General features: G+C 46.2%; 1 protein-coding gene and 1 long non-coding RNA gene across 11 annotated transcripts in view; one reads left to right on the top strand and one right to left on the bottom strand.

Annotated features, from left to right (window-relative positions):
* The window catches only part of LOC103653382 (uncharacterized), a 5,697-nt gene extending 433 nt beyond the window's left edge, over positions 1-5,264 (top strand). The window contains exons 1-3 of one of the 2 annotated variants that reach the window (XR_002750534.2): positions 1-4,617; positions 4,702-4,906; positions 5,024-5,264. The exon at positions 1-4,617 is cut by the window's left edge and continues 433 nt beyond it. This is a non-coding gene — a long non-coding RNA (uncharacterized lncRNA). Of the gene's footprint in view, positions 4,907-5,023 lie in introns of both variants that reach the window. The other variant, XR_002268734.3, reaches the window with a different exon arrangement.
* A 26,089-nt stretch (positions 5,265-31,353) lies between these two features.
* On the bottom strand, positions 31,354-46,103 carry LOC103653381 (ankyrin-1). Of its 9 annotated transcripts, none has more exons than XM_008680303.4 (11): positions 45,707-46,102; positions 45,384-45,581; positions 38,607-38,741; positions 38,340-38,482; positions 37,652-37,738; positions 37,420-37,545; positions 36,627-36,761; positions 36,368-36,460; positions 36,107-36,277; positions 35,936-36,027; positions 31,354-31,750 (listed from the first exon to the last, which is right to left on the bottom strand). In XM_008680303.4, the coding sequence occupies exons 1-11, from the start codon at positions 45,948-45,950 to the stop codon at positions 31,747-31,749; spliced, it is 1,428 nt and encodes a 475-aa protein (XP_008678525.1). In that variant the 5' UTR covers positions 45,951-46,102; the 3' UTR covers positions 31,354-31,746. The 9 variants fall into 9 exon arrangements, 6 of the variants coding, with proteins under 6 accessions (XP_008678525.1, XP_020408145.1, XP_008678524.1 ...); XR_565443.4 differs by having other exon boundaries at positions 31,388-31,750; positions 35,936-36,016; positions 45,707-46,103; XR_565442.3 differs by lacking the exon at positions 31,354-31,750 and adding an exon at positions 35,113-35,826 and having other exon boundaries at positions 35,936-36,016; positions 45,707-46,103.
* Positions 46,104-72,089: the final 25,986 nt, after the last annotated feature.

Below are 72,089 nucleotides of genomic sequence, written 5' to 3'. Positions count from 1 at the left end.
TAGGCTTCCAATAGTTAAAGGAAGCCCAGGCCGACTACTCCTATAAACTGGTTCAACCCAAGCACCCAACTAGCCTGTCGGGTGCGCCACCTACCCCACGTCTGTTAGCGCAAAAAAAGGAATGCATGCACGAGTCAAACACGATCTAATGCATGCGCGTAAATTTAGGAAAAAAATATGTGGCGGTTTTTATTTTTAAATGCTTTATTTCCTCCATAAATTTAGGATCGCTGCAACAGCCATGCAGCTAGACACGTAAGGACCATTTTATGATATATACTGAGACTAAATATGCTACACTGTGTAGATAATTATGCAATTCGGTATACTGCGTAAAAATCTGTTACCAGCTGCATGCGCACGAATTTATGATGAAAATAATGTGCAATGAAAGGAAATGAATTGCATGCATAGAAAAAAAATCGTATTTAATGGTTAATTTGCTTCATAAATATAGTATCCCTCCAACAACCATGTAGCTAAACACATTAGAACTAGTTTATGATTTATACTTATACTAATTATACTACACGATATAGGTATTTATGCAATTCGGTACACTGCGTAAAAAAATCTAGCATGTTGTTCACTGGTGGACGCATCTCCAGGTTGGAGCGTAAAAACCTTAAGTTTTACGCATAAAATCTCTCAAGCGTAAATATCTGGCCAATGTGAGAGGTTGATAGCTCTGGTAGGTTGTTATTACGATGCTATTTTTATGGCAGATTCGAAAAATATGGCAGCCGCATGAATGCAATATATATTTTTATACAGATCCTAAAATTATGGCAAAATGCATGCATGAGTCAAACACGTTCCCTTGCATGCGCGTAAATTTAGGAAAGATATGTGTGGCGGTTTCTATTTTAAATGCTTTATTTCCTCCATAAATTTAGGATCGCTGTAACAGACATGCAACTAAAACTCGTAATGACCATTTTATGCTATATACTGATACTAAATATGCTACACTGTGTAGATAATTATGCAATTCGGTATACTGCGTAAAAATCTGCTATCAGCTGCATGCACACAAATTTATGATGGAAAGAATATGCAGTGAAAGGAAATGAATTGCATGCATAGAAACAAAAAATCGCATTTAATGTTTTATTTCCTTCATAAATATAGGATCCCTCCAACAGCCATGCAGCTAAACGCATTAGAATTAGTTTATGATGTATACTGAAACAAATTATACTACACGGTGTAGGTATTTATGCAATTCCTTACACTGCGTAAAAAATCTGGCATGTTGTTCACCGGTGGACGCATCTCCGGGTGGAGCGTAAAAACCTTAAGTTTTGAGCATAAAATCCCTCATTTATAAGCGTAAATATCGAGTCAATAGAGGTTGATAGCTTTAGTAGGTTGTTATTACGATCCTATTTTTATGACAGATCCGAAAAACATGGCAGCCGCATGCATGCGGTTTCTATTTTTATACAGATCCAAAAATTATGGCAAAATCGTGGGAGTTTCCATTGCATGCACGCAAATTACGAACAGCATAAATCAAGGAATTACCTTTCCAATGTGCATACAGTAAACTGATATACGAACTCTGTGTTAAAGCATAAAATCGTACAGTTTTTAGCGTAAATAATACATGTGGTAGGCATAAAACACAATAAACGAAAAGAAAAATGCGCCGGATCGGAGGATGTCACGCGCGATCATCGCTGCGCGCATCTCGCCCCTTCCGTGACGTCGCTCGCTCGAACATCGCGCCTCATGTGTCACCGTCGCTACTCGCACGTCGACGGGCGTCGCTTGCTCGTCGGCCTTGGAAGTGCCGCCTCCTCGGGGCTTCGGGGACGCCGCCGCTTGCCCGCACAAGGGCCTCGCTGCGGATCGAGGAACCTCCGCCACCGCGCGTCGAGGTAATGGAGTTGTGGCCACCGGCCTGGGATCCGCCGCCGCTCGCCCTCTGGATCGAGGGCCGCCACCGCCGGCCTGGGAACCGCCGCCACCGCATGTCGAGGTCGGGGAGCCACGGCCACCGCAGCCACTGGCCGGGGTCCACCGCCGTGCGCGCTATCGGGCAACCGCCGTCGCTAATGAATCGAGATGGGGCGTGAAAAACTGAACCCTAGCACTCCGGGTCCTGTTTTATAGACGTCCGGATGTGGTCCGGATTGCACTGTCTGCCCCGGGCTTCCTTTAGTTATTGGAAGCCCAGGGCTCCTAATATACAATCTATATATATATTATCGAGTTTTCAAAATTTTATAGTTTTCGTAAATACTAAATTTTAGGAATTTAATTAATATTAGAAAAACTGAAATTCATATTTAATACTCGAAGAAACATTTCGAAGGTTCCCGAAAGTTTCCGAAAACATAAACAAGATAATTCGATATAGTTTGAAAACATTTGCACTTATAAACACTATACAACGACATAAATAAAACCTTCAAAGCTTCTCCAGGATTTTATTTTACTACGCTAAAAAACTTATATATATATATATAACTCTTCATTATTTAGAAAAAAAGAAGAAAAGCGGTAAAGGAGAGGATAACATCTGAATTTGGTGAATATTAGAAAAGAAATTTTATACTTTCATATTCAGCGTGTTACATTACAGCTAGGTTGTCAGATGTTTCTTCAACGGATCACATCGAGCCTCGACGAGAAAACATGGATTATGTTAGGAATTGTAACCGAGCCCAGCCTCATGGTTTGATGTGTCGCGGTGCCGGGTTATAAAGTATCATGTGATGCGGGCCCCTTGATCCTCATATGGTGGCCGAACTGGGGCGAGTTGTGCGGCGTCGTTGAGAGAAGGGCGGAAGCCGCCACGGAGACAACTCCGGTGCACTGGCGCCGGTGCTTCGGATGGTGGTCAGGGAGCTCCTTCGGGCCATGTTCGTTTAAGCCAAACCCGGTCGAGATCGAGCCCAATCCCCCGTGGATCAGCGTGGGCTAGAAAAGATCACAGCCCACAACGAAACAGCGTTCGTTTCACCCCGTCCGGGTTTCAACTCCGGCCCACCCTGACTATTCCGAGCTCAACCCGGTCGGGAAACATCCCTCGTCACCCCGTCGTGGAAAGAACCCGCGAGCGAGAGTGCTCAGCGCGAGGTGGCGGCGGTGGCTAGCGGCGGTGGCTACATCGACGCATACGCACGACACGGCGACCGGCGTGGAGAACAACAAATTTTCGCCGGTACTCACGCCGTCCTCCTCTAACTCCTCGCTAGTACGCACTTGCCATCCCGATTCCATTTCCAGATCTCGCTAGGTCTCGCTAGTTCCCAAGATCTCACTTGTTGTTTATTGGATCCTGCATTCCACCTCTTTTAATTCTTGGGGCTCTATCCTTGGTCTCTACCGTCGACGAGCCCGAGCAGCAGGCCACTGGAGCGGACACTGTTGCCGTGACGGCCGTGGCCCTGGTGGTCGTGATGGCTGTCTCGTAGCTCATGTCCTGCTGAGAGACCCAAATGACCGATGGCCATTGCGAACAGAATAGGGAGGCTTTGAGTGTGAGGCCGTGACAACACAGTCATCTCACTAGAATCTTTATCACGTTCACATCTCTAATGTGTTAGAACTGGATATTTGTTTACTTGTTCAAGGTATTGAGATTGCAATAATGAACTACTGTCTACGCTCAGCTTTAGCATCTATACCTTTCTGATACTTAGAATTAGTTTATGTAGTTTAGTCGCAAAGTTATACCAAAGCACAATATATAACTGACAATACATTTATGGACTAACCACTATTCATTTACCTGCCTAGTTATGCTATATAACTGACAATATATTTATGAATTAGTTATGCTATATAACTGACAATACGCATTCACTGATTTGCAGTTAGTATTAATAGGCAACTAACTGGACACATTCACAGATTCATAAAGGCATGCACCTAATAAGGTCACATGACTGAAATCATATTTATATGCAAAACAGATTCAGATACTAAGAACTTGAGCACCAGTCCAAACTGCAGTATCTAGCTCAGTAGAATGGAGTATGGTCATCGATGATGGAGAGGCTAGGCGTGTGTCACTGTATCGATGTAGGAGGCAATTGTCCAATACAAATCATATATTTGCATACCTTGAGTAGAGTAATTCTCTATATACTGAGCAGAGTAATTTAAAAAAATTAGATACACTGAGCAGAGTAATTCTCTATTATGGCATCATATATTTGCTTTACCTGGAGTAGTTTGAATGTGCAAGACAGTAATAATAGTTTGAATGTGCAAGACAATACTAGTATTTTCTCATATCTGAATATTTAACGTTTGTCCATCTATACAAGCATAGGATTAGTTGGCACTAGAATCATGTGACGAGGAGAAGGAGCACATGCCATGTAACTGCATGTAGAAAGCCAGTTTCATTATGCAATGCAAGTTTAGAGTTTTGTTTTGAAATAAAGGGCGCATGGAGAAATAGAAACGTCATGCTAGCTAATAAACAACTTATGGTAGCTAATAAACAGAAATGTATTTTTCACAAATCTCATTTATTTCCAATTAGTTGTCTATGTATTTCTAACAAAAACCTATTATATTTCTAGATTATCCCTGCATCGGTTCGAGTTGGAGAAGACGAACTTCCACCATCTTGGGACCCTACACCCTCTCCTTTACGTACTTGTTATGTCCTATATGTTCTTTATTACATCATGTTCTGTTTTTGTTGGTGTTTATTTTCTGTTATGGATTTCTTTTTAGTTAGCAATGGATGTGACACTAAGAGATCGCCTTAGAAAGAGAAGGGATGAGGATGATGATGATATGATGCTGTTTTTTTCCTATGCTACATATATTGGGCTTTAGTTCAAACATAGCAAGGGAAAAGAAGCGAAGGCATACATCAAAGTTAAGTGGCCAAGAACATGTTCAAGAGTTGCTTCAAGGTCATTTGAAGAACTGTTGGGTAACGTTCAGGATGGAGCCTGAAATTTTCAAATCGTTGGCAGTAAATTCAGTCTTTCACTTGTTTTTCTGCAGATCTGCTATCTTTCACTTATGTTCAATGTTTCACTTGTGCCAGTGAATGGTGATGATGCATTGCTCCTTGTTGCTGACGACCGCCTGCTACTGCTTGCTACTTTTACCACGACAACAACGATTGCTGCTTGCTGCTGGCCATGTGTGCAAGGCCTGGTCATGCATAAACAATTGTGCATGTCATGAACTCTTTAAGCGTAGGGCATTTCAGTGCATTGGATGGATTACTTGTCCTGTAATGAAACCTATAATAATGGTGCTTCTATGCGACTGCTGCAAGACATTACTTGTCTGCTCTTTCTTGTGTAAACTGAGGACAATTATATGCTATTCCACTTGTCTGCAATTTTACTTGTCTGCTATCTTCGTAGTATTTCACTTGTCTGCTATTTCAGTGCATTGTATGCTGCCTGACGGTAGGAAATGAAATATGTTGATAAGTCTTTTGCATAAGAGCTCATATGGATTAACCGAATGGCCTTTTTGAGACATGGATTAAATCCCCAAGGGGATCAAACCCCCAAGGGGATTGAGTGAAAGGAAGGGATACACTCAATCCCTCTCTGGATTAGATCCACTTGGGGAATTAATCCCTTGCAACCGAACAAGCCCTCGGGGTTCATGCTATCGCCGGGTGGGAAGGAGGTCGCGGGGACCTGAGACTGCTCGTGTGGTCTCTCCTTAGCCTCGGATGACTGTGCGTCGCGGGCAACGCCTCTGCCACCACCGACCTGGATAAGGGAAACCTCAATTAGTTAGCAACTGTTCTGTCTACGTTTCGGGTCGATCAATTTGAGTAGGGAGCAACCAAAGGGTTGGGAATCGCTCACCAGAGCTGGTAAATTGCGGTGATTTAGCCATGCTTTGTGGTCAGGGGACCAAGCGCGTTAATGGGTGTTTGTCACAACCCAGGGACGGTGGAACACAAGCCACCGTCGTGAGCTGTTGCCAGGCGGAAGAACAACTTCCAGATGCGTTTCAACAGGTATGGTGGAATACTTTCTATATTTCTTTTTTCTGTCCATTCTCTAGTATTTGTCTAGTATTTATAGTGCAACACTAGGCTAATACAGCCCACTAGAAATATGGCCACAATAGGCCCAACTCACAGATTACAATTACCCAGTAATCAAGTAGCACTCCTGACATTACCCCCCTCGCTAGAGTTTGATTGTCCCCAATCAAGTGCATCTGGGAAACGCTTCTTCATCACCTCATAGTCTTCCCAAGTAGCTGCATCTTCTAGTAAATGAGACCACACCACGCGAATTTGAACCACAGCATGACTCCCTTTCCTCACCATACGACGATCCACAATGTACAAAGGCTTGACCTCCACTTGAGACAGATCCACCAACTGGGATAGATCCGAAAACACAGGAGCTGCATTTGGTGTGAAAGCTTTCAACTGTGAAACATGGAATACCGGATGTACCAAAGAATTCTCAGACAGTTCCAATAAATATGCCACTGAACCAATCTTATTCAACACCTTGAATGGCCCAAAGTACTTATAGGCTAGTTTAGGGCAAGGACGATTAACCACTGAACTTTGTACATAAGGTTGCAATTTGAGCAAGACCAATTCCCCTTCTTGAAACACTCGATCAGATCTTCTCTTGTCAGCTTGAATTTTCATTTGATTTTGTGCTGCTGCTAACCGAGACTTCAATATTTCTGAACACTGTTGTCTTTCCATTAACAAATCATGGACTGATTGATCCTTTGCCTCAGACAATACTGGTGCTGCAGCAAACACTGGATCATACCCATATAGCACCTTAAAAGGAGAACATCCAAGAGCAGTGTGATAGGATGAATTGTACCAGAATTCTGCTAATGGAAGCCATCTTTTCCACTTAGCAGGATAGTCATGAATGGCACACCTTAAGTACATTTCCAGACACTGATTAACCCTTTCTGATTGGCCATCAGACTGAGGATGGTAAGCAGTGGTCAGAGCCAACTTGGTGTCCAAAGCTTGAATAAAGACTTCCAAAAATGGCTAGTAAAAATCTTATCCCTGTCTGAAACCAATGACTTAGGAGTTCCATGAAGTTTCACCACATTATCCAAAAACACTTGTGCCACAGTTGCTGCCGAGAAAGGGTGTCTCAAAGCAAAGAAGTGTGCATACTTAGAGTATCTATCAACCACCACCAAAATAGTATCACACCCTTCCGACTTTGGAAGGCCTTCAATGAAGTCCATAGTCAAGTCTTGCCATGCACCCTGAGGAATAGGTAAAGGTTGTAGCAATCCTGGTGAAAGAACTCTTTCAGATTTAGCATGTTGACATACTAAACACTGCTGCACAAACAATTTGACATCAGTTTTCAACCCTTTCCACCAAAACAACCTCTTCACCCTGTGATAGGTTGCCAAGCTGCCAGAATGGCCTCCCACTATACTGTCATGTAGTGCAGCAATAATCTTTGTTCTGAGAGCTGAGTTCTGAGCAACCCAAATCTGGTTCCCTTTTCTAATCACACCTTTCTGCACTGAAAACCCTTGTTCATTGGGACTATGAAGGACTAACTCAGCTAATAATCTCTGAGCTTCATCATCAGTCACATAAGAGTTAAGCACCTCTTGTACCCACAAAGGCTTCACTTTAGTCAAAGTCTGCAGTGCCATCAAATGCCCAACTCTAGACAAAGCATCAGCAGCAATATTCTCTTTACCTTGCTTATAGACAATTTTGTATTGCAGTCCCATTAATCTTGCCATGGCCTTCTTTTGCAAATTCAACTGCAATACTTGCTCATTTAGAAAACTCAATGCCTTGTGATCTGTTCGGATCACAAATTTAGCTCTCTGAAGATATTGACGCCACCTTTGCACTGACATTAAAAGGGCCAAGAATTCCTTGTCATAAATGGATAGCATCCGATTTTTCTCACTTAGAGCTTTGCTAAGAAATGCAATGGGTCTGTTTCTTTGCATTAAAACTGCCTGAGAGCACCTAGAGGGGGTGAATAGGTGATCCTGTAAAACTTGAAACTTAATGCCACAAAACTTGATTAGGAGTTAGCACAAGAATGCCAAGTGGCTAGAGAAGAGTCTTTCAAGACACGATAACCACAAGAAGATCAATCACAGATAGACACAGTGGTTTATCTCGTGGTTCGGCCAAGTTCAACACTTGCCTAGTCCACGTTGTGGCGTCCCAACGGACGAGGGTTGCAATCAACCCCTCTCAAGCGGTCCAAAGACCCACTTGAATACCACGGTGTTTTGCTTTGCTTCACTATATCTCGTTTGCGAAGAATCTCCACAACTTGGAGCCTCTCGCCCTTACACTTGATGTTCACAAAGAAGCACGTAGTAAGGGAGGAATGAGCAACGCACACAAGACACAAAATCAGAGCGACAACACGCACACAAGTCGCAACAAGAGCTCACAACACAACCCGGCGAGTTCACAACTCAAATGGAGCTCTAGTTGCTATCACAAAGAATCAAATGCGCGGAATCGAAGTCTTGGTGCTTATGAATGCTTAGAGAATGCTTGGTGTGCTCCTCCATGCGCCTAGGGGTCCCTTTTATAGCCCCAAGGCAGCTAGGAGCTGTTGAGAGCATTCCAGGAAGGCAATTCTTGCCTTCTGTCGCCTGGCGCACCGGACAGACCGGTGCACCACCGGACACTGTCTGGTGCGGATTTCTTTCCTTCTTTGGCGAAGCCGACCGTTGGCGTTTTGGAGCCGTTGGCGCACCGGACACTGTCTGGTGCACACCGGACAATCCGGTGCTCCCTTCCGACCGTTGGCTCCGCCACGTGTCTCGCGCGGATCGCGCGGCCGACCGTTGGCCCGGCCGACCGTTGGCTCACCGGACAGTCCGGTGCACACCGGACAGTCCGGTGAATTATAGCCGTACGCCGTTAATCACTTCCCGAGAGCAGCAAGTTCGCCTGAGCTAGCCTGGCGCACTGGACACTGTCCGGTGCACCCAGACAGAGCTGACTTTGGCTGAACAAAGCCATCTTTAATTTCAACTTGATTTTTCCTGTTTCCAGCACTTAGACACAATACATTAGTCTTTAAAACAATGTACTAAGTCTGAGAAAAACATACCTTTAACCTTGATTTGTACTTTGTCCACCATTTAACACTTAGGCACTTGTGTTGGACACTAAATCACCAAAATACTTAGAACTGGCCCAAGGGTACATTTCCCTTTCAATCTCCCCCTTTTTGGTGATTTATGCCAACACAACATAAAGCAAGTAGAACAAGTGCAAAATCACTTCAAATAAGAACTCAAAATTGTTTTGATTCAAATTTGACATATATGGATCATTCTTTGCCACCACTTGGTTTGTTTTTGCAAATCAAACTCAATTTTCTATCTCTAAGTCAAACACACATGTTGAAACATAAAGAGAGATATTTCACGAGAAATTTGAACAAGGATTCAAAAACTCCCCCTTTTCCCATAGTTAAGCCTTCTCCCCACAAGAGACCAACTTGACAATAAGAGGCAAACAGGAGTATTTTGACAAACAAAAACTCTAACTCTACTTTTTCAAAATTCTCAAGTGGTAGCTGATCCATTTCTTGCTTTGGCCTTATTTTCTCCCCCTTTGGCATCAAGCACCAAAACGGGATCAATTTTGGCCCTTTAACCCCATTGCCTCACCAAAATCGTCAACTAAGAGTAAAAAGGCAATAAGAGTACATAGATGAACTTGGAATAAGTTACTCTTTCATCGGAGTGCAGTGGAAGTCTTGCATGGTCCAAGTCCACCTTTTCCCTTTCAAACCTCCTTTGGGACTAAATTAAGCAAACTCAAGTACACAGTTAGTCTCAAAGGTTCAAGTTGTAGCACATCTCCCCCTAGATGTGTGCATCACTTGCAAAGGACTTGTGAGGTCCGGGGAGTGCATATACAACTTGAGCACCATAAATAAACAACAAAATGCATAAGGAACATGATCAAAGGCATAAACACATGTATGCTATAAATCAATCCAAGTTCCGCGAATCTAAGACATTTAGCTCACTACGCAACTTGCAAAAGGTCTGTTCATCTAAAGGCTTGGTAAAGATATCGGCTAGCTGGTTCTCGGAGCTAACATGAAATACTTCGATATCCCCCTTTTGATGGTGGTCTCTCAAAAAGTGATGCCGGATGTCTATGTGCTTTGTGCGGCTGTGTTCAACAGGATTATCCGCCATGCGGATAGCACTCTCATTATCACATAGGAGTGGGAGTTTGCTCAGATTGTAGCCAAAGTCCCTGAGGGTTTGCCTCATCCAAAGTAGTTGCGCGCAACACTATCCTGCGGCAACATACTCGGCCTCAGCGGTGGATAGGGCAACGGAGGTTTGTTTCTTAGAACTTCATGACACCAGGGACCTTCCTAAGAATTGGCACGTCCCCGATGTACTCTTCCTATCGACCTTACATCCAGCATAGTCGGAGTCTGAATATCCAATCAAGTCAAAGGTGGACCCCTTTGGATACCAGATCCCGAAGCAAGGCGTAGCGACTAAATATCTAAGAATTCGCTTCACCGCCACTAAGTGACATTCCCTTGGATCAGATTGAAATCTAGCACACATGCATACACTAAGCATAATATCCGGTCTACTAGCACATAAATAAAGTAAAGACCCTATCATAGACCGGTATGCTTTTTGATCAATGGACTTACCTCCTTTGTTGATGTCGGTGTGTCCGTCGGTTCCCATTGGAGTCTTTGCGGGCTTAGCGTCCTTCATCCCAAACCGCTTGATCAAGTCTTGTGTGTACTTTGTTTGGGAGATGAAAGTACCATCCTTGAGTTGCCTCACTTGGAACCCAAGGAAATAGCTTAACTGGCCCATCATCGACATCTCAAACTTTTGAGTCATCACCCTGCTAAACTCTTCACAAGACTTTTGGTTAGTAGAACCAAATATTATGTCATCGACATAAATTTGGCACACAAAAAGATCACCATCACATGTCTTAGTAAAAAGAGTTGGATCGGCTTTCCCAACCTTGAAAGCATTAGCAATTAAAAAGTCTCTAAGGCATTCATACCATGCTCTTGGGGCTTGCTTAAGTCCATAGAGCGCCTTAGAGAGCTTACACACGTGGTCGGGGTACCGTTCATCCTCGAAGCCAGGGGGTTGCTCCACATACACCTCCTCCTTGATTGGCCCGTTGAGGAAAGCGCTCTTCACATCCATTTGGAACAACCTGAAAGAATGGTCAGCGGCATATGCTAGCAAAATACGAATGGACTCTAGCCTAGCCACAGGAGCAAAAGTCTCCTCAAAGTCCAAACCTGCGACTTGGGCATAACCTTTTGCCACAAGTCGTGCCTTGTTCCTTGTCACCACCCCGTGCTCGTCTTGTTGGTTGCGGAACACCCACTTTGTTCCCACAACATTTTGCTTGGGACGAGGCACCAGTGTCCAAACTTCATTTCTTTTGAAGTTGTTGAGCTCCTCCTGCATGGCCAACACCCAGTCCGGATCTAGCAAGGCCTCCTCTACCCTGAAAGGCTTAATAGAAGAGACAAAGGAGTAATGTTCACAAAAATTAACTAATCGAGATCGAGTAGTTACTCCCTTGCTCATGTCACCCAAAATCTGGTCGACGGGATGATCCCTTTGAATCATTGCTCGGACTTGAGTTGGAGGTTCCTGTTGTGCTTCTTCCTCTATCACATGAACATCTTGTGCTCCCCCTTGATCACACGCCTCTTCTTGATGAACCTGTTCATCGTCTTGAGTTGGGGGATGCACCATTGTTGAGGAAGAAGGTTGATCTTGCTCCTTTTGTTCCATTGGCCTCACATCTCCAATCGCCATGGTGCGCATTGCGGCTGTTGGAACGTCTTCTTCATCTACATCATCAAGATCAACAACTTGCTCTCTTGGAGAGCCATTAGTCTCATCAAATACAACGTCGCTAGAGACTTCAACTAAACCCGATGATTTGTTGAAGACCCTATACGCCTTTGTATTTGAGTCATAACCTAACAAAAACCCTTCTATGGCTTTGGGAGCAAATTTGGAATTCCTACCCTTCTTCACTAGAATGTAGCATTTACTCCCAAAAACTCAAAAATACGAAACATTGGGTTTGTTACCGGTTAGCAGCTCATACGAAGTCTTCTTGAGGAGGCGATGAAGGTAGACCCGGTTGATGGCGTGGCAAGCCGTATTTACGACTTCCAACCAAAAGCGCTCGTGGGTCTTGAACTCTCCAAGCATCGTCCTCGCCATGTCTATAAGCGTCCTGTTCTTCCTCTCTACCACACCATTTTGTTGTGGTGTGTAGGGAGCGGAGAACTCGTGCTTGATTCCTTCCTCCTCAAGATACTCCTCCACTTGAAGGTTCTTGAATTCGGACCCATTGTCGCTCCTTATCTTCTTCACCTTGAGCTCAAACTCATTTTGAGCTCTCCTTAGGAAGCGCTTGAGGGTCCCTTGGGTTTCAGATTTATCCTGCAAAAATAATACCCAAGTGAAGCGGGAAAAATCATCAACTATAACAAGACCATACTTACTTCCTCCTATGCTCAGATAGGCGACGGGTCCGAAGAGGTCCATATGAAGTAACTCCAGGGGTCTTGATGTTGTCATCACATTTTTGGCATGATGAGAGCTTCCCACATGTTTCCCTGCTTGACAAGCTGCACAAGGTCTATCTTTTTCGAAGGTAACATTAGTTAGACCTATCACGTGTTCTCCCTTTAGAAGCTTGTGAAGGTTCTTCATCCCCACATGTGCTAAGCGGCGATGCCACAGCCAGCCCATGCTAGTCTTAGCAATTAAGCATGCATCTAGACCGGCCTCCTCTTTTGCAAAATCAACTAAATAGAGTTTGTCGTTTAATACACCCTTAAGAGCTCATGAACCATCACTTCTTCTAAAGACAGACACATCTACATTTGTGAATAGACAATTATATCCCATATTACATAATTGACTCACAGACAACAAGTTATATCCAAGCGACTCAACTAAGAACACATTAGAAATAGAGTGCTCGGATGAAATAGCAATTTTTCCTAACCCTTTCACCTTGCCTTGGTTCCCATCACCGAATATGATTGAATCTTGGGGATCCTTGTTCTTGACGTAGGAAGAGAACATCCTCTTTTCCCCTGTCATGTGGTTTGTGCATCCGCTGTCGATAATCCAGCTTGAGCCCCCGGATGCATAAACCTGCAAGGCAAATTTAGGCTTGGGTCTTAGGTACCCAACTCATGTTGGGTCCTACAAGGTTAGTCACAATAGTCTTAGGAACCCAAATGCAAGTCTTATCACCCTTGCATTTTGCCCCTAGTTTCCTAGCAATCACTTTCCTATCTTTTCTACAAATTGCAAATGAAGCATTGCAAGCATGATAAATTGTAGAAGGTTCATTGTTTACTTTCCTAGAAACATGAACAACATTTCTTCTAGGCATAACATTTTTCCTAGTCAAATTTCTATCATGCATAATAGAAGAACTAGAAGCAATCATGGCATTTGAATTGTAAGCATTACAACTCCTATCATAATGAACATTCCTAGAATATCTCCTATCATGGTATAAGAAAGCATGGTTCTTTTGCACACTATTTGCCATAGGGGCCTTCCCTTTCTCCTTGATGGGGATGGGAGCCTTATGTCTTGTCAAGTTCTTGGCTTCCCTCTTGAAGCCAAGCCCATCCTTAATTGAGGGGTGTCTACCAACCGTGTAGGCATCCCTAGCAAATTTTAGTTTACCAAAATCACTTTTGCTAGTCTTAAGTTGGGCATTAAGACTAGCTACTTCATCATTTAATTTAGAGATGCAAACTAGGTGTTCACTACAAGCATCAACATTAAAATCTTTGCACCTATTGAAAATCTTAACATGTTCTACACAAGAGTTGGATTTATTTGCTATTTCTAGTTTAGCATTTAAATCATCATTAACACCTTTTAAAGTAGAAATGGTTTCATGACACGTAGATAGTTCACAAGCAAGCATTTCATTCCTTTTAATTTCTAGAGCAAGAGAATTTTGTGCACTAACAAATTTATCATGCTCTTCATACAAAAGATCCTCTTGCTTTTCTAATAACCTATTCTTATCATTCAAGGCATCAATTAAATCATTAATTTTATCAACCTTGGTTCTATCTAGGCCCTTGAATAAACATGAATAATCTATTTCATCATCATCACTAGATTCATCCTCACTTGAAGAAGCATAAGTACTAGTATTACGAGTGCTTACCTTCTTTTCCCTTGCCATGAGGCAAGTGTGATGCTCGTTGGGGAAGAGGGATGACTTATTGAAGGCGGTGGCGGCGAGTCCTTCGTTGTCGGAGTCGGACGAGGAGCAATCCGAATCCCACTCCTTTCCAAGATGTGCCTCGCCCTTCGCCTTCTTGTAGTTCTTCTTCTTTTCCCACTTTCCACTCTTCTTTTCCTGGTCACTATCATTATCGGGACAATTAGCGATAAAATGACCAATCTTACCATATTTGAAGCAGGAGCGCTTCCCCTTCGTCTGGTTCTTGTTGGGGTGCTCCTTGCGATCCTTTAGCGTCGTCTTGAACCGCTTGATGATGAGGGCCATCTCTTCATCATTAAGCCCAACCGCCTCAATTTGCGCCACCTTGCTAGGTAGCGCCTCCTTGCTCCTTGTCGCCTTGAGGGCGATAGTTTGAGGCTCTTGAATTGGGCCATTTAATGCATCGTCGACGTATCTAGCCTCCTTGATCATCATCCGCCCGCTTACGAACTTTCCAAGGATCTCTTCGGGCGTCATCTTCGTGTACCTGGGATTCTCACGAATGTTGTTGACAAGATGTGGATCAAGTACAGTAAAGGACCTTAGCATTAGGCGGACGACGTCGTGGTCCGTCCATCGCGTGCTTCCATAGCTCCTTATCTTGTTGACGAGGGTCTTGAGCCTGTTGTACGTCTGTGTTGGCTCCTCCCCTCTTATCATCGCGAATCTCCCGAGTTCGCCTTCCACCAACTCCATCTTGGTGAGCATGGTGACATCGTTCCCCTCATGTGAGATCTTGAGGGTGTCCCAGATCTGCTTGGCGTTGTCCAAGCCGCTCACCTTATGGTATTCGTCCCTGCACAATGAGGCTAACAAAACAGTAGTAGCTTGTGCATTTTTATGAATCTGTTCCTTGATAAATAGAGGACTATCCGAGCTATCAAATTTCATTCCACTCTCTACTATCTCCCATATACTAGGATGAAGAGAGAACAGGTGACTACGCATTTTGTGACTCCAAAATCCGTAGTCCTCTCCATCAAAATGAGGAGGTTTACCAAGTGGAATGGAAAGCAAATGTGCATTTGAGCTATGCGGAATACGAGAATAATCAAAAGAGAAGTTTGAGTTAACCGTCTTCTTTTTCTCGTAGTTGTTGTCGTCATCCTTTTGGGAAGAAGAGGACTCGTCGCTATCGTCGTAGTAGACGATCTCCTTGATGCGCCTCGTCTTCTTCTTCTTCCCATCTCTCCGTTTGTGGCCCGAGCCCGAGTCGATAGGCTTGTCATCTTTAGGCTCGTTGACGAAGGACTCCTTCTCCTTATCATTGATCACAATCCCCTTGCCCTTAGGATCCATCTCTTCGGGCGGTTAGTCCCTTTCTTGAAGATAACGGCTCTGATACCAATTGAGAGCACCTAGAGGGGGGGTGAATAGGTGATCCTGTAAAACTTGAAACTTAATGCCACAAAACTTGATTAGGAGTTAGCACAAGAATGCCAAGTGTCTAGAGAAGAGTCTTTGCAAGACACGATAACCACAAGAAGATCAATCACAGATAGACACAGTGGTTTATCCCGTGGTTCGGCCAAGTTCAACACTTGCCTAGTCCACGTTGTGGCGTCCCAACGGACGAGGGTTGCAATCAACCCCTCTCAAGCGGTCCAAAGACCCACTTGAATACCACGGTGTTTTGCTTTGCTTTACTATATCCCGTTTGCGAGGAATCTCCACAACTTGGAGCCTCTCGCCCTTACACTTGATGTTCACAAAGAAGCACGGAGTAAGGGAGGAATGAGCAACGCACACAAGACACAAAATCAGAGCGACAACACGCACACAAGTCGCAACAAGAGCTCACAACACAACCCGGTGAGTTCACAACTCAAATGGAGCTCTAGTTGCTATTACAAAGAATCAAATGCGCGGAATCGAAGTCTTGGTGCTTATGAATGCTTAGAGAATGCTTGGTGTGCTCCTCCATGCGCCTAGGGGTCCCTTTTATAGCCCCAAGGCAGCTAGGAGCCGTTGAGAGCATTCCAGGAAGGCAATTCTTGCCTTCTGTCGCCTGGCGCACCGGACAGTCCGGTGCACCACCGGACACTGTCCGGTGCGGATTTCTTTCCTTCTTTGGCGAAGCCGACCATTAGCGTTTTGGAGCCGTTGGCGCACCGGACATTGTCCGGTGCACACCGGACAGTCCGGTGCTCCCTTCTGACCGTTGGCTCGGCCACGTGTCTCGCGCGGATTGCGCGGCCGACCGTTGGCCCGGCCGACCGTTGGCTCACCGGACAGTCCGGTGCACACCGGACAGTCCGGTGAATTATAGCCGTACGCTGTTAATCACTTCCCGAGAGCAGCAAGTTCGCCTGAGCCAGCCTGGCGCACCGGACACTGTCCGGTGCACCACCGGACTGTCCGGTGCACCCAGACAGAGCTGACTTTGGCTGAACAAAGCCATCTTTAATTTCAACTTGATTTTTCCTGTTTCTAGCACTTAGACACAATACATTAGTCTTTAAAACAATGTACTAAGTCTGAGAAACATACCTTTAACCTTGATTTGTACTTTGTCCACCATTTAACACTTAGGCACTTGTGTTGGACACTAAATCACCAAAATACTTAGAAATGGTCCAAGGGCACATTTCCCTTTCACTGCCCCAATCCCATCCATGCAGGCATCAGTTTCTACCACAAATACTTCTTCAAAATTAGGCAAAGCTAGCACTGGTGTCTCACACATAGCTTGTTTCAACTGCTGGAAAGATGTTTCCGCACCTTGACTCCAGTGAAATGCCTTATGTTTGAGAAGGTTGGTGAGAGGTTTAGCAATGATTCCATAATGCTGCACAAATCTCCTATAATATCCTGTTAACCCCAAAAAACCTCTCAACTCAGTCACACTGGTAGGTGTAGGCCACTTCTTCATGACCTTAGTTTTAGAAGGATCGGTGGATACTCCCTTCTGAGAAATAATATGCCCTAGATACAACAACTCCACCTGCCCAAAAACACACTTCGATTTCTTTAAAAAAAACTTGTGTTCCTTCAGCTTCTCAAACACCAGTCTCAGATGTTGTAAATGATCAACCCAAGATGCACTATAGATAAATATATCATCAATGAATACCAGGACAAATTTACGAAGAAAGGGTGCTAAAATTGAGTTCATAGCACACTGCAAAGTTGCAGGCGCATTAGTGAGACCAAAAGACATGACTCTAAATTGGTAATGACCTTGATGGGTTTTAAATGCTGTCTTGAACTCATCTGTCTCACCCATTCGAATCTGATGATACCCAGCTGTAAGATCAAGACTGGTAAAGAATTGTGTGCCTGATAACTCATCTAGAATCTCTTCAACTAGTGGCATAGGAAATCTATTTTTGACAGTCATGTCATTAAGTTTCCTGTAGTCGACACAAAATCTCCAAGATCCATCTTTCTTCTTAACCAAAAGCACTGGAGAGGCAAAGGGACTCACACTTGGAGTAATCAAACCAGCTTCTAATAAAGCATTCACCTGCCTCTCTATCTCATCTTTATGGAGAGGAGAACATCTATAAGGTTTGGAGTTCACAGGTACAGCACCTGGCACTAGCGGAATATAGTGATCATATACTCTGGATGGAGGTAGCTGATTTGGAATTGTGAACAATTCTGCAAATTCCATCAATACACACTGAACATCTGCATGTTGTAGGTGTGATTGTTGGTCCACATTAGCTTCTACCAACACAAAGGCCCACACCTCATTTCCTTTCTCCCATTTGTGCAACTGAGATACAGATACTTGTTGTACCATTAATGAGTCCTCCCCCACATCTCCTTTAAGAATCACTGGCACATTCTCATCCACAAAACTAATGACATTAGTTTTCCAATCACACTCCATGGGACTATGATCCTGTAGCCAGTCATACCCCAAAATTGCATCGAAAGCACTAATGGGCAATACTCTCATATCTGTGTGATAGAAGTGACCATTGGCCCACCATTCCAACTTCTTAACCATCTTGTGACAGACCATAGAAGCCCCATTTGCTACCTTCACAGTTACGGGTGAACAAGGATATACCGACAATGCTAACTTCTGAACCACCTGTTCACTGATGAAGCTAGTGGAACTCCCTGAGTCAACCAACATCACCATGACTTGCTTTTGCACCACTGCTCTGATCCTCATACTGTTCACCCCTGCAGTTCCAGATAAGGCTTGTGTTGAGACTTGACAACACACCCCTTGCTGCTCATCCTCTTGCTCCAGTTGTTGCAGCACCTCATCTGTCAAAACCATCTCCACATTCTCAACAATCACTGTATTGAGCTCGACAGGACCTCTTTTCGTGCACTTGGCAATATGTCCCGGCTCAAATCTTTCACCGCAAGCATAACATAATCCATTTAGTCTCCGAAACTCCCTTACTTGTCGTTCTTTGGACAGATCACCTCCCACTGGTGGTTGCTTCCCTTCTCCTTTGAACCCCACCCCAACTTGCTTGTTATGGAACGGCTGACGCTGTCCCTTTCCTTTGGCTTTGAAAGGGAAATGTGCCCTTGGGCCATTTCTAAGTATTTTGGTGATTGAGTGCAAACACAAGTGCTTAAATGTGAATTTATGCCCATGGATGAACAAAGTGAAAATCATGAGTAAAGGTACGTTTCTAAGCCTTAGTACATTGGTTTTGTGTACTAATATGCTTGTCTAAGTGTTAGAAACAGAAAAGAAAAAAAGGTGCAAAAAGCTTGGCTGTGTACAGCCAAGACTCAGCTCTGTCTGGCACATCGGACTGTCCGGTGGTGCACCGGACAGTGTCCGGTGCGCCAGGCTGACTCGGCCTGAAGAGGCCGCTCTCGGGAATTTGCCGACGGCGTACGGCTATAATTCACCGGACTGTCCGGTGTGCACCGGACTGTCCGGTGAGCCAACGGTCGGCCGGGCCAACGGTCGGCCGCGCGATCTGCGCGAGACACGTGGCCGAGCCAACGGTCGGAAGGGGGCACCGGACATGTCCGGTGCGCCAACGGCTCCCAGATCTGCAACGGTCGGCAGCGCTGTTTAAGGAAAGAAATCGGGCACCGGACAGTGTCCAGTGTGCACCGGACTGTCTGGTGCGCCCAACGACAGAAGGCAAGGATGGCCTTCCAGATTTGTTCTCAACGGCTCCCAGCTGCCTTGGGGCTATAAAAGGGACCCCTAGGCGCATGGAGGACTACACCAAGCATTTCTACAACATTCCTAAGCACCAAGACATCGATCTCGCGCATTCGTTTCATTGTGATAGCATATAGAGCTCTTGTGGAGTTGTGAACTCTTTGAGTTGTGTTGCGAGCTCTTGTTGCTACTTGTGTGCGTGTTGTTGCTCTGATCTTTTGAAGTCTTGTGTGCGTTGCTCATTCCCTCCCTTGCTCTGTGTTTCTTTGTGAACTTCAATTGTAAGGGCGAGAGGCTCCAAGTTGTGGAGATTCCTCGCAAACGGGATTGAGAAAAAGCAAGCAAAACACCGTGGTATTCAAGTGGGTCTTTGGACCGCTTGAGAGGGGTTGATTGCAACCCTCGTCCGTTGGGACGCCACAACGTGGAGTAGGCAAGCGGTGGTCTTGGCCGAACCACGGGATAAATCACTGTGTCTTCTCTGTGTTGAACTCCTTGTGATTGTCATATTGTGCAAGATCTTCGCTCTAGCCACTTGGCATTAACTGTGCTAACGTTTAATCAAAGTTTTTGTGGCTATAAGTTTTAAGTTCTACAGGATCACCTATTCACCCCCCCCCTCTAGGTGCTCTCAATTGGTATCGGAGCTGTTCTCTTCAAGAAAGGGACTAACCGCCCGAAGAGATGGATCCTAAGGGGAAGGGAATCGTGATCAACGATAAGGAGAAGGAGTCCTTCGTCAACGAGCCCAAAGATGACAAGCCTACCGACTCCGGCTCGGGCTATAGACGGAAGGAAGGGAAGAAGAAGAAGACAAGGCGCATCAAGGAGATCGTCTACTACGACGACAGCGACGAATCTTCCTCTTCCCAAAAGGACAACGACGACAACGACTATGACAAACAAAAGACGGTTAACTCAAACTTTTCTTTTGATTATTCGCGCATTCCGCATAGCTCAAATGCTCATTTGCTCCCCATTCCACTTGGCAAGCCTCCTCACTTTGATGGAGAGGACTACGGATTTTGGAGTCACAAAATGCGTACTCACCTATTTTCTCTCCATCCAAGCATTTGGGAGATTGTGGAAAGTGGAATGAAATTTGATAGCTCGGATAGCCCTTCGTTTATTAATGAACAGATCCATAAAAATGCACAAGCTACTACGGTGTTGCTAGCCTCTTTGTGCAGGGACGAGTATCACAAGGTGAGCGGCTTGGACAATGCCAAGCAGATTTGGGACACCCTCAAGATCTCTCATGAGGGGAATGATGTCACCTTACTCACCAAGATGGAGTTGGTGGAGGGCGAGCTCGGATGATTCGCGATGATAAGGGGTGAGGAGCCGACACAAACATACAACCGGCTCAAGATCCTTATCAACAAAATAAGGAGCTACGGAAGCACGCGATGGACGGATCACGACGTCGTCCGCCTAATGCTAAGGTCATTTACCGTTCTTGATCCTCACTTGGTGAACAATATTCGTGAAAATCCTAGGTACATCAAGATGTCGCCCGAAGAAATTCTTGGAAAATTTGTAAGCGGGCGAATGATGATCAAGGAGGCGAGGTACGTGGACGACGCGTTGAATGGCCCAATCCATGAGCCTCAACCCATTGCTCTCAAGGCAACAAGGAGCAAGGAGGCGCTACCCAGCAAGGTGGCGCAAATTGAGGCGGCCGGTCTTAATGATGAAGAGATGGCCCTCATCATCAAAAGATTCAAGACGGCACTAAAGGGTCGCAAGGGACAGCCAAGCAAGACTAAGACCAAGGGAAAGCGATCAAGCTTCAAATGCGGTAAGCTTGGTCATTTTATTGCTAACTGTCCCGACAATGATAGCGACCAGGAACACGGGAGCAAGAGGGAGAAGAAGAAGCATTACAAGAAGGCCAAGGGCGAGGCACATATCGGAAAGGAGTGGGATTCGGATTGCTCCTCCTCCGACTCCGACAATGAAGGACTCGCCGCCACTGCCTTCAACAAGTCATCCCTCTTCCCCAACGAGCGTCACACATGCCTTATGGCAAGGGAGAAGAAGGTATGTAATCAAAACAATGTCACTTATGATTCTTCCAGTGATGATGAGTCTAGTGATGATGAAATAGATTACTCTAGTTTGTTCAAGGGATTGGATAGAACTAAAGTAGATAAAATTAATGAATTGATTGATGCCTTGAATGAAAAAGATAGACTCTTAGAAAAACAAGAGGACCTTTTGTATGAAGAGCATGACAAATTTGTAGAGGCACAAAAATCTTATGCCTTAGAAGTTAAAAGAAATGAAGTGCTTTCTAGTGAACTATCTTCGTGTCATGAAACCATTGCTACTTTAAAGAGTGTTAATGATGACTTAAATGATAAACTAGAAGTAGCTAGTAAATCTAATTCTTGTGTAGAACATGTTGAGATTTGCACTAGGTGTAAAGATTTCGATGTTGATGCTTGTAGTGATCATTTAGTTTCAATTTCCAAATTAACTGAGGAATTGGCTAGTCTTAATGCCCAACTTAAGACTAGCAAGAATGAATTTGATAAACTAAAATTTGCAAGGGATGCCTACACGATCGGTAGACACCCCTCAATTAAGGATGGACTTGGCTTCAAGAGGGAAGCCAAGAACTTAACAAGCCATAAGGCTTCCATTCCCGCTAAGGAGAAAGGGAAGGCCCCTATGGCTTCTAGTGCTAAAAAGAACCATGCCTTTTTGTATCATGATAGGAGACAAACTAGAAATGCTTATAGGAGTTATAATGCGTACGATGATTTTTCTCATGCTATGTTTGCTTCTAGTTCTTCACATGTGCATGATAGAGATGCTGGTAGAAGGGATGTTGTTCATAATATGCCTAGGAGAAATGTTGTTAATATTTCTAGGAAAGTTAATGAGCCTTCTACAATATATCATGCTTTGAATGCTTCCTTCGCAATTTGTAGAAAGGATAGAAAGGTAATTGCTAGGAAGTTAGGGGCAAAATGCAAGGGTGATAAAACTTGCATTTGGGTCCCTAAGGAAATTATGACTAACCTTATAGGACCCAACAAGAGTTGGGTACCTAAGTCCCAAGCCTAAACTTGCCTTGCAGGTTTATGCATCCGGGGGTTCAAGCTGGATTATTGATAGCGGATGCACAAACCATATGACGGGGGAGAAGAAGATGTTCACCTCCTATGTCAAGAATAAGGATTCCCAAGATTCAATTATATTCGGTGATGGGAATCAAGGCAAGGTAAAAGGGTTAGGCAAAATTGCAATTTCTAATGAGCACTCTATCTCTAATGTGTTTTTAGTAGAGTCTCTTGGATATAATTTGCTATCTGTTAGTCAATTATGCAACATGGGGTATAACTGTCTATTTACAAATGTAGACGTGTCTGTCTTTAGAAGAAGTGATGGTTCACTAGCTTTTAAGGGTGTATTAGACGGCAAACTTTATTTAGTTGATTTTGCAAAAGAAGAGGTCGGTCTAGATGCATGCTTAATAGCTAAGACTAGCATGGGCTGGCTGTGGCATCGCCGATTAGCACATGTGGGGATGAAGAACCTTCACAAACTTCTAAAGGGAGAACACGTGATAGGTTTGACTAACGTTCAATTCGAAAAAGATAGACCTTGTGCAGCTTGTCAAGCAGGTAAACAAGCGGGAGGAGCACATCACAGCAAGAATGTGATGACCACTTCAAGACCTCTGGAGCTGCTGCATATGGACCTCTTCGGACCCGTCGCCTATCTGAGCATAGGAGGAAGTAAGTATGGTCTAGTTATTGTTGATGACTTTTCCCGCTTCACTTGGGTATTCTTTTTGCAGGATAAATCTGAAACCCAAGGGACCCTCAAGCGCTTCCTCAGGAGAGCTCAAAATGAGTTTGAACTCAAAGTGAAGAAGATAAGGAGCGACAACGGGACCGAATTCAAGAACCTTCAAGTAGAGGAGTTCCTTGAAGAGGAAGGGATCAAGCACGAGTTCTCCGCTCCCTACACACCACAGCAAAATGGTGTGGTAGAGAGGAAGAACAGGACGCTCATTGATATGGCGAGGACGATGCTAGGAGAGTTCAAGACCCCCGAGTGCTTTTGGACGGAAGCCGTGAACACGGCTTGCCACGCCATCAACAGGGTCTACCTTCATCGCCTTCTCAAGAAGACGTCATATGAGCTACTAAACGGTAACAAACCCAATGTATCTTACTTTCGTGTATTTGGGTGCAAGTGCTACATTCTAGTGAAGAAAGGTAGAAATTCTAAATTTGCTCCCAAAGCTGTAGAAGGGTTTTTGTTAGGTTATGACTCAAATACAAAGGCGTATAGAGTCTTCAACAAATCATCGGGTTTAGTTGAAGTCTCTAGCGACGTTGTATTTGATGAGACTAATGGCTCTCCAAGAGAGCAAGTTGTTGATTGTGATGATGTAGATGAAGAAGATGTTCCGACGGCCGCTATACGAACCATGGCGATTGGAGACGTTCGGCCACAGGAACAAGATGAACGAGATCAACCTTCTTCCTCAACTATGGTGTATCCCCCAACTCAAGACGGTGAACAGGTTCATCAACAGGAGGCGTGTGATCAAGGGGGAGCACAAGATGATCATGTGATGGAGGAAGAAGCAGAACCGGCACCTCCAACCCAAGTTCGAGCGATGATTCAAAGGGATCATCCCGTCGACCAGATTCTTGGTGATATTAGCAAGGGAGTAACTACTCGGTCTCGATTAGTTAATTTTTGTGAACATTACTCCTTTGTCTCTTCTATTGAGCCTTTCAGGGTAGAGGAGGCCTTGCTAGATCCGGATTGGGTGTTGGCCATGCAGGAGGAACTTAACAACTTCAAGCGCAATGAAGTTTGGACGCTGGTGCCTCGTCCCAAGCAAAATATTGTGGGAACCAAGTGGGTGTTCCGCAACAAACAAGACGAGCACGGAGTGGTGACGAGGAACAAGGCTCGACTTGTGGCAAAAGGTTATGCCCAAGTCGCAGGTTTGGACTTTGAGGAGACTTTTGCTCCTGTGGCTAGGCTAGAGTCCATTCGTATCTTGCTAGCATATGCCGCTCACCATTCTTTCAGATTGTACCAAATGGATGTGAAGAGCGCCTTCCTCAACGGGCCAATAAAGGAGGAGGTGTACGTGGAGCAACCCCCTGGCTTCGAGGATGAACGGTACCCCGACCACGTGTGTAAGCTCTCTAAGGCGCTCTATGGACTTAAGCAAGCCCCAAGAGCATGGTATGAATGCCTTAGAGATTTCTTAATTGCTAATGCTTTCAAGGTTGGGAAAGCCGATCCAACTCTTTTCACTAAGACATGTGATGGTGATTTGTTTGTGTGCCAAATTTATGTCGATGACATAATATTTGGTTCTACTAATAAAAAGTCTTGTGAAGAGTTTAGCAGGGTGATGACGCAAAAATTCGAGATGTCAATGATGGGCGAGTTGAACTACTTCCTTGGGTTCCAAGTGAAGCAACTCAAGGACGGCACCTTCATCTCTCAAACGAAGTACACGCAAGATCTGCTAAAGCGGTTTGGGATGAAGGACGCCAAGCCTGCAAAGACTCCGATGGGAACCGACGGACACACCGACCTCAACAAAGGAGGTAAGTCCGTTGATCAAAAAGCATACCGGTCAATGATAGGGTCATTACTTTACTTATGTGCTAGTAGACCGGATATTATGCTTAGCGTATGCATGTGTGCTAGATTTCAATCCGATCCTAAGGAGTGTCACTTAGTGGCAGTGAAGCGAATCCTTAGATATTTAGTTGCTACGCCTTGCTTCGGGCTCTGGTATCCAAAGGGGTCTACCTTTGACTTAATTGGATATTCAGACTCCGACTATGCTGGATGTAAGGTCGATAGGAAGAGTACATCAGGGACGTGCCAATTCTTAGGAAGGTCCCTGGTGTCATGGAACTCTAAGAAACAAACCTCCGTTGCCCTATCCACTGCTGAGGCCGAGTATGTTGCCACAGGACAGTGTTGCGCGCAACTACTTTGGATGAGGCAAACCCTCAGGGACTTTGGCTACAATCTGAGCAAAGTCCCACTCCTATGTGATAATGAGAGTGCTATCCGCATGGCGGAAAATCCTGTTGAACACAGCCGCACAAAGCACATAGACATCCGGCATCACTTTCTGAGAGACCACCAGCAAAAGGGAGATATCGAAGTGTTTCATGTTAGCACCGAGAACCAGCTAGCCGATATCTTTACCAAGCCTCTAGATGAGAAGACCTTTTGCAGGCTGCGTAGTGAGCTAAATGTCTTAGATTCGCGGAACTTGGATTGAATTGTAGCATACATGTGTTTATGCCTTTGATCATGTTCATTCTGCATCTTGTTGCTTATTATGGTGCTCAAGTTGTACAAACACTCCCTGGACCTCACAAGTCCGTTGCAAAGTGATGCACATGTTTAGGGGGAGATGTGTTACAACTAGACCCTTTAAGACTAACCATATGCTTGAGTTTGCTTGATTTAGTCTCGAAGGAGAATTGAAAGGGAAAAGGTGGACTTGGACCATGAAAGACTTCCACTGCACTCCGATGAGAGGGTAACTTATTCCAAGTTCATCTCATGAACTCTTATTTCCATTTGCTCTTAATTGAAAATTTTGGTGAGGCAATGGGGTTAAAAGGGCCAAGATTGATCCCGTTTTGGTGTTTGATGCCAAAGGGGGAGAAAATAAAGGCCAAACCTATAAATGGATCAGCTACCACTTGAGAGAGATTTTGAAAATAGTAGAGTAGAGCTTTTGGTTTGTCAAAACTCTTTCATTGTCTCTTGTGTCAAAAGTTGGCTTCATGTGGGGAGAAGTAGTGATTATGGGAAAAAGGGGGAGTTTTTGAAATCATTGATCAATCTCCTTTGGAATGACTCTCTTTATGCTTCAACATGTGTGTTTGACTTAGAGATAGAGATTTGGGTTTGATTTGCAAAAACAAACCAAGTGGTGGCAAAGGATGATCCATATATGCCAAAATTGAATCAAAATAAATTTGAGTTTTATTTGAAGTGATTTTGCACTTGTTCTAGTTGCTTTATGTTGTGTTGGCATAAATCACCAAAAAGGGGGAGATTGAAAGGGAAATGTGCCCTTGGGCCATTTCTAAGTATTTTGGTGATTGAGTGCAAACACAAGTGCTTAAATGTGAATTTATGCCCATGGATGAACAAAGTGAAAATCATGAGTAAAGGTACGTTTCTAAGCCTTAGTACATTGGTTTTGTGTACTAATATGCTTGTCTAAGTGTTAGAAACAGAAAAGAAAAAAGGTGCAAAAAGCTTGGCTGTGTACAGCCAAGACTCAGCTCTGTCTGGCACACCGGACTGTCCGGTGGTGCACCGGACAGTGTCCGGTGCGCCAGGCTGACTCGGCCTGAATAGGCCGCTCTCGGGAATTTGCCGACGGCGTACGGCTATAATTCACCGGACTGTCCGGTGTGCACCGGACTGTCCGGTGAGCCAACGGTCGGCCGGGCCAACGGTCGGCCGCGCGATCTGCGCGAGACACGTGGCCGAGCCAACGGTCGGAAGGGGGCACCGGACTGTCCGGTGTGCACCGGACATGTCCGGTGCGCCAACGGCTCCCAGATCTGCAACGGTCGGCAGCGCTGTTTAAGGAAAGAAATCGGGCACCGGACAGTGTCCGGTGTGCACCGGACTGTCCGGTGCGCCCAACGACAGAAGGCAAGGATGGCCTTCCAGATTTGTTCTCAACGGCTCCCAGCTGCCTTGGGGCTATAAAAGGGACCCCTAGGCGCATGGAGGACTACACCAAGCATTTCTACAACATTCCTAAGCACCAAGACATCGATCTCGCGCATTCGTTTCATTGTGATAGCATATAGAGCTCTTGTGGAGTTGTGAACTCTTTGAGTTGTGTTGCGAGCTCTTGTTGCTACTTGTGTGCGTGTTGTTGCTCTGATCTTTTGAAGTCTTGTGTGCGTTGCCCATTCCCTCCCTTGCTCTGTGTTTCTTTGTGAACTTCAATTGTAAGGGCGAGAGGCTCCAAGTTGTGGAGATTCCTCGCAAACGGGATTGAGAAAAAGCAAGCAAAACACCGTGGTATTCAAGTGGGTCTTTGGACCGCTTGAGAGGGGTTGATTGCAACCCTCGTCCGTTGGGACGCCACAACGTGGAGTAGGCAAGCGGTGGTCTTGGCCGAACCATGGGATAAATCACTGTGTCTTCTCTGTGTTGAACTCCTTGTGATTGTCATATTGTGCAAGATCTTCGCTCTAGCCACTTAGCATTAACTGTGCTAACGTTTAATCAAAGTTTTTGTGGCTATAAGTTTTAAGTTCTACAGGATCACCTATTCACCCCCCCCCTCTAGGTGCTCTCAGGCTTGCTCCAAAATATCATGCTGAGTTTGAGCCAACACAATTGCCCGATCAACCGTCGTAGGCATCTGCATTCTGACCACACTTTGAATGTCATACTTCAGACCACGTACAAAGTGAGTCACAAAGAAAATCTCATCAAACACAGGGTTGTGCACTGCTACCCCATATCGAATCCGATCAAACTCCTTAATATACTGATCAAGAGTATCTGTTTGCCTCAATTCCAACAACTTCCTCAACGCATTTGGATACGCTTCAGCCCCAAATTTCTCCACCACTGCTGCAGAAAATTCTTGCCAACTTCCCAGCCCATGACGCATCTTGTGAAACTGCCACCATTGGGCTGCAGTATGTTCCAAATTAATCGATGCCACTGACACCCACATCGCAGTAGGAACACTAAAACAGAGAAATACTCCAAACAATTGTTCAACCATACCATAGGATCTCCTTCAGCATACTTCTGAAAGGGTAACTTCGGTAATGGAGGATGATAGGGTTCTCCATGTGGACGCGGTTCGACCTGTCCCCCTTGCATGCCCCCCATTGGCCCTCGTTGTTGTTCCATTTGTTCTTGCCTTGGTCTGACAGCAGGACGAACTGGTGCATGTTGATATTGTTCTCTTGTTGTGTTTGCATCAGATGTCTCACCGAGATCCTTGCCCATCTGTTCCAGCTGCAGTTGAGCTATCAACTTCTCTGTTTCCTCCATCTTTTGGCCCATCTGCACCCTCTCGGTCGTCGCGCGCTCCGCCATCGAAGTAGCCAACTCCGACCGAACCATCAACTGTTGTTGGGCGCGTTCCACTTCCTTGAGCCGAGCGCAAACCGCCTCCAGAGTCTCCATCATCCGCCCCCAACTCTCCTGCGTTCCTCGATCGTGATCCGCCATGGCGTTCGGGATGAAGCGGGTATGGACGGATGGCTTTGCAGCGGGCGCCGTGATGAAGCAGTCCGAACGCCGGGAAGACGACTCCGCCCTGCGCTCACCGGAAGCCGCGCTTGCTGTTGAAGACCCCACCACCGAGGACCTTGAATCTGATACCACTGTCACAACCCAGGGACGGTGGAACACAATCCACCGTCGTGAGTTGTTGCCAGGCGGAAGAACAACTTCCAGATGCGTTTCAACAGGTATGGTGGAATACTTTCTATATTTCTTTTTTCTGTCCATTCTCTAGTATTTGTCCAGTATTTATAGTGCAACACTAGGCTAATACAACCCACTAGAAATATGGCCACAATAGGCCCAACTCACAGATTACAATTACCCAGCAATCAAGTAGCACTCCTGACAGTGTTGTAAAAGTGGTTTCCGGGTTCAGAGTGTCGTGGGCTTCGTGTAGAATAGTTCGAATCAAGGAATTAGGGCCCCGGTGCTTGGTGTATGTGGAATCCGGCCATGGCGCCGCTAGGGGCACGAGGGCGCCGTCGCGGTCTGCCGTCGGGTGGAGAAGATGGCGCTCAGCCGTTGGATCCTGATCGACGCATGAGATTAAATCCGAGCACAACCCTTCGCGGGATTAACACTGAATCGTCGGATCGAGATCGGATGACCCTGATCAGATCTAGACGTACCGGTTCGACTAGGGGCATTGTATCCGTTGGATTAGCGATGGATGGATAGTATTATATTGCGTTACATAAAATCAAGGTCGTTGATCTCAGATCTTGCGGCCACAATTCGGTACCGGTTCATAGAGATAGGATGTAATCTAGATCGTTGGTTTTAGATCCAACGGCTCACATTACCCCTTCGCCGGGTGTAGTTTTCATCAAAAGCCAATGCGTTTTAACCAAATAAACCCGCCATCCTCCCTCAGTTGAAAATAATTACAAGAAGGCCCCTAGATTTATAGTATAAAAGTAATATTAAAATGATTTAGAAACGTAGAAAATTCATATTTTCTTCGTTTTAATTCTGATTTGATCCGTTCAAGTTGTGTTAGCTTTGTAATAAAGTTATCTACACTTTAAAAATATTATGCCATTCGTTTTCAAGAATAATTAAATATTGGTTTACTAGATTAACTTCTCTAATCAAAGTTAAATGTGATACTTTAATTTGCCTATAATTATAATTTGACTAAAAATACGATCTCTAATCAAGTTATAACTTGATTAAGATTAAGTTAGTTATTTCTTTAGAATATCTTTTCCACATGATTAAATAAAATCAACATAGAATATAGTTTTGATGTTTAATCACCTAATTCTTTCGAAAGCTATATCATATTTTTAACCGTAACCCCGATTTTAGTGACTCCCGAACCTACGATTTCGTAACGACACGTAGAATAGTATTACGTTGTTTGTTTATATGTTTGGTGTAATGTTATCTGTAAGCATTGTTTGCCTATGTGTATGTTTTGGTGTGAATAAAAGCAAGGTTACGAGGAACTTGAAGCTCCAATTGGAGAAGTACCTGAAGTTGCACCAAAAAGTTAAGTTTTGTCTTTGATCACATTATTTTACCTAATAATATTTACTCTCATGTTCTCACCCTGCTCGCACTGTTAGGTTAAATTGATGGGACCTAATAGGTTACTTAGTTTTGATTACTCTACACCTTGTATATAAATAGATTATTGGATAGTCTTGTTATTGCTCTATCTAATTTTTAGGTTAATGATACTTATGGTTCATAATCATGCTCCATTATAGAAGGTGCAGCAGAATAGTTTTCCTAGATTATTTCCCTTGATCTGATCAGCTCTCGTAACTGTTTTCCTGCCTTTGCAGCCCAACAAAGTTTCCAATCAGTTCTTTACACTGCTCCTCGTGGTGCACGTTCCTTAAAACGCACGAAGCTACTGGTTGAGGTGAGGTCCAGTTATTTCTTAACTCGATTTCTCCTTATCTTTCGAAGAAATCTGTATAGAGTAGAATCTGGGCTATTATCATGGGTTCATTTGACTGTTCCCTCTAGAGCTACCTAAGCTTTGTCTTGCCAATTCTATAGGCTGGTGCTGATGTGAGCTTTGTAAGTCCCGGTGGTCCAGTCATTTTAACGGAGGCTGTTGATGTATGATGGCTTAACTGACATTGTCAAGTTCTTGTTAATTAGAGGCTGGAGCTGACCCTAACATTCCTGACAAGGTAATTATCGCTATCCCTTTGCTCCTGCTGTCTATTTAGTTCATACTTTGAGGGTTAGAATCTCATGGCCTCTTGCACGTCCGATGACTAGGATTTTAATACAAATTCTGAGCCTATTTTATGGAATTTAGATTGTTCATATGCCAAACAAGTTTGGTATTGTATGTTTGTATTAAAGTTTATTGTCTTGCATTTGCTTCACAGTGCAGTGACTGATTTGTTCCTCTAGTGAGAACTTGCATGCATCTGCAATAATTAATGTTTCCATAATTCATTTAGATCAGGTTCTGCATCCCTCATAGTACTAGGCTGTCTATGGCAAACCATTGAAATTACACGGTTGAAATATTAGTCTAGATTCTAGAGACACCTATGATTTCTCGCGATTGATCACTAACCAGGAGTAATTTTCCTAGCTTTTATTCTAAATATGCTTCATCGACCTATTAATATTTAGAGACCTATTACTGCCATTGGATGGATCAAGGGAAAGTCTAGTATCTGGTCTCTATTATCATGGTCATGGAGAACAGCATAAGTTCCTGGGGCTCCTAATCTTTTAATTCTAGCGACATCCCCTGCATAATTTATTGCACCTGCTTTGTTTTTCTTTACAATACAGGATGGGAGGAATCCCAGTCACATTTTTTTTTTTGGAAATGGAAATATCATTCCGGCCTTTTGCATGTTCATGCATACAGCCATACAGCTCAAATAATACATCATCTTAACAGTTTGTGAATCAAACAAACTTCAACTTAAAACATGCTATGGAATGTAAGAACACAAACACTAAACCGCGTCAATCCTTGAATTAGACCGCCACCCGTGGCTCGCGAAGACCTCCATGGCCACCACCTCCAAAGACTGACACACGACATGGATTTGCTGTTGTGTTTCTTCCTTCTGTAGGAGTCTCCAAACTCTGAACCAATGTGTACCTCTGAAAATCACCTGTATAATTGATGGTATATGGTTATGATTAAACACCACATCATTACAGCAAAGCCAAATCGACCAAAACAAAGCTGCAACGCCAGAAAGAAGTAGCTTTTTATGCATACAACCTTTGTTGGATTCCCAGTCCCCCATAATATGATTAATATTAACGGGTGGGTCTATTTTTAAAGTAAAATAAATAATTCTCCAAACAGTTTTAGCTATGTAGCAATCAAAGAAAAGATGTTGTATGTTCTCGTTCTGATTACAAAAACTGCACTTCGGACTTCCTCGCCATCTACGTTTGGCTAAGTTGTCTTTGGTTAGGATTAGCCCCCTACCTAGATACCAAAGGAAAATCTTAATCTTAAGGGGTAATTTCAACTTCCAAAGCAAACATCCACGATTATAATTGGGGATACTAATTAAATTATAATACATGGATCTGGTTGAGAAAGTCCCATTCCTATGAGCTGTCCACACGAAAGTGTCCCTCACCGGAGTCAGATTAACCGTAGCCAGTAAGTGTATCATGGTCTGCCATTCTACAAGCTTAATTCCAACAATGGATCTCCGGAAAGAAAGATTTAGATTTTCACGTGACAACACTTCGACAACCAGTGAGGTCTTATTGCGTACTATATTAAAAAGGTTTGGGAATTGCTCACTAAGAGGAGAATTATTAAGCCATTTATCTTTCCAGAATCTTGTTGCTTGTCCGTTCCCCACCTTAAAATAACCCCACTTGAGGAATTTGTCCTTGACGTTCATTAGACCGGCCCAGAAATGAGAATCACCCGGTTTTCTGACAGCTTGTGTTAGGGATTTGTCTCTCAAGTATTTGTTTCTTAATAGTTGTTGCCACACACCATCTCCATTGAGTAATTTAAAAAGCCATTTGCTGAGTAAACAAATGTTCTTTATGTCAAGATTGGCGACTCCCAGCCCACCTATCTCTTTAGGTTGACAAATGATTTCCCATTTGGCTAGTCTATATTTCTTTTTATGATGTCCTCCTTGCCAAAAGAATCTGGACCGAATAGCATCTAGCTTCTGTAGCACACCAGTCGGGATTTCGAAGAAAGACATCATGAAAATGGGTAGGCTACTTAAGACAGAATTAATCAAAACAAGCCGCCCCCCTGAAGACAAGAATTTGGCTTTCCAATTACTAAGTCTCGACTCAAACCGGTCAACGACACAACGCCACTCACTATTTCTCAATCTTCGGTGGGTCATAGGAATCCCAAGGTACTTGAAAGGCATTGTGCCTACGTCGCAACCAAAGAGTTGTGAGTACTGGGACTCACAATCTTTAGCCATCCCATAACAGAAAAGTTCACTTTTGTGAAAGTTTATCTTAAGGCTAGACATTTGTTCAAACGCAGTTAGAAGCAGTTTTACATTCTTGGCATGTTCGATGTTATGATCTAGAAACACCACCGTATCATCTGCATATTGAAGGATAGATAAACCTCCGTCAATCAAGTGCGGTATAATTCCACTGAATTGATGTTCCTCATTCGCTCTAGCGAAAAGCACTGCCAACATATCGGCTACAATGTTAAATAGAATTGGTGATAAAGGATCCCCTTGACGTAGTCCCTTGTGTGTTGAGAAAAAGGGGCCAATGTCGTCATTAACTCTAACCCCCACATGACCTTTGGAGACGATACTTTGGATCCATGTACACCATTTCGGCGAGAAACCCTTCATGCACATAGCTTGCTGAAGGAACTTCCACTTCACCTTATCATATGCTTTCTCGAAGTCTAACTTGAGAATAATTCCATCTAAGTTTTTCCTGTGTAGCTCATGTATAGACTCATGCAAAACAATCACCCCTTCAAGAATGTTACGGCCAGGCATAAACGCAGTCTGAGAGGGTTTAATAATTCGATCTGCCACCATACCTATTCTGTTTGTGAGTACTTTAGTGATAATTTTAAAACTCACATTTAGCAAACATATAGGTCTATATTCCTGGATTTTCAAAGCAATCTCTTTCTTAGGAATTAACGTAATAACTCCAAAGTTTAGTCTATACACCGGCAAAGAATTATTATGGAATCCCAATCACATGGGCAGCAGTTCATGGGCAACGTGAGCTTGTTGAACTTCTATTTCCTAGGACAAAACCAATTCCACATATGCCAGACTGGAGTGTTGATGGGATAAGAAATATAAAATTTCTGAGTTTCCATGCTAAGGTATCTCAGGTATATATGTAATATAATTGGTTTTCCTGGGCACCATTCTCTCAGACCAGACTGCAGTAGCTCAATTTTATTAACTGTAACATTTTTTTTTCAATTATCATGTTGGGAAACCCCCTTGAATGCATGTTATTTTTCAGTAATGCACATGGTACTCATGTAGGGTGCATTTCTGGAGAAAGAACTGTTGTCTGATCCAAAGTCAAGAGCAAAGGGAGCTTCGTACTTTAACACCAGTCAAATAAGGTTCAGGGTCGGTTTTGGCCATTGCAGCATGGATTTATTTCTAACTTTTTCTTGGGGGGTGGGGGGGAGGGGGGGATGCTGAATTCATCTTCTAGTAATGAAAATTTCAAGCAAATTTTTTAAAAAAAGTGTGAAAAATGAAATGCTTTTAAATTTGGAAATAATCTTTAATAATCATATGCATATTAAGATAAGACCATCCTCGTGGCGGTTTTGGACAGCTGTCACTGAAACAGAAGGTTTTGAATTCTTAAACTGGACTAACTTGAGTATATTGTAAATATGCAAAAGGTTTATGTCATGGGTATCATAAGGAGCGGTCACTCATGTGAGGCCGCACCTATGCGCGCCAAAAGCAAGAGGCCGCAGGGGGCACAGGCAGCAGCGCGCGCAAGAAAGGCACGGGCGCTGGCAGCAGCGCGCAAGGAAGGCATAGCAAAGGAAAGCGCGCGCAAGGAAGGCATGACAAAGGAAAGTGACTGATTTGGTGGCTAAATTGATAGACCTAAATTGTAGGAGAGATAATTCCAATTAGTCTCTTGCCTAATTAGTGGTTGCCTAGTTGGTCAACCGATAGTCTATATATAGGCTTGTACGCAGGAGACAAAGGAAGAAGGAATATATTATCAAACCAATCTCTCTCTCTTGCAATGACTCTCAAGCGCCTAGGGCTGCTACCCTAGAACCAAGCCTGCGGCAGAGGGGTATAACCTCGCCGGAGAAGACAGCTATCCCCATGGACCGGTTTCTAGGTCCAATAATACAACAGACCTTAGTGAAGTATAAACTTGAGCAAAGAGCCATTGCTCACAGTTCTACAATTTTCTAATTATTCAGTAAAGACTTGTAGAAACCAATAAGCACAACTGTCCATAGAGAATATATTGCATACACAACAGAAATTCCTCCTGTATAGAACCAACCAACCAACAACTCATTCTTTTAAAGAAGAGAAGAAGAAAAGTTAATGTTTCACTTAAGCTAATGCAAGATGATAGTGTCATGCTCCACACAACCAGTTAGCTCAACCCCAGGAAATCAAGAGATATTGAGCTCTCTCTGATGGTTAATGGCAGGAAGCACAGACAGAAAGGCCCGCTTGATGCCACCTTATATGCCAACCTGAGCATATGCTGGTTGTGGCTGGGATAAGGGGAAGAAGCTCTGTCAGAGGCTCGAAAATGCAAGATAATGTAGAGATATTTTTCCTTTTGTTTTCCCTGGAGAGAGAAGTGGATAGACGTCACCCCTTTCAGATGTTCCGGGTCATGGATGGATGACGATTTTGAGTCCAGTGTAGTGGTGAATCGCGATCCCCTCGCCAAAATCTCAGACATAAACGTATTTGCAAGCACTAGGGTTCTTTCTGGTTGAATGCAAAACCAACCTCGAAAGAAAAGGGCCCAAAAGCGTGAAATGAAGAGAACTGAGTTCAATAAGTCTCGCCTCCAAAAACAAAGGATGCCAAGTCTGGACCTATACTCCTAGCATATGTGCTGATCTCCTAACGGTAGCACTTATCAATGCCACAAGGGTTCCGTGGAAGCCCAGCTTGTTACCACTTCAATGCACGTGCTGATCTCCTAACGGTAGCACTTATCAACACCACATGTTCACTGATGCTCCCTACTGGATCAAAGAAAAAGGCATCCAACCTCAAATTATCTGACAAATTCTCCAAACCAGAACAAAAGCAACATTATATATATATATATATATATATATATATGCTTCAAACCTGCTGGATGTTTCGCCAGTTTTGTTAGTCGGGCTACTTCCAGAATCCTGCCTCGAACTAGACCCCGGTGCTTTCCAGGTTCTACCAAATTCCTAAAACAGGAACCGTCAACAAAACAATAGTGCATATGACACATTGTGGCGTCGTTAATTGCTAGCACCAACAACTCACCAGCACCAATTTCTTAGCATCAGACTCAGGGTTAAGTGTCGATAAATCTGGCTGCACCATATTTATGTAGTTAATTGCTTCATCGATAAATTTTGCTGGATCACGCAGATGCAGATAGCAAAGACTCTTCTTTGCATACAAGGTTGCGACCTCGTGACCAACCTGAGCAGCCTGCAATCATCCAATAATACAGAGGCTGGAGAGTTATATTGGCATCTATAAATGCAATTAAAATATCATTTGGAGAACGCAATAATTTACTTCATTGTAGAATCTCAACGCAATATCATGTTCTTTTTTCCAGTACGCAACATCTCCCTGTTCAATTGCACTACTGCTTCTGCGGAAGCGCTCCTACAGCACATGCACGCCCAAAAGTCAAGTAGAAACCATATTCCAAATCAGTGGTGCAAAGAAATCTGCATTACAGTATTCATAAAAGCTACTAACACCAATCCAACCATCATGCTACAAAAGAAAAATGGAAATATTTTGTTCCAAGTTGTTGGTCTGAACTCACGGTTCTTTCCCAGTGGATTATTTCAGAGATGCTCAGGCCTTCATATTGTGGCAAATGGGGTGCGTGAGGGAGAAGAATCTCCACGCATTTCTCCCATCCTTTGAATGCAGCAATTTGTATTGGGATATTATTGTCCTGTTATAAGAAGCCACAGAAAAGTGAGCTTTAGAAATAAACATGTGAGAGCTTAAGGAATAACAAAATTGGGCCCCGCAAATTAGTTGCAAAGAACATGGAAAAGACATTGTAATCCAAAGAAGTACATGTAATTATGCAGCGCAAACAAGCAGTGGAACGACAGTATAGACTGTACAAGTGGATTCAAACTCCTTTTGCTCACTGGGCCATGTGAAAAGAGTGAACAAGTATTTTTAAAAAGAGTACTAGCAAACTATGGAATATTCCCAAGATAAATTTGTTGGAATTGAATCATAATGTGGGTACTTTTAGTTATGAAATAATTCCATCAGTGTCAGGTATCACAATACTTGTTTCAAGTTCTAACAATCAACATCGGGATATCAAGACCTAAACAGGATAGTAAGCACAAATGTATTTTTGAAATCACAACATTAAATCTCAAACAACAAATTGCCTGACTTAAGGACCTTTGCTAATTACCCTAAATTTGTTGGAGTATCCAATAGAGTCATAATAACTGATCCGAAATTGTAAAGATCCTAATGCGGTAAGAAACATTTGTCCAGGAAGATTACTGTACAATTAAAATAGACATAAAGCCCAGAAGCTGACAAATAATACTGAAATTGAGAAATAGCTAGGTAGAACTCACTTCATCAGGCACGTTGGGATTAGCACCATTTCTCAACAAACACTGGATGCAACCATCTAAGCCTTTATAAGCAGCTAGCGCTACTGGAGGTACAGAACAGCCAGCCCCATTTATATCAGCACCAGCCTGCAATTGTGTTCATCTCAGGAATCGCACAATCAAATTTGTTGAACCCCATTTGCAAGAAATAGTTTGGGGCAAGCAACATCTCTAAAGTGACAAAGTACTGCACCTCAATTAGTATCTCTAAGCAATCTAATGAAGAACCATGAAGGGACACGAGGAGTGGTGTTACCATTAGATTTGAAACTCTGTTATACTGGAGAGAAAAAAAGAAATGAATAACGATACTGTTGAAAAATAGGGGGTCAAACAGTGTAATATGCAAGACACAAGAAGATAGAAAAGTTACACATGGCAGCACCCTGATCAGTTTATTCAACTTACAAAATAGAACTAAAGATGCAAATGGGAAGCCACAATGACCCACATCTCTTTGTTTAAGGTATTTAAAACTAAGCCCAAACATTTTCAAGATGAAAAACTACAGCTTTCATCAACAATGCTCCCCATGAAAGACCAGAGAACCAATAAATGCCGCATGATAGAAGAAATGGAACAAAAGTGAGAAGGCATTCGATAATAAAACAGAAGTTCCAGCTCGGTCTAGTCAAGCAAACAAAAATAGTATTCAACCCACCCAGGAAACTGAGATTGCAGTGTTGGGACTATGGTAAGAGCCTAACAGAAAAAACAAAGGCAGCCAATCTGAGTTCACCCATGAACAAGTGTTTGCTCTGTTCTCATAGGTACTGTACTGAACTAAACACATATAATATTGTCGAAAAAGAGCAAAGGAGAGCAACACATATAATATTGTCAGAAAAGAGCAAAGGATCAGGAAAGCAAGAAGATATTACATCTGCACCATGCTTCAAAAGGAGTGTCACTATTCTTTCATGTCCGTGGAAAACAGCACAGAACAACGGTGATTCGCCATCTTGACTTAAGGGGTCAACATCAGCTCCTCTTGACAACAAGTACTCTACAATTTCATAGTAACCTGGAAAGATACATAAAAAATGAACCACTATGTGAAAATAATATAGATAAGTTGGGTGAAAACTAAAATAATAAAAGAAGATCTTTGAAATGACATAGCACACATACACAAGGGCAGAAAAAACCTTCAGTTGCCGCAATGTGGAGTGGAGCAATTCCAGAGTTGGCTCCTTTGTTTGGATCAGCGTGGTTGTTGATAAGATACTTAACAATGGCTTTGTTTCCCTCATGATGTAATGCAAACATCAGGGGTGTCATACCTAGCAAAAGCATAAAAACAGTATGCAGTGATTTAAGTATTGTTAGAGTATAATAGGCAACAACGGATATGGATAGTTTAAGATTGATTGTAATTCCATGATAGCCTTTCTTATCTCTAGGACAGGCGCCTTACCCTCCAAGCCATGTACTTATATAAACAACCCGAGGGCTCAAGCAATAAATATCACACATTATATGCATTCTCTACTTCCTTCATGGTGTCACGAGTTTAAATTTTAGATCCAACAAGCGTCTTTCGTTGCCACCGCCGCACCGACCCCGGGGAGATTGTTCTCCGCCGATGGGCAGCTCACAGCCCACAGCAACTTTTTTTTTTCTCGAATGCGCAAGAGAATTGCGTATTTTTATATTAATAGAAGAAGCAAAAACACAAAAGTTATAGCCAAGAGGCCACACAAGAATTACAGGGGATAACAGGAGGAGAGAAACAAAGACAGACATAACAGCCCCAAACACACAATCACACCAGAAGCACAATATCACTTAGGTAGCAACATCTGGCAGCGACAGACCATTGGCACCAGCCAGCTTCCAAAGCATAATATCATGCCCAACCATGGCTAAGGCAGCAGAAAGATTTGGACTCATCCCATTGAAAACACAATCATTCCGATGCTTCCAAAGACACCACGCCCCCAAGATCACTAAGGAATTAAGGCTAGCCTGAGAAGATCCCCCCACGGGAGTGGAGATGCCTTTCCACCAAGCCATGAAGTCCTCTTCACCCGGTTGCGGTGCCACACCAGCAAGCCCAATCCTCTGGAGAAGGATAAACCAGAATTGCCGAGCGAAAACGCAAGACAGCAGCAGATGGTTGATCGTCTCCTCCTCCTGGTCACAAAGGACACAAGCGTCGGGATGGTCGAGGTTGCGCCTAGCCAACCGGTCGGCCGTCCAGCAACGGTTGTGGGCAACCAGCCATAAGAAGAATCGACACTTTGGAGGCGCCCAACTTTTCCAAATAAGATCGCAATGCTCGAAAGTGATTGAGCCCATGAAGATCATCTCATAAGCAGACTTTGCTGAATATTGGCCCGAGCTTGAGAATCTCCAGATATGCTTATCAGGGGTATCAGGCAACAGCAACACCTCTGAAACAGCTTCCGCTAATTTAATGAACTCAGCGATGACCACAGCAGTGACCGTACCACGAAGATCGTGAACCCAAGCCATATCAGTTAAACCCTCAGCGACCGTTCTCTTGTTAGCTACTCCCTTAGGAACCATAGCACATAGGTGGGGGGCCAGATCAGCCAGGCGCTGCCCTAACAGCCATCTGTCACACCAAAACAAGGTGTTGCTGTCATCTCCAACTTCAGAGACTAAGGCAAGATCGAAGAGAGACTTCACCTGATCTGAAAACTGGAGTTGAAAAGAAGCCCAAGCCTTGTCCGGACTAGTCTTTTGAAGCCAAAGCCATCTAACACGAAGAGCCCAATTCAAAGACTGTAAATTAGAGATGCCGAGGCCGCCCAGCTCCTTAGGTCTAGTGACTTTAGGCCAAGCAACCAGACAATGACCTCCATTAGTTTCGCTTCTGCCACGCCAAAGAAAATTCCTCCTGATTTTATCCATGGCTTTGAGGGCCCAAGAAGGGAGATCTAGAGCCATAGCATGGTAGACAACAGTAGCTGTCAACACAAATTGAACCTGGACCGCTCTTCCTGCCTTAGTCATAAGATCAGCCTTCCAACCCGGGAGAGAGTTCGCCAAGCGGTCAATGAAGGGCTGTAATTGCGCTTTATTGAGCCTTTTTAAGGACAGCGGCAGCCCCAAATATTTAAAAGGGAATTCCTCCAGCTTGCAAGGCAGATGATCCTGAACAGTGGCTACCTCCGACTGTGAGCACCTGATAGGGATAATACTACTTTTCTGAATATTTGTTTGGAGACCGGAAGCTTCACCAAACAGCCTGAGTATATCCCCCACCAGAACAAGGTCATCCGCAGTAGGTTTGATGAAAAGCGCAACATCATCCGCGTAAAGAGAGACTCTATGCAGAAATGATCGAGTTGACAGGGGCTGCAACAGCCCAGCTTCAACAGCTCGCCCCACCATGAGGTTTAGAACGTCCATCACCAAAATGAATAACATAGGGGAGAGGGGGTCTCCCTGCCGCAGCCCTCTTCTGTGTGGAATGAAGTCCCCTGGAATACCATTAAGGAGAATCTGAGAGGAGGATGTGGCAAGCAGCCCACTTACAATGTCACACCATCCAGCACCAAACCCCAGACTCCGCAAGACTTCCAACAAGAAGGGCCATGATACTGAATCAAACGCCTTTGATATGTCCAGTTTCAGCATAATTGTTGGTTGATTCTGAGAATGAAGGAAGCGGGCTGTTTGTTGGACCAACATGAAGTTGTCTTGAATAAATCTTCCCTTGATGAAAGCACTTTGGTTCTTGGACACCATACTATCAAGCTGACCTCCCAACCGGTTTGCAAGGATCTTCGTAATTAGTTTGGCAAAACTATGAATGAGGCTTATAGGCCTAAACTCCTTGGCATTAGACGGGTTCTCAACCTTAGGAAGGAGGATAACGAAGGCTGAATTAAGAGCCCGAAAATTCCGAAAGTCCTTCCTCCAAACTGCTGCAACAGCCGCCATGATGTCCTTCTTAATGATTGGCCAACACACCTTATAGAATCTTCCCGTGAAGCCATCGGGCCCCGGCGCTTTGTCAGAGGGCATCAGCTTGATGGTATCCCAAACTTCTTCTTCCGAACATGAGCTGACAAGGTGATCCAGAAGATGGTGTTGGATCCCAAGGGCCTCAAGATCAATAGAAGACACCCTGTCACTGCTGCTACCAATCAGCTCCGTAAAATAATTGAGCAGCACCTCCGCTTTATCATCATGACTAGTAACCAGCCCATCACCATTAGACAACTTGGCGATGAAGTTCTTCTTCTTCCTATAACGAGCACATGCATGGAAAAACTTGGTGTTGGCATCACCATGTCTCAACCAAGCCACCCTAGAGCGGAGTCTAGCAACTGTACGAATGAGCGACGCCAATGCCAAAGAATGCTTCTTGAGTCTGTTTAACAGCCAAATCTCCAACTCAGAAAGCTGCCTGAACTCCCTCGCAAGCTCGAACTGGTAGATAATCTCTCTTGCCAACGCACGCTGCTTACTAAAATTTCCCACTTTGCGGTCACTCCAACTTTGCAGGCCTCTAGCAGTGGCTTTCAATTTAAGAGCTAGGGACTCCAGGGGGCAAGCAGTCGCTTCCACCGAATCCCAAGCTGAAGAAACAGTCTCCTGAAAACCATAAAACTTGGGCCAGAAAGACTCAAAATGGAATCGTTTTTTGCCATGGAACACATCTTTCAAACCTAAAACAAGAGGACAATGGTCTGAATCATCGGAGGCTGCACTTTGCAATAAGCAACCAGGGAATTGCTGCTCCCAGTCCACAGAGCAAAACACCCTATCCAGCTTGACAAGAACCGGAGAAGAACTGGTTGATGAACTGGCCCAAGTGTACTTCCTGTCGCGGAGAGGAACTTCCTTAAGAGTCAAATCATCAATAAAGCGCCTGAACCTGCCCATCATAGCACGGTTTATGTTTGAATTACTCTTGTCATCCTCTTTGTAAATGAGGTTGAAATCACCCCCCACCACCCAGGGACCAGCACACTGAGCACGGACATCACGAAGTTCCTGCAAGAAGGCCACCTTATTGTCATTCCCCTGAGGCCCATAGACACAAGTCAGCCACCAGGGCTCGCCATCAGAAGGGCAAAACTGGACCGAAGCACAGTGCGCATCAACACGACTAGCACCAACCACACCAAGTTTAGATCTCCAAGCAATAATTATCCCACCACTAGCACCAACTGAAGGCACAAAGATGTAGTTATTATCAAAGTCGGCCCCTAGCAGTCTGAGAATGAAACCCCGGGAACACTCCTCCATTTTTGTTTCTTGGACACAAATCACATCAGCACTGACAGAGTTCATCATTAGCCGAACACCATCCTGCCGAGCCGCGGAATTCAGACCGCGCACATTCCAGAAAATCAGATGATCTGGATTCATTGCAACAAGAAAGAGACGACCGACATGAGCCGCAGCGCAGTCACATACCACAGACCATCAGCCCACCAGCCTCCACTGACGTTTCAGGCGCGGGCCAACCAAACAGTGCAGCCAGAGCAGAGATTTGGACGACCGAGAGCTGTTGGGGGAAGAGACTGGCATACCGATCTTGATCTTTCATGGTGATTTTGACCTCCACAACGTCAGAACCAAGCGCACGCAACAGGGACTTCCTGCAGCCTGAAGCATCAAGTTTCCCAGGCTCAACAGGCAGGCCAGCAACCCTGCGACTCCGGCGAGGGGCATGGCTTGCCTGGGCGGTCTTGGATCTTCTTCTTGAAATTTTTGGCACAGGAAGGAGCGATCCCACCTTCGACGTGATGCGGTTGATGAACTGTTCGGCAGGGGCCCGCGGTGGGGTGGCCACAGCCACCACCCGGCTCCTCCTCCGAGAGTAGGACAAAGGCGGATCTCTGAGGCGGGACCGTGCCCCCAAGACGGCCGCCACTTCAATCCCATCATCACCCATAGGGCCAGCAGGGACAGCAGCGCCATCGGGGACGCCACTGGGGACGTCATCAACCACCATAGGGGCCTCAGTAGCAGCGCCAGGAGCAACATGTACCACATCCCCCGGTGAAGGCTGCTCCTACAGCAACTTTTTTCACAGCCAGGGGCGGAGCGCCCGTTATGGCTGTGTATGGCTCACGCCATACCTTGTTTTAACCATTGCCATCGTCTTATACCCGCAGCCATAGCACCGTTGCACGCACAGTCGCGAACTCATGATCTCCGATCGACCACTTCGCCTGCTCCAGTGACCAGCTCCAGCTCTCGTGCTAATTGTGGCATGCGATGCGTGGTTGTGGGACGTGGTCGTGCCCTTGTTGGCTTCTCCCGTGCACTGCGGCCGATGCCCACGTGCCCTTCTTGCCTCTCCAGCACTAGCCACTAGCAAACTGTAGACCGCTAGATGCCCAAGCCCCAATCTCGCTCATGCGGCCAGCGTCTAAGTCCAACCTCTCCCTCGTTGAGATCGGTAGCAGCTAGAGATGTCCAAATGGGCCGTCCGGCCCGGCCCGGCCCGGGCCCGGTGAAGCTCGGCCCATTTTAGGCCCGGCCCACCAGGCACGGTTAGAAAACCGGGCCGGCCGTCTAGGCCCGCGGGCTCAATTTTCTGTCCGAGCCCGGCCCGCAGCGGGCCTAAACGGGCCGGGCCGGCCCGTTTAGCACGAAAAAAACGAGCCGAAAAACGGGCTATGCGGGCCGCTAATCACGTTTTAGTGTAAAATAAAGCGGGCTTAACGGGCTTAGAGGTAAACAGGCTGTGCCGGGCTAGCCACCGTGCCTAGTTTCTTGTCCGAACCCGGCCCGCTTATTCGTGCCGGGTCGGGCCGGGCCCGCATAGAACCGGGTCGTGCCGGGCTCGGACCGGGCTCAAACAACGGGCTTCGTGCCGGGCTCACGGGCCTTGTGCTTATTGGACATCTATAGTAGCAGCTCCCTAGCTGTGCTGTACCAAGTCATACCTTATTTTTTTGGTTGTCCTCCGCCACTGTTCACAGCCACAGCCCACAACAACTTTTTTCACAGACACAGCCCAATCAAACAGACCCTTAGTATATTTGAGGCACTTGAGAAGGTGTCCTATATGTTTTTGACAAAATTTTACAAAATGAGGCACTATTGGAGTAGTGTTTCCTATGTAGCATTTAAGGCACTAGCTTGAGTCATTGTTGGAGATCTAAGAAAGTCTAAGGGTGTATTTGGTAGCAAAGTTTTTTGAAACTATGGTTTTAGAATACCATGGTTACAGCCGGTTATAGCATTAATACCATGGTATTCCATCAGCTCACTAGAACCGACGTATTCCATGAAACTAGCACTTGTTTGATTCCAAAGTATTTGTTGACTATCAAACTATTAATAAAGACCAGATTGCAGCAACCGTACCCAAAAAATTACCACGGGAGCAGCAAACGACCGTGTGTCCCTCCCACGCAACAAACAATCAGAACACACCACAAACAATCAGAACACACCACCAAAACTAAAGAGACCAATTTAAAAAACCCAAAAAAACCCCACAGGAGCGACTGACTACGCGACTTACCACGCGAGCGGCCCGCGCGGCCACGACCGCTGCCGCGCCTCCTCTCCTCACCTTCCCCACGCATGCCGTCTCACAACCACTGCCGACTGCCGTGCCTCCTTCCCTCACCTTCCCCGCGCGCAAGCCGTCTGGGCGGCCGCGACCGCTGCCGCGCCGTCTTCCCTCGCCTTCCCCGTGCATCGCGTCTGGCCGTCGACCTAGTTGCACACCACGCGCAGCCGGCCGCAGCTGTACGGCTGTACCTCTCTCCCGTTTGTCTCGTTGCCACACAAAACATCTTATATAGCCCAAATTTAGCCCAAGCCCATACCTACAAGCCAAAAATCAACCAGATGGGCTCTAACGCAGACCTGAAAATTCATCTGGATCGGCAATCGCAGGCGAAATCAAAAATAGGCGCACAGATAGTCAAATACACGACGCAAATGGATCGAAACCAACAGCGGGTGGCAGAAATTACAGGAATCAATCGTTGAAGCATTGACGTCACATCTGCACTGCGTGATAAGGAGCTTGCACATGGGCTTGTACGCACTCTGCGCGGCGTGGTGAAGCGGTCCGGCAAGCATTTCGACCTCGGGGCTCTTAGATGCTTCGATTTGTGCTACCTCTCGCCACAGTTCGTCGATGTCAATGCCTTCCAGCTTTTTTGCCAACTCTACACCAAATCCATAATCACTTCATCACAACCCACACCGTGGCGCTTGTAGAGCCGCTAGATTATGATCATAACCATCTCCACCGATTCGAGCAGGAAGGGGAGGGATCGGAGAGGCTACTTACTCCTCGCCCGGACGATGTCCTGGTGAAGCACCGCGATAGAGAGTTCGACCACGTTGATCTGATCCCTGGTGAGGCTCTCGCTGTCTTGGAGAAGCAAGTTGATTCTCGACGACTGATCATCGTCGGAGCATTGCGACTGCGACGAGGAGCCCGTCTCGCCGCCCCGGTTCACGTCGGTCAGAGCTGAGCCCGGCCGGGACAAGGGGCTGCAGCAGGCTAGTTGCGATTGCTCTATGCGGTCCATAGTGGGCGGGCGGGCGAGCTCGAGCGCTCTCGGAGTCTCGGTTCGAGGCGATAAGACGGAGAGGAGATCGGGTTGATTCTATTCGATACGCAGGGGAGGGAGAAGGTGGGAGAGCCGGAGAATGAAACGAGCGGGAAGGGGAGCTCAGGGCGCCCTCGTGTGTCCGCTCGATCAATATTAGTAGAGAACGTCCGGCTCCGGCGTAATTTGAACTGAACCATTCCAGGTTTTTTTCCCTTCATTTTAACCCATTTTAACCTGTGGACGCTCGGCGCCGAAATAACACTAGTACGATGAATAACTTTCAGTATTTTTCGCGTAAAATTCATTTGCTCCAGCTCCACGCACGAAGCCTCTCCTACCACTCTACACATAACGTGTCTTATGTTTGGATTGAGATTTTGTTACCCACGTACTAGAACTAGAACAACCCTCGATGGAAGCATTTGGGGTGCCTCACACTCCAGTCGTCCAAACTCCAAAGGTGGTCTGCCAACCTGTTACATTGCCTGAACAAGTTGATTGGGCTACGGAAAACATAGAATGTGTGTCAACCAAATCAGTGTACCGAGCAACAGCGTTTTTTCGTGTGGGAATATTACCTGCCTCGTATGTAAATTTTAAAAGAAAACAGTCTCGTGGCTCGTCGTCGTCCCTGTGGAACAGTATTCATTATGCAGAGCAACTGAGGAAGAGGAATAGAGCAGATAGGAAGAGCAGCTGAACGGCAAGCAGCAACCGAGTTCATTCGTAATAACTATATTTGCCAACATCACTTTACTTACGTAGTGCTAGTGCACAGCGCCATGCCATTGCGAGCCGCTGAGCCCAAACAACGCCATTGTAGATTGTACTTGTACAGGCTACTTGCCTGTACTGCTACGGCGCGACAAAAAAAAACACAGGAAACAGCTGCTGTTGATTGCACAACTGATTCGACACAGGAAGTATCAGTTTCCACACTGAGTATCAATATACAGGACCCACATGACAGTCGATAGTTATATCTAATAACAAACTGACAAAATCTCTTCTGGTCCGTTTATTTTTTTTCGTCCGCCTCTCTGTAACTATCACTCTTTTCATTATCTCGCTAGGTCCAGAGGTGGTAAAAAGTCCTGGGGTATCTGTTGTTGGCTCGGAGAAGCAAAATGACTGCCCTATTTATTTCAGTTTTTTAAGCTTCTGACCTACATATTGTTAAACATCTAGCTTTTCAACTACTTCTATAAAAAAACTTTAGTAAAAACTATCTAAAATAAAACATGAACATAAAATCGGTTGAATCGTTGCGATAGTAGGAAATCATCATTTTCATATCGTAAACTCTATGAACTGTTTTATCTTTCTTCGTACGTAATCTCTAAGACACTCAGATTTTCTTTACACCCAGATTCTTCTCACAGGCAGATTATCAAATAAAAACTCTTTAGAAAAAAGCTCAACGAAACATACGGGTGGACGGTGGCTTTTTTTGATAGATCAATGGATGGTGGCTTTTTTTGTATTTTGTTTTTTTTTCGGTGTGTTTTCGATCCTGTGGATTATCTTATTTTTTCTTAATCTAATATAATGAAGAGGCAAGTCTTTTGCCGCTTTCTTTAAAGAAAACAGACGGGGTGGACCAGGCCGATCGGCGGAGTCGGCAGCTGAGGTGGCACGATCTGCTACTGCTGTGCAAGGATCTGCCTCTGGAACTCGTCCTGCCTCTGCTGCGCTTCTGTAAGCACCATCTGTTGCTGCTGGTCCTGCATCCGGTCGAGGAAGGATGCGGACAAGTGCTGGATCCCTGTGGAGTGCGGAGCTCGAGCCACCGGCCTCGGTGTCGTGAGCTCGTGGAGGCATTGGCGGCACCGGCCGGTAGTCCTCGTTCGATGAGTCTGATTTGAAGGAAGGTCCTCTCCACCCGCCGACGACATCCCTGGAGGTCGAGCGCCCCACCGGATGTTTCCTGATTCCTGTCAGTCCAACGGTGATGCAATGCAGCTTGTGCTGATAGCCACTAACCTAACGTTGACAGACAGTGTGGCACACCGGCCGGTGGGTATGGATGTGACGATCGTGCATGTTAACCAAATACTGTACCTCGTATGCCCTGTGAAAGTTGAGAGGGGTGAACCGAAATTTGGGCAGACACCACAAACGCCATTTTACATATGCACAGAAGATCCTGTAAGCACAGAACGAGCACTTGAACTCACACCCCTCTACTCCAAAAATTTGAGGCTGATCATACAAACCTTAGTGTTTAAAAATAAACAAAAATTATATTTGTAACACAGGGAGTGTATATTAGGAGCTCTTGGCTTCAAATAATTAGATAAAGCACAGACCGACCACCCCTACAACCTGGTCCAGGCCGGCGCACTCATCCACTCCCATTGTCAGGCTATCGGGTGCGCCCCCACCCCACGTCTGTGCGCATAAAAAATGCATGCATGAGTCAAACACGTTGAAAGTCGCCTAGAGGGGGGTGAATAGGGCGAATCTGAAATTTATAAACTTAAACACAACTACAAGCCGGGTTAGCGTTAAAAATATAAACGAGTCCAAGAGAGAGGGCAAAAACAAATCGCAAGCAAATAAGAAGTGTGACACATGGATTTGTTTTACCGAGGTTCGGTTCTTGCAAACCTACTCCCCGTTGAGGTGGTCACAAAGACCGGGTCTCTTTCAACCCTTTCCCTCTCTCAAACGGTCACTTAGACCGAGTGAGCTTCTCTTCTCAATCAAATGGAACACAAAGTTCCCGCAAGGACCACCACACAATTGGTGTCTCTCGACTTGATTACAATTGAGTTTGATCACAAGAAGAATGAGAGAGAAAAGAAGCAATCCAAGCGCAAGAGCTCAAATGAACACAAATGTCGCTCTCTCTAGTCACTATTTGATTTGGAGTGATTCCGGATTTAGGAGAGGATTTGATCTCTTTGGATGTGTCTAGAATTGAATGCTATAGCTCTTGTAATGTGTTGAAGGTGCAAAACTTGGATTCCATTGAATGTGGGGTGGTTGGGGTATTTATAGCCCCAACCACCAAAATGTGGCCGTTGGAAGTCTGCTATCGCATGGCGCACCGGACAGTCCGGTGCGCCACCTGTGGGGGATAGATATCCCCCGGGTCCACTAAAGGAGTAAAAGACCTCACGAAAGGCCCAAGGGCCCAATAAATCGTAAGGTCATTCTTTCGTGGGCCTGGGGAGAAACAACCAACAAAGCAGAGCGACGTGAGACCGGATTGGAGCAAACCCAGACAGCCCACAACGTCGAGCGAGTAAATCGCAACAGAGACCCGACTTTCCCGCGCTGAAGCCCCCATGCAACTGAGCCATGCGAGGATAAGTCGGCAAGGGTTACGTAGGGATAAACTCAAGAGGTTCACTACCTTTTAGCTACTTGTTGTTATCATATCCACGTGTACTGCCCCACGGTCGAGTATATAAGGCCTAGGGGGCACCCCTTCAGAACGATCGACCCTATGACTTAGCCACCCGCGTCAACTCTCTGTATTCTCAATTCGGAGAGCTCTCTTGTAACCACATTCACCAAACATACTCACCAGGACGTAGGGTGTTACGCATCTCTAAGCGGCCCGAACCTGTAAACCTTGTCTACTGTTCCTCGTGCAGTCAGCACGAACCATTTTGCTACAGTCGTCGACACCGTCCTACTTCTAAAAACACCTCGAGGGGCAACTCCGGGTGTGCGGTCGGACCCAAAACACCGACAGCTAGCGCGCCAGGTAGGGGGTGTGTCGATGATCCAAGCTAGCTCAATGGCCGTCACCTTCTACAGCAAGATCACCATGCGTCCCGGATCCGTATTCTGCTTCGGGACAATCTCATATGTAGCGGATGAAGAGGGAACTCTACACCGCATTGCGGATCCGCCGGAAAAGGAGTCTCCTCCAACAAACTCCGAAAATGTCGGAGAAGCGCCACCTCCAGCTCTCCGGAAAAAGATCGTCTCCGAAAAGTCGGGGGCCGAGGGCTCGCTGACCCGGAAGACTCCGCTGTCTACTTCCCCGACAAAAGAATGGACACGGATCGCAAGGAAGAAGGAAACCGGGGAAAAGCAAGTCGTTCTTTCCGTTCCTCCGGCCTCAAAGGAGAACGGAAAGAAAGTCGCCACGACAGCAGCACCATTCTACCCCGACGTCCTCTTCATCGGGAGAGTGGAGTCGCCCATCGTCTCCGACGACGAACCGACCGCGCCCGGAGAAGAACCGCCTCAACGAGAATCCCGCCGACGGAGGAACCGGCGCAGGAACGTTCGACGACATCACACGGCCGGAGAGCGGGATCCGGAGCAGCCTGTCTCGCGAGACGAGGTCTCGGAGATAGGGGAAACTCCGGAAGAACGCGCTTACAGAGAACGAAGGAACTCCCGACGACGTGATCACCGGCGGGCTCAAGAACAGGCCGAGCAAGATGCAAGGCAACGCCGGGAGAATCCATTCTTCGGGCGCAACCTGAATCCCGACTTCGCCCGAGCTATGAACACGCCGAGTGAAGTCGGAGGGGTACTGGCTCGGATAGCTGACGGACTTCCTCGGACTCCCGACGCCGAGGGCTACCGACGTCTGTTCACCCAGGCGGCCAACCATCTTCTACCGCTCGCTCACCCGCCAAACGACCTACGACACGCCATCAACAGTCGCCGAGACGCGCGAAGCTCCATCAATGCTTCGCGCGAACGGCGGCATGAGAACGAGATTCGCCGTCGGGAGGAGTACGACCGGGATCATGGCATCCCGACTCAGAACCAGGCCACCAGGACTGAGTCGACAACGGCCTCAACTGGCGGTACCACCCGGGGACGGTCGAGGAACCACAATCACAACTCCCCTCCCCGGGACAGACATCGTCCCCAACGACAGGAGGACACGTGCGGAGTGTCCGCTCTTACCCCACGCCTTAGGGCCATCCAATGGCCTCCCAACTTCAAGGTATCCAATGTCGACAAATATGAACCTAAGCAGGATCCAGGGGGTTGGCTAGCCGTCTACACCACCGCTGCTCGAGCTGCCGGGGCATCTGAGGACGTTATGACCGCGTATTTGCCCATCGTCCTTGGGCAAGATGCGCTACAGTGGCTACGACATCTACCCCGACACTGCATCGACGACTGGGGAGACTTCAGTCGACGTTTCACCGCCAACTTCCAGTCCCTCTCCGACAAGCCAGCGCAACCGTGGGACCTCAAATCCATCAAGCGCCGGGGGGACGAAACTCTCCGGTCGTACCTCAAAAGGTTCCAGACCATGAGAAATCGTATCCCCGAGGTCACGGAGGCGGCCGTGATCGAGGACTTCTACAGAGGATCCAATGACTCGGCTTTCGTCCGAGCCATACTACAGAAGGCGCCGACTACCTCCGAGGAGCTCTTCCGGGAAGCTGACCTCTACATCACCGCCGACGAGCGGGCCTAGGACCTCATCGGAGGAGCAAAGCCTGCACCGGCAGCACCACGACGCGACGCGAACCAGCAACCCGACAAACGATGGGAGAAAAGGCCTCGCGAGGAAGTACACGCCGCCGGACCACCTGCCTCTCGCGCCCGAGGAGGACCTCGCGAAGGCGAACGAACGCTGGACGACATCCTCGACGCCTAGTGCCCGTACCACAAGGACATGCGCCACACTCTTCGTAACTGCCGGGACTTCAAGCACTCCGTCGGGCACGGCCGACCGTTCCAACCTCTACCTCCTCCTCCGCCGAGGGGAGGACCAGATGAACCACGACAACCCCATCAGTAGGAGGAGGGAGGAGGAGGAGCTTGATGAGGACATCACTATGAGTACGACACCAGCAGCACTCGAGCCCGTGCCACTTCCTTCATTAGCTGGGCCAATCACTCGGGCCCGTGCCAGAGATCTTAACTTCGTCATGCTACTGAAGAATGAGGGCCCAGAAGAATAGACGACCAGCCCAACTGAGGCCCATAGTGGACGACCTAGGGTTGGCCGCCCCTAGGGGCTGCGCCCCCTCTATTTATCCAGGAGCTGCGCCTCCTTTATTCTCGAGTTTTGTTTTACGTTAGCCTTAGCTACTCTCGAACACGCGCAAATCTGCGCTGTCTTCGTGTATTCAGAACTCCACCCTCGAGTAATAGATTAGATTGCTCGCATCTTGTTCTTGTTCGTTCTTCGATTGCGCACAGGAAACGATCTTCGTGATCAGGCCGATCTCGCATCAGCAAGGTCGGTAACCACAGGGAGTTGGTTCAGCGATTGCATTGGCGCCTCGGGCTTGCTCGTCGTAGTCGGATCGCAAGGGTCATCTTCCGCCAAATCGGAATTATCTCTACTCGCCGAAAGATCGGGCACCTCAGCTTCATCAATTGGTATCAGATTTCCAGGTTGATCGGTGAGTTTATCGAGCGTTTTTTTTTTTCCTACAGTCCACAAAACCACATAAAAATTCAGGTTAGATCTTATCCCAGCACCCTTTTGAGCCTCGCACTTTCTTTCAATAATCTGCATTGTTGAATTTGTGTGCTTTCGCGTCATTTGTTGCTGGTTGCATTGTGTTCTTCCACCATTCAAACCCTAGCGCCGCCACCATCTACCCTTTGATCACGCCACAAACCGAGTCAACATCGTTTCTTTGTTTTTCTCCTTCGGTTACGTAAAAAAAAACAGAAAAAACAAACCGAGTCAACGGCCGTTTCCTTGTTTTTCTCCTTCGGTTACGAAAAAAAAAACAGAAAAAGAAAAAACAAACCGAGTCAACATCGTTTCCTTGTTTTTCTCCTTCGGTTACGTCAAAAAAAAACAGAAACAAAAAAACAACGAAGGAGAAAGGATACGGTTGTTTCATCCCGGTCGTTTGAAAACATAACTTGAGGTACCTTCCTTAAACCGGGCATAACTTTTCGCTCGGGTGTCCAAAAAATCTGAAATTTTTACAGGAGCTAGTTGACACCATTCTGAGGCCGGCCAAACTGACCTATGGTCTGTTTGGGTTTCGGCAAAATTGTCAAAAAAATTCAGGAAAATAAAGAAAAAAATCCGTCAAAGTTCTCGCACGCTTTTCAGAGAACTTCCTGATTTTCTATAGACCACATCTGATATCTGTTTTAGGTGAAACTTTGTGTAGCTCCTATCTTGTTGCTTCTTGTGCTGAGAAAAATATCAAAAAAATCATACAAAAAAGAAAAACAAAATCACCTGTGATTTCTACTAGTGCCTTTTTGGCATCACTAGTACAATATTTACGGTACTGCCATTCTGTTAGTTCCATCCATCCTTTGCACCTGTGGCCAGCAATATAGTTTCGTGTTTTGCACTATAATTCAACTTTGCATTATTGTTTGATCGTGCTAATCCTTGACTTGAGTGCAGCCTACCCAAAACTCCACATATTTCTACGACGAGAAGGTTTCTGTTTCTCCAGGCAATCGCTAATCCAATCTTTCACCGGTTCCACCTGTTGGTTACAGTTCACCACTGTGGCTTGGTAAGAACGGATAAGAACTTGATAACAGCACTAGTGTGAGCGCCTTGTGAGCAGTACACCCCTGTTTTTGTCGTTGGTTTTTTTTCTCCTTTTGGTGTTTTGGTGTTTGCGCTAACTATGGCAGGAGCACACGACATGGTGGATGCCCAGTTGCAGGAAGTCAGGGGACAAGTTGATGGACTTGCTGCTGACATTAGAACGATGCATGAACGGCTTGATTCAACAGTCACTTCGACGACCGAGCGTTTCAACCAACTTGACCTTGCTCAAACGGCGACTCGCACCACACTCGACACCATCCTGGCACGCCTTGATGCATTGACCACAAAGATGGAGCAGGAATACGGCGGTGACACTGAGCAGGACGATGGAGATCGCCATGGTCGTGCACGTCGTGTGGTTCGTCATCCCCCTAATGACTTATTTTCTAAGATTAAATTTAAAATTCCATCTTTTAATGGTAAATATGATCCTGCTGCATATCTTGATTGGGAATTGGAGGTCGAACAGAAATTTTCATGCCATGATATTCCTGCTAATAGCCAAGTGAAGGCTGCCATTAGTGAATTTACTGATTTTGCTTTAATTTGGTGGCGTGAGTATAAACAAAAACTTCCCATTAACAGTGTCATTACTTGGACCCAATTAAAAACTGCCATGCGCCACAGATTTGTTCCTTCCTATTATGCTCGTGATTTGCTTAACAAAATGCAGCGTTTTCAACAAGGTTCACAATCTGTTGAGGAATATTACCAGGAGTTGCAAAAGGGTATGCTTCGTTGTGGTTTGGTTGAGTCCGATGACGCTGCTATGGCGCGTTTTCGTGGTGGTTTGAACAGGGAAATTCAGGATATACTTGATTATAAGGATTATTTTGATATAACCACATTGTTTGAATATGCTTGCAAAGCTGAACGTGAAGTGCAGGGACGACGATCAAAGACATATACTAACTCTTTTGCAGGCCGGGGTCCAACACACAGCTCAACTCCTTCCAGTCCTGCACCTTCTACGCCTAGCACTACATCGCGCACAGGGACGACCAAGCCAGTGGCGCCCCCTGCCAAAGGCGCCGCTTCTTCCACAGGACGTACACGGGATATTCAGTGCCATCGTTGCAGAGGGTTTGGGCACATGATTCGGGACTGCCCAAACAAGCGTACCTTGCTTATACGTGACAATGGTGAGTACTCTTCAGCCAGTGATTCTGAGGAAACTAGTCATGCTATGATTGCCACTAACCATGCAGAAAATGAGGAAGTCCACGTTGATCCCATCGACGCCGATAGGTATGAGAGTCTTGTTGTGCAGCGTGTTCTCAGCACACAGGTTGCCCAGGCCGAAAAAAATCAGCGACACACTCTATTCCATACCAAGGGCGTCGTGCACGAACGGTCGATTCGCATCATCATCGATAGTGGCAGCTGCAACAATTTGGCAAGTACAGCGTTGGTAGAGAAATTATCCTTGCCCACTCGCACACATCCACATCCGTATCACATTCAATGGCTTAATGATGGTGGTAAAATAAAGGTAACACGTTCGGTACGTGTCCCCTTTTCGCTGGGTTCTTATTCTGATTATGCTGATTGCGATGTTATTCCTATGGAAGCATGCTCTTTGTTATTGGGTCGACCTTGGCAATATGATACTGATAGTTTACATCATGGTCGTTCAAATCATTATTCTTTCATGTTTAAAGGCCAGAAAATAATTATACATCCAATGACCCCTGACCAAATTTTGAAAGATGATCTTACTAGGGCTGCTAAAACTGCACAACAAGTCAAATCGACATCAGCCGCACCTATTAAATCTGAAATCAAGTTGCACTCTCCTGTTTTACTTGCTACACGTGCTGATTTTGATGATCTCCATGAAGCTCATATGCCCTGTTATGCACTTGTATGCTCGCGAATGCTTGTTCCGCTTGATGATGCACCGTCTTTGGATATACCCCCTGCTGTTGTTAACCTTTTGCAGGAGTATGCTGATGTTTATCCTACGGACTTACCACCGGGTCTCCCTCCCCTCCGTGGCATTGAGCATCAGATCGATCTCATCCCCGGCGCTTCTCTTCCAAACCGCGCCCCGTACCGTACAAATCCAGATGAGACGAAGGAGATCCAGCGCCAGGTGCAGACGCTGCTTGATAAGGGTTACATTCGTGAGTCTCTTAGCCCTTGCTCGGTTCCTGTTTTACTCGTTCCAAAGAAAGATGGGTCATGGCGTATGTGCGTAGATTGTCGTGCTATTAATAACATCACAGTTCGTTATCGATATCCTATTCCACGCCTTGATGATATGCTAGATGAGCTTAGTGGTGCCGTTATTTTCTCTAAGGTTGATTTGCGTAGCGGTTACCATCAGATTAGAATGAAACTCGGTGATGAATGGAAAACGGCTTTTAAAACGAAATTTGGTTTATATGAATGGTTGGTTATGCCATTTGGATTGACTAATGCTCCCAGCACCTTTATGCGTTTAATGAACGAAGTTCTACGGGCCTTCATAGGTTTGTTTGTTGTTGTTTATTTCGATGATATCCTTATTTATAGCAAGTCTATAGAGGAGCATTTAGAACATTTGCGTGCTGTTTTTGACGCTTTGCGTGCTGCTCGCTTGTTTGGTAACATGGAAAAGTGCACATTTTGCACGCAACGTGTCTCGTTTCTTGGTTATGTGGTTACTCCGCAGGGCATTGAGGTGGATAGCAGCAAGATTGCTGCCATTCGGGAGTGGCCTACACCGACGACGGTCACACAAATTCGGAGCTTTCTTGGACTTGCCGGTTTCTACCGCAGATTTGTTCGTGATTTTAGCTCCATTGCAGCGCCTCTACATGAGCTTACAAAGAAAGATGTGCCGTTTGCTTGGAGTGATTCGCAGGAGGTAGCGTTCAGCACTTTGAAAGATAAGTTAACCCAAGCTCCCCTCTTGCAATTGCCTGATTTTAATAAAGTTTTTGAGCTTGAATGCGATGCTAGCGGTATTGGGCTAGGTGCTGTTTTGTTACAAGAAGGAAAACCAGTTGCTTATTTTAGTGAAAAATTAAGCGGTGCTAGTCTGAAATATTCTACTTATGATAAGGAGCTTTACGCTTTAGTGCGCACTTTGCATACTTGGCAGCACTATCTTTGGCATCGTGAGTTCATAATTCATTCTGATCATGAGGCTTTAAAACATATTCGTACCCAAACAAATCTGAACCGTCGTCATGCTAAATGGGTCGAATTCATTGAGTCCTTTCCTTACATTATTAAACACAAGAACGGGAAGGACAATGTTATTGCTGATGCTTTGTCTCGTCGCTATACCATGCTGTCACAATTAGATTTTAAAATCTTTGGTTTGGACACTGTGAAGGATCAATATGTTGACGATGCTGATTTTAAAGATGCTTTCGGCCATTGTATTAATGGGATACCATGGGGCAAATTTCACATACAGGATGGGTTCCTGTTTCGCGCTAACAAGCTGTGTGTTCCAGCTAGCTCGGTTCGTCTTTTGTTGTTACAGGAAGCGCATGGAGGCGGTCTCATGGGGCATTTTGGCGTCTACAAAACGCATGAGGTGTTGGCTGCCCATTTCTTTTGGCCTCGGATGCGCGCTGATGTGGAGCGCCTTGTTGCACGCTGCACTACTTGTCAGAAAGCTAAGTCACGGTTGAACAACCATGGTTTGTATATGCCTTTGCCTGTCCCTTCTTCTCCTTGGCTTGATATCTCTATGGACTTTGTTTTGGGCTTGCCTAGAACTAAGAAGGGGAGGGATAGTATTTTTGTGGTTGTTGATAGATTCTCTAAAATGGCTCACTTTATACCTTGTCATAAAACTGATGATGCTAGCATTGTTGCTGAATTGTTCTTTAGAGAAATTATTCGTTTACATGGTATTCCAAAAACAATAGTCTCTGATCGCGATGCTAAGTTTCTAAGCCATTTTTGGAGATCTCTTTGGAATAAATTGGGAACTAAATTGTTGTTTAGCACTACTTGTCACCCTCAGACTGATGGACAAACTGAGGTAGTAAATAGAACTTTATCTACCATGCTTAGGGCTGTTTTAGACAAGAATTTGAGACGTTGGGAGGATTGCTTGCCTCATGTTGAATTTGCTTACAATCATGCCACGCATTCTTCTACAAAGATGTGCCCTTTCCAGATTGTTTATGGTTACATCCCTAGGGCACCTATTGATTTGATTTCACTTAATGCTGCGAACGCCCCACATGTAGATGCTGCTGCACATGTTGAACAAATGATTACCATACATGAACAAACGAAACAGAACATTGCTGCTACTAATGCTAAAAATCAGGTTGCTGGTAGTAAAGGAAGAAAACATGTTACTTTTGAGCCAGGTGATATGGTTTGGTTGCACTTGAGAAAGGATCGGTTTCCTACTTTGCGTCGTTCTAAATTAATGCCTCGTGCTGCTGGTCCTTTTAAGGTGCTAACAAAGATTAATAATAATGCTTATATCCTTGACCTGCCTGCGGAATTTGGTGTTTCCACTAGTTTTAATGTTGCAGATTTGAAACCATATATGGCCGAGGATGAGGAGTTGTCGTCGAGGACGACTTCACTTCAAGAAGGGGAGGATGATGAGGACATCACTATGAGTACGACACCAGCAGCACTCGAGCCCGTGCCACTTCCTTCATTAGCTGGGCCAATCACTCGGGCCCGTGCCAGAGATCTTAACTTCGTCATGCTACTGAAGAATGAGGGCCCAGAAGAATAGACGACCAGCCCAACTGAGGCCCATAGTGGACGACCTAGGGTTGGCCGCCCCTAGGGGCTGCGCCCCCTCTATTTATCCAGGAGCTGCGCCTCCTTTATTCTCGAGTTTTGTTTTACGTTAGCCTTAGCTACTCTCGAACACGCGCAAATCTGCGCTGTCTTCGTGTATTCAGAACTCCACCCTCGAGTAATAGATTAGATTGCTCGCATCTTGTTCTTGTTCGTTCTTCGATTGCGCACAGGAAACGATCTTCGTGATCAGGCCGATCTCGCATCAGCAAGGTCGGTAACCACAGGGAGTTGGTTCAGCGATTGCATTGGCGCCTCGGGCTTGCTCGTCGTAGTCGGATCGCAAGGGTCATCTTCCGCCAAATCGGAATTATCTCTACTCGTCGAAAGATCGGGCACCTCAGCTTCATCAGAGCTTTCCCGCGCGTCGACAGGGAGGTCAACGTCATCTTCGGCGGGCATGGGTCGCAGGAGAACAAAAGACAACAAAAGCTCAACGACCGCAGATACTGGTGGCGACCACCGGTCCTCCCGCCCCATAACGATGGTCAGAACACCCGATCACCTTCACTCGGGAGGATCAATGGCTCAACTTCGACCATCCGGGCAAATACCCGCTCCTCGTCGATCCGGTGATCCGAGAGAGCCGGGTGAAGAAGGTGCTAGTGGACGGGGGGAGCAGCATCAACGTCATCTTCCCCCGGACACTCCAAGGCTTGGGGGCTCACCTCAAAGAGCTCCACAAGTCGGACACTCCTTTCTTCGGCATCGTGCCGACGGAGGGGGAATACCCGCTGGGCCACATCTACATGCCGGTAACCTTCGGAACTCCGGAGAACTACAGAACCGAGTTCCTGAGGTTTGAAGTGGCGAACTTCGACTGCGGGTACAACGCCATCATCGGAAGGCCGGGATTGGCCAAATTCATGGCCATTCTGCACTATACATACATGATACTGAAGATGCCAGGACCGCAAGGGATCATAACTGTGAGCGCCGACTTCCAAGGCGCCGCAGAATGTTTCCGAGTGGCCATCCAAGCAGCCCTCACCACCAAGTCGTCAACGGTCCCTTCTACACTGGCGAACTCTAAGCCTGAGGAGGACCTCGCAGTACCGGCAAACGAAGCTCAGGCCGCGACCTCTATGCGGCCTACTGAAGAAACCAAGCGAATCAACCTGGGGTTTGCTGATGAGCGCAAGACAGCCATCATCAGCTCCAGCTTGGACGACAAATAGGAAAGCGCGCTCGTCCAGTTCCTGCAAGATAACCGAGATGCATTCGCATGGCAACCTGCGGATATGCCGGGAGTCCCAAGAGAACTGGCCGAGCACAAGTTGAAGGTTTATCCCCAGGCGAGGCCGATCCGGCAAAAGCTACGTCGTTTCACGCCCGACAAGAGAGAGGCCATTCGCGCCGAGTTAGCTCGCTTGGTTGCGGCTGGATTTATTAGAGAAGTATTACATCCCGAGTGGTTAGCCAACCCTGTTCTTGTACTCAAAAAGAATAAAGTGGATTGGCGCATGTGCGTCGACTATACTGATCTCAACAAACACTGTCCGAAGGATCCCTTCGGGCTCCCGAGGATAGATCAGGTGGTGGACTCCACCGCTGGATATTCTGTGTTGTCTTTCTTAGATTGCTATTCCGGGTATCATCAGATTAGTTTGGCAAAAGAAGACGAGGAAAAAACGGCGTTCATCACTCCGTTTGGTGCTTTCTGTTATACCTCCATGCCGTTCGGCCTCAAAACGCTGGAGCGACCTACCAGAGAGCCATTCAAACATGCTTAGCCGATCACTGGGGTAAGCGTGTGGAGGCCTACGTAGATGATGTGGTAATCAAAACGGAGAATTCGGAGGATTTAATTGAAGACTTACAGCTGGTTTTCAACAGCCTGAGACGATATAGATGGAAGCTCAATCCCAAAAAATGTGTTTTCGGGGTACCAGCAGGAAAGTTGCTCGGGTTTATCGTCAGCCACCGGGGAATTGAGGCTAATCCAGATAAGATTGAAGCTATCATGAAGATGGAAGCTCCTCGGTCACAAAAGAAGGTTCAGCGACTTACTGGATGTATGGCAGCTCTAAGCAGATTTATATCCAGGCTGGGAGAAAAAGGTTTGCCATTTTACAAGCTACTCAAGAAGGTGGATAAGTTTCAATGGACTTCAGAAGCAAAAGAAGCTCTAGATGCACTGGAGAAATTCTTGACAACACCACCAGTACTGAAACCACCCCGGCGAGCTACGTCGACTCAACCGGCTGAAGATTTGCTACTGTATATCTCTTGCACGACTCATGTGGTAAGCACCGCGTTGGTAGTCGAGCGAGTAGAAGAAGGACATGCCTATCCAGTACAACATCCCGTTTACTTCATCAGTGAAGTTCTAGGCCCCTCGAAGAAAAGATATCCTCAGGTTCAGAAGCTATTATACGCAGTACTTCTAACTGTCCGCAAGCTGCGTCACTACTTTGACGATCACAAAGTCATAGTAGTCACTGGTTTTCCAATAGGGGATATTCTTCACAACAAGGAAGCCATTGGCCGAATAGCCAAGTGGGCTTGCGAGCTGGGATCCCACGACATCGAGTTCCGACCTCGCACTGCCATCAAAACTCAAGCACTGGTTGATTTCGTATCAGAGTGGACAGAACAGCAAGTACCGGATAATCCAGAAACTGCAGAAGTATGGCGAATGTATTTTGATGGCTCGCTGAAGCTGCAGGGAGCAGGAGCAGGGATTCTCTTCACCGCACCTGGAGGCGAACACCTCAAGTACGCCCTCCAGTTGCTATTCCCAGCCTCTAACAATGCAGCCGAATATGAAGCTTTGATACACGGATTGAACATCGCCACATCACTGGGCGTCAAGAGATTGATGGTATACGGAGATTCTCTGGTAGTCATCAGCCAGATAAACAAGGAATGGGATTGTTCAAGCGATTCAATGGGAAAATACTGCGCTGCCGTCCGAAAGCTGGAAGATAAATTCGAGGGTCTGGAATTTCATCATATAGAAAGAGATCGGAACACAACAGCCGATGTACTATCCAAGCTCGGATCCAATCGAACTCAGGTCCCACCCGGAGTCTTCGTGCAAGAAATTCTGCAGCCGAGTATCTCAATTGATCAAACAGAAGAGTGCAACGTCATAGATCAACTCGAGTCAGACTCTGATGACTGGAGAAGGCCGATCATTAAGTATATAAAGAATGAAGAAGAACCAGACGACAAGAACTCGGCAGAGCGCATCGCCAGACAGTCGGCTCACTATACACTCATTGGGGAGATATTATACAGAAGGGGTGCATCAGGCGTCCTCATGAAGTGCATTCTCCCATCCACTGGAAAGCAACTTCTGGAGGAGGTCCATGCTGGGCAATGTGGAATACATGCAGCATCCAGAACACTAGTCGGGAAGGTTTTCAGGTCAGGATTCTATTGGCCGACAGCGAAGAACGATGCAGCCGAGTTAGTTCAGAGGTGCGAAGCTTGCCAATACTTGTCAAAGCAACAGCACATGCCAGCACAGCAACTACAGACCATACCGGTAACCTGGCCTTTCGCATGCTGGGGACTGGATATGATTGGACCTTTCAAGAAAGCTCAAGGGGGATATACTCATGTATTGGTGGCGATTGACAAATTCACTAAATGGATAGAGTTCAAGCCCATTGCTTCTTTAACCTCTGCTAAGGCCGTGGAATTCATACAAGACATAATATTCAGATTCGGGATACCAAACAGCATCATCACTGACTTAGGATCCAACTTCACCAGTTCAGAATTCTTCGACTTCTGCGAGCAAAAGAGCATTCAGATCAAGTACGCATCTGTAGCACATCCAAGAGCCAACTGGCAGGTTGAGCGAGCCAACGGAATGATATTGGAGGCACTCAGGAAAAAGGTCTTCGATAAGAATGAAAAATTCGCAGGAAAGTGGATAAGGGAATTGCCTTATGTCGTTTGGAGCCTAAGAACCCAACCTAGCCGAGCCCTGCGTGGAAACACTCCTTTCTTCATGGTTTATGGGTCGGAGGCAGTGCTACCTGCTGATCTCAAGTTTGGGGCGCCAAGGTTGATCTTCGAAAGCATAGCAGAAGCTGAGGCCACCAGGCTGGAGGACATTGATGTACTTGAGGAAGAACGGCTGAATGCGGTAATCCAATCAGCACGGTACCAGCAGACTCTAAGGCGCTATCACGACAAGGCTATGCGGCAACGGTTCTTTTCAGTAGGAGACCTCGTCCTCCGCCGAATTCTAACGGGGGAGGGACGGCACAAGTTATCAACCTTATGGGAAGGACCCTTCATGGTAGCAGAAGTCACTCGGCCCGGATCGTATCGCCTCACTCAGATGGATGGCACAGAAGTTGGGAACTCCTGGAACATAGAGCACCTCAGAAAGTTTTATCCCTAGCTGTATTTCAAAATTGTTGGGGCGACAATGTATTCTGTAAAGTGGAAATATGTCATCAATAAAGAGAGATTTCAAAGATACTCAGTTCGTTTACGATCGACTTGCATTCTTACTTAACTCGGGGTGACCACTATGCCCTACTAACGGACCAATCGACTTAAGTCGGCAACGACTTAAGGCGGTGCAACATGCTCACGCTTACTTAACTCGGGGTGACCACTATGCCCTACTAACGGAGCAATCGACTTAAGTCGGCAACGACTTAAGGCGGTGCAACATGCTCACGCTTACTTAACTCGGGGTGACCACTATGCCCTACTAACGGAGCAATCGACTTAAGTCGGCAACGACTTAAGGCGGTGCAACATGCTCACGCTTACTTAACTCGGGGTGACCACTATGCCCTACTAACGGAGCAATCGACTTAAGTCGGCAACGACTTAAGGCGGTGCAACATGCTCACGCTTACTTAACTCGGGGTGACCACTATGCCCTACTAACGGAGCAATCGACTTAAGTCGGCAACGACTTAAGGCGGTGCAACATGCTCACGCTTACTTAACTCGGGGTGACCACTATGCCCTACTAACGGAGCAATCGGCTAAAGTCAGTGGCGACTAAAGCCGGTGCAACATACTCATGCCTATGCAATTCAGGGGATGACTTCTATATCCCGCAAACAAATCTCATAATCATCGTGCGTCGTTTCATTACTGCAAATTTACGAACTGATGAATTCTGATACAATAAGAGAGTAATTATATCATTCGAATGCTGAACTGATGTCCTCTAACAAATACTCGATCATGCTAACCGCGCGCTCAAAGCACGCAAAATGTTTCTCTATTTCGCAATGTCTTTCTCAGGTGCGACCGACGAAGAAGGGCGACTCGAGGAATCAGGGGCAGCATTCACGTCAGCCTTTATGTCTTCAGGAACAACCACGCCGGGTCTCCTCATTAAGATTCGTCCCGCCCGAATAGCCTTGTCCATGGCTTTATCGCGCTGGGCTTTGAGAGTAGCAGCAGTTTCTTCGGCAACTTTAGCAGCCAGCCGAGCAGCCTCTAACTCCTGGGCAATGGATTTCTTGGAAGCTCGGATTTCTTTGATGGTGGCATCCTTTGCTGATATCAATTGCTTAAGGTGGGTCACTTCGTCCGCAGATTCCTGCAGCTTACAACGTTGATTGTCCAGTTCCTCCATTGTAAAGCGGTGACTCCTCTCCAAGATGATCAGCGAGTTGCTAGAATCACGATACAATCTGTCAAGATTGTCACGAGAAGCAGCAAGGATACGCTTTTCTTCCTGCAAACAAAAATCAACTCCTTCAGAAACCAAGCAAGTAATAGGAACATAGCAAGGCAAGGCACAGTTTTGTAAGTTACCTTTTCAGAGTCAAGCCGAGCATGAAGAGAAGAACTCAGGGCATTGGCGTCATCCAAGGCAGCGGAGACCTGATTTAGTTCAGTTTGGCTCTGAGAGTACTTCTCCTCGAAGTCAGCGCACCGTTGAACCATTTCAGCCTGATCTCGGGAATGTTTTTCCTCAAGAATTGCAATCTGCCGAGTCATTCCTAGCAAGAGGTAATCAAACAAAACGAGGTCAGAAGGTAAAACAGTCCACAACAAAGGCGAAGAGAAGAAAAAGGGCACTAACCAGTGTTAGTTGCCTCCAACTCGGATACACGACGATGAAGTGACACTGGATTCCAACACGCAAGAGACGAAGCCACTTCTGGGACGGAAGCACCCTGCAATCTCAGCTGGCTGGCCATCCCATCCACCAAAGCCTGATGAGAAGAACAGATGAACATAATGACAAAAGTTCATGCAATGTAAAGATCAAGTTAAAATACAGCACAGTACCTGGAAGTTGGAAAAAACGAAGGGATCCCCAAATCAGGAGAAATCAACTGATAACCAGGCGCAAGGCCACCACCCGAAGCAGCTTGCAACGGACCAGTAGGAATCAGCTCAGTACCTTCAACAGAGCCAAACGCCCGATCAGCGGGGACGCTGCTCTCTAAAGCGACTCCCTAGTCCAAAGTTTGGGCTACCACCATGCAGCCAGAGTGTGGAGGTGATCCCGCGTGAACGTCCATGGAAGTGCAGGAAGGAGACCCTGCTTGGGCACCCTCGGAGGCTGGGTCATAGTTGGCACTGCCCACTTGAGCCGGATCATCCCCGGCAGCACCCTCGGGGGCTGGGCAGTGGCTTACACTCTTCACCCGAGCTAAGTCATCCCCGGCGACACCCTCGGGGGCTGGGCATGTGTCAGCACCATTCTTGAGGTCCAGGCTCTCCGCAGTGACCACCTCTAAGGTTGACGGGCTTTCAGCCACTTCCATGGGACCAGGACAATTCAAGTCAGCATCCCGACCCTCGAGATCGCGCTCTAAGGTCGACGAGGCACGGGATGACCTCAACCCAGCATCAGGCACGGCAGCGCAAGCCTCCGTTGCATCATCATCCACCGGCTCTGATAACAAGTCCTCTGGGACCATATCCTCAAGAGTTTGATCAAAGTTGGCCAGGGACAGTTCTTGCAGACCAATGAGGGCAGACAAAGCAGGAGAAGGAACTCCACTACTTTCACCGCTGGCGATGAACTGCCGACTGTTTTTCCGAGTTAAAGGAGACTCATTTTCTTCCTCCTCATCTTCCACAGTGACAACACAAGCAGCACATCCATTGGGATCAGCAACAGATGGAGCACCCCCATTGGGATCAGCAATAGATGGAGCGCCCACACTGGGATCAGTAGCAGTTTGGGTACACCCATTGGGGTCAGCGTCAGTAAGTCCAGTCGCAGGCACTTCTTCAATAGCAGGAACTGAGGTACCAGCGTCCTCATCAAAACTGGACACTCGCCGGAGGCGTCTTCTTTTCTTCTTTTGCTCATCAGCAGAAGGCTCAGGCTGATTGGTTCGGCTAGGGCGCCTCGGGCGAGTACTGACAGGTTTCTGGACATCCAAAGTTGTATCAACCTCTGGAAGGGGCACCACTGCCAACAAACCAGCAGGAGCAGCGTCGGAGGAATCCTCAGCTAGCAGATCAAGCATGGCATTTATATCCGCATCACTAGGGTTCAGGGGCACCTCAAAATGGACCTGCCGTTCGTCATCAGGAATCTCCCCAAGCGAAGCAACCAAAGTACTGACTTCTTCAGCAGAGGGTCGCACTCTAAGGCCCAAATTGCCATCAGTCACAGGCGGATTTGACACAAAAAGGGTGAAGGCTTTGGGAGGAGGCAGGTTCCAGGCTGAGTATGCCACTGGAGCACCAACATTTGACACCTTACCCCTGAGGATCATTTCAAGTCGGCTTACCAAGTCTACAGAAGGAATTCTCCTATTGGTAACCCGAGTTGAGTCGGCTAGCCCTCGATACAGATATGCTGGATAGGCCCTGTCTTTCAGTGGCTGAATGTTCTTGAAAACAAAGTCAGCGACCACAGCTTCAGCAGTTAGACCTCTCTCTTTCAGCAGTCCAACTTTAGTTAGCAACACACCTGCCTCAGCCACTTCCTGATCTGTGGGAGACTCGGTCCAGCTCGGAGTGCGAACGTCTGGCTGTCTTCCCAACCGGGAGGGGAGAGAATTTCCATAATTATCAACTATGAACCACTCTAGACGCCACCCCTTAATACTGTCCTTGAGGGGAATCTCAAGATACTCAGTTTTCCGCCCGCGGCGCATCTCCAAACTGGCACCTCCGACCAACTGATGTTGTCCCCCGGCCATCCCAGGGCGACAATGATACAAATACTTTCATAAACCGAAATGCGGTAGCACGCCAAGAAAGGCTTCGCATAAGTGAACGAAAATGGAGATTTGCAGAATGGAATTAGGGTTCAAATGGGTCAAGTTAATGTGGTAGAAATCAAGGAGGCCACGGAAAAAGGGAGAGATGGGAAGGCCGAGGCCGCGGAGAAGAAAAGGAGCGTAAACTACAGACTCGTGGGTATCCTCTGTCGGGACAGTAGTCCCGTGGCAAATCCGCCAAGAACAGAGTTCCCGCGGAGTAAGAACCCCGATGGATACGAGGTGGAGAAGTTCAGCTTCGGAAATGATGGACATATGGTTACCTGCGAAAGGCAACTGGCTGTTGGGATCGATTGGAGGGATCACCGCAGCAGACGAGCTCACAGTCTTCCTCTTGGGCGCCATCTCGATTTCACCAGCAAGCAGAGTAGGAGGCGAATGGCAGAGAGGATTCGGAAGCGGGAATGCAAGAACTAGGGCACAGAAAGCAAAGGCGGCTAAAAGCGCAGCTCTTATGGGATATTCTCGAGCCAGATACCGTTTCAAAAAGTGTCCAGTCATCACCCGGCGGTTATTTCCAAAACCCCAGCATACCACGTGGTCATCCGGCGGTTATTTCCAAAAAGCCGATGCGCCACCTCATCACTCGGTTATCATCCTCAAAATAGCTCATGCGGCCTGCTATCACTCGGTGTTGACTCTAAAAAACGCTGATTTCATATTCAGTCGCTCGACATTACCTCTAAAATGCCGACATCACCATCCAGTCACTCGGCGTTGACTCTAAAACGCTGATTTCATATTCAGTCGCTCGGCATTACCTCTAAAAAGCCGATGCCGACCTCCAGTCACTCGGCGTTGCCTTTAAAACGCTGTTTTCGTATTCAGTCGCTTGGCATTACCTCTAAAATGCCGACATCACCATCCAGTCACTCGGCGTTGACTCTAAAACGCTGATTTCATATTCAGTCGCTCGGCATTGCCTCTAAAAAGCCGATGCCGACCTCCAGTCACTCGGCGTTGCCTCTAAAACACTGTTTTCGTATTCGGTCGCTCGGCATTACCTCTAAAATGCCGACATCACCCTCCAGTCACTCGGCGTTGCCTCTAAAACGCTGATCTCGTGTTCAATCGCTCGGCATTACTTCTAAAATGCCGACGTCGACCTTCAATCACTCGGCGTTGCCTCTAAAACGCTGATCTCGTGTTCGATCGCTCGGCATTACTTCTAAAATGCCGACGTCGACCTTCAATCACTCGGCGTTGCCTCTAAAACGCTGATCTCGTGTTCAGTCGCTCGGCAGCTACTTCTGGAAGCGTCAGTGTGATGCCCAAGTTATTCATCTACTGTCTCAAAAGAATCAGTTTTATAATCAAGCAAAGCGAGTCATCAAGAAGAAGCCAACGTCATTCTTTCATTAAGGGAAGACAATAAGCTTACAAATCAACTCTTTGCGAGTTGATGCTTCCCTACTATTACTACATTACATTACTTCTACTACTATACTACGCTATACTACTCTACATTACTACTACATTATTCTAACTACACTATACTAATATCTAAAGACCAGTGGCGTTTAGCCACTGGCCTTGCTGCTGCTGCCACCGCCGCCGACCCTGGTGCTGCCCTTGCTGCCGCCGCCCCTGGTGCTGCCCTTGCTCCCGTCGCCGCCGCCGCTACCCCTGCCGCTGCCGCTGCCGTCACCGTCGCCGTCGCCACCGTCGTCGCCGTCGTCGTCGTCGTCGTCTTCGTCCTCACCGCCGTCCGAGTCCTCCTCATCCGAGGAGTACTCCGACTCATCCGAGCCCTCGAGCCCGGAGCGCTCGACGGCCCGGATGTACGTCCAGACTTCCGCGGCAATCCCCTGGGAGTCGTCTGAATCATCAGGCGACGCCGGGGGAGAGACGGGAGCCGGAGACCCCTCGGACTCGGAGGAGAACTCCTCCTCCGAGTATTCCGAGTCGCTGAAGTCCTCCGACGGAGGATTCGGCTCGCGCTTGCGTTTGTTACTCTTGCCCATGGCGGAAGCAGACAGGAGAGAAGAGAAGGATGCAGTAAAGAACAGCGAAGAGATGTGAAAAAACCAGAGGGGCAACGACGTTATTTATAGAAGGGAAAGGCAACCGCTCACCTCCAACCGCGGTCACTGAACAGTCGCAAAGCATTCAATAAGCACTTCCACCCGTCTGAAGACACGTCAGGCGGCTGAAGCCGTTTCATGCAACACTACACCCATTGGGACTCCAGTCAACAGCGCAAAGGATATGATTACACTCGCCGTCCCATCACATTACTACTCAGAAGCAGCCGGCTAAAACACTCAGCGTACCAAGCCGTCCCTTGCCCACACCCATTGGGGGGGACGCCCAGGAATTATCAGTATATTTTTCAAAACGGTCACATCTGTGCAGGGCACGCAGTGAATACCTCAAGACAAAAATGAGATATCAGTAAGGATCAGAGGAAAGCCAAATATAGCCAGCGAAGTACAAGATATGGCCGACAGAAGCGACGTGAAGACTAGACAGAGAACGTCCATCAAACGTCCAATCAGTCGCAGAAGCAAATAAATTGCACTACCTAGCAAGATATGGATGGATTGCAAACTCGGCTGCTAAAGACAAAATCTATGCTGACCTCTGCAGCAAAATATTGATGACATAATGCTGACCTCCAAAGCATAATGCAAATAGCTTCATGCCAATTTCTACAAACGAAAGGGATAATTTTCAGCAAAGAGGCACGGAAGGAAGACCTTCGAATGGATTATCCTTAAAAAATTCATTTGAAGGTCGGGGGCTACACCCATGGATTATCATTCCAAGCCGAGATAGTGCCGACTTCTAAGGCGTGGGACAAGATTAAAAGATCAACCCTCAACCAAGATGCAGGAGCACAAATGGAGATAATTTCTGGGGAAGACCTTCGAGTAGATTATTTTCTAAAATCTACTCAAAGCTCGGGGGCTACACCCATTGGGTGCACCTCCGGTGCACCCAATGAAGTTCAGAGTCCTACAAATTGAAATGCTGACCTCTAAGGCACAAGCATGAAATTGAGCTTCGGTCAAATGAGTGATCGGAGCAAGAGAAGACAGCAGGAAGTCATTTTTCTTCAAAACACCTGCAAGTTGGACCTGGGATCTTTGGGCTGATTACCTCTAAATTAACCCAAAGATCGGGGGCTTGTGGGGGATAGATATCCCCCGGGTCCACTAAAGGAGTAAAAGACCTCACGAAAGGCCCAAGGGCCCAATAAATCGTAAGGTCATTCTTTCGTGGGCCTGGGGAGAAACAACCAACATAGCAGAGCGACGTGAGACCGGATTGGAGCAAACCCAGACATCCCACAACGTCGAGCGAGTAAATCGCAACAGAGACCCGACTTTCCCGCGCTGAAGCCCCCATGCAACGGAGCCATGCGAGGATAAGTCGGCGAGGGTTACGTAGGGATAAACTCAAGAGGTTCACTACCTTTTAGCTACTTGTTGTTATCATATCCACGTGTACTGCCCCACGGTCGAGTATATAAGGCCTAGGGGGCACCCCTTCATAACGATCGACCCTATGACTTAGCCACCCGCGTCAACTCTCTGTATTCTCAATTCGGAGAGCTCCCTTGTAACCACATTCACCAAACATACTCACCAGGACGTAGGGTGTTACGCATCTCTAAGCGGCCCGAACCTGTAAACCTTGTCTACTGTTCCTCGTGCAGTCAGCACGAACCATTTTGCTACAGTCGTCGACACCGTCGTACTTCTAAAAACACCTCGAGGGGCAACCCCGGGTGTGCGGTCGGACCCAAAACACCGACACCACCGGACACTGTCCGGTGCGCCAGCCACGTCAGCAGGCCGTTGGGGTTCGACCATTGGAGCTCTGACAGGTGGGGCCTCTGGGCTGTCCGGTGGTTCACCGGACAGGTCCTATAGACTGTCCGGTGCGCCAATTGCACGTCCTCTGTCCTCTGCGCGCGCAGGCGCGCATTAAATGCGTTGCAGTTGACCGTTGCGCGCGAAGTAGCCGTTGCTCCGCTGGCACACCGGACAGTCCGGTGTGACACCGGACAGTCCAGTGAATTATAGCAGAGCGACCTCTCATTTTCCCGAAGGTAGCGAGTTCAGCGTCGAGTGCCCTGGTGCACCGGACACTGTCCGGTGGCACACCGGACAGTCCGGTGCGCCAGACCAGTGTGCCTTTTGGGATGTCTTTAGCTCTCTTTATTTGAACTCTTCCTTGGTCTTTTTATTAGCTTATTGTGAACCTTTGGCACCTGTAAAACTTATAGACTAGAGCAAACTAGTTAGTCCAATTATTTGTGTTGGGCAATTCAACCACCAAAATCAATTATGAAAAAGGTGTAAGCCTAATTCCCTTTCAATCTCCCCCTTTTTGGTGATTGATGCCAACACAAAACAAAGCAAGTATAGAAGTGCATAATTGAACTAGTTTGCATAATGTAAGTGCAAAGATTACTTAGAATTGAACCAATAAATATTTTCATAAGATATGCATGGATTGTTTCTTTATTTTTAATATTTTGGACCACGCTTGCACCACATGTTTTGTTTTTGCAAATTCTTTTCAAAGTCCTTTTGCAAATGGTCAAAGGATACATGAATAAGATTTTAAGAAGCATTTTCAAGATTTGAAATTTTTCTCCCCCTGTTTCAAATGCTTTTTCTTTGACTAAAACAAAACTCCCCCTTAATGAAATCCTCCTCTTAGTGTTCAAGAGGGTTTTAAAATTTTTGAAGATACTAGTACTTTCTCCCCCTTTTGAACACAATAAGATATAAATTTGAAAATCTTGATTTTAAAATTAGGTGGTGGTGCGGTCCTTTTGCTTTGGGCTAATACTTTCTCCCCCTTTGGCATGAATCGCCAAAAACGGATACTTGAGTGAAATATAAGCCCTTATTGGAACTACTTTCTCCCCCTTTGGCAAACAAAATATGAGTGAAGATTATACCAAAGACGGAGAGTGACGCGGATCGACGGCGAAGGATGAGTAATTTGATGGAGTGGAGTGGAAGCCTTTGAAATACGCTTGAAAAACACATTAGTCATAGCATTTAAAAGAGATATGATCAAAGGTACATTAATGAGCTATGTATGCAAAACATCAAAAGAAATTCCAAGAATCAAGAATATTTAGCTCATGCCTAAGTTTGTTAAAGGTTTGTTCATCTAGTGGCTTGGTAAAGATATCGGCTAATTGTTCCTTGGTGTTAATATATGCAATCTCGATATCTCCCTTTTGTTGGTGATCCCTAAGAAAATGATACCGAATGGCTATGTGTTTAGTGCGGCTATGCTCAACGGGATTATCCGCCATGCGGATTGCACTCTCATTATCACATAGAAGAGGAACTTTGGTTAATTTGTAACCATAGTCCCTAAGGGTTTGCCTCATCCAAAGTAATTGCGCGCAACAATGACCTGCGGCAATATACTCGGCTTCGGCGATAGAAAGAGCGACGGAATTTTGCTTCTTTGAAGCCCAAGACACCAAGGATCTTCCCAAGAACTAGCAAGTCCCCGATGTGCTCTTTCTATTAATTTTACACCCCACCCAATCGGCATCCGAATAACCAATTAAATCAAATGTGGATCCTCGAGGGTACCAAAGCCCAAACTTAGGAGTATAAACTAAATATCTCAAGATTCGTTTTACGGCCGTAAGGTGAGCTTCCTTAGGGTCGGCTTGGAATCTTGCACACATGCATACAG

This window comes from Zea mays, chromosome 4 (genome assembly GCF_902167145.1).
Source record: "Zea mays cultivar B73 chromosome 4, Zm-B73-REFERENCE-NAM-5.0, whole genome shotgun sequence".
Classification (NCBI taxonomy): Eukaryota; Viridiplantae; Streptophyta; class Magnoliopsida; order Poales; family Poaceae; genus Zea; species Zea mays.
Note: the sequence above shows the minus strand (reverse complement) of the source record. Positions and strands in the feature narration are given on the sequence as shown.

Excerpts from the sequence above, each read along its gene's own strand:
- LOC103653381 (XM_008680302.3), bottom strand. The coding sequence starts at position 45,950 with ATGGACCGCATAGAGCAATCGCAACTAGCCTGCTGCAGCCCCTTGTCC. Across the intron at positions 45,582-45,706 it reads GGACATCGTCCGGGCGAGGA|AGTTGGCAAAAAAGCTGGAA; the intron begins GTAAGTAGCCTC and ends GATTTGGTGTAG. Across the intron at positions 36,461-36,626 it reads TAATCCACTGGGAAAGAACC|GAGCGCTTCCGCAGAAGCAG; the intron begins GTGAGTTCAGAC and ends CATGTGCTGTAG.